This window comes from Meriones unguiculatus, chromosome 1 (assembly GCF_030254825.1).
Source record: "Meriones unguiculatus strain TT.TT164.6M chromosome 1, Bangor_MerUng_6.1, whole genome shotgun sequence".
NCBI lineage: Eukaryota > Metazoa > Chordata > Mammalia > Rodentia > Muridae > Meriones > Meriones unguiculatus.
Window position 1 is genome coordinate 132,199,889 of NC_083349.1, and position 71,705 is coordinate 132,271,593.

General features: G+C 41.9%; 2 protein-coding genes and 1 pseudogene across 2 annotated transcripts; 2 read left to right on the plus strand and 1 right to left on the minus strand.

Annotated features, from left to right (window-relative positions):
- Positions 1–4,576: 4,576 nt before the first annotated feature.
- On the minus strand, positions 4,577–4,966 carry LOC110553775 (small nuclear ribonucleoprotein Sm D3-like; annotated as a pseudogene).
- A 3,632-nt stretch (positions 4,967–8,598) lies between these two features.
- On the plus strand, positions 8,599–15,312 carry Efcab10 (EF-hand calcium binding domain 10). Its single transcript, XM_021645895.2, has 4 exons — positions 8,599–8,789; positions 11,311–11,475; positions 11,573–11,660; positions 14,175–15,312. The coding sequence occupies exons 1-4, from the start codon at positions 8,663–8,665 to the stop codon at positions 14,209–14,211; spliced, it is 417 nt and encodes a 138-aa protein (XP_021501570.1). The 5' UTR covers positions 8,599–8,662; the 3' UTR covers positions 14,212–15,312.
- Positions 15,313–21,643: 6,331 nt separating this feature from the next.
- On the plus strand, positions 21,644–37,590 carry Polr1f (RNA polymerase I subunit F). Its single transcript, XM_021645882.2, has 4 exons — positions 21,644–21,942; positions 26,590–26,731; positions 36,071–36,279; positions 36,835–37,590. The coding sequence occupies exons 1-4, from the start codon at positions 21,689–21,691 to the stop codon at positions 37,202–37,204; spliced, it is 975 nt and encodes a 324-aa protein (XP_021501557.1). The 5' UTR covers positions 21,644–21,688; the 3' UTR covers positions 37,205–37,590.
- Positions 37,591–71,705: the final 34,115 nt, after the last annotated feature.

The window sequence follows — 71,705 nt, forward strand, 5'->3', positions numbered from 1 at the left end:
TTTTTTTTTTTTTTTTTTTTTTTTGTGGTTAGCAGCCTGGGCTCCTTACAAATAGCCGTGTGTGACAAGAAAATGTGAAAAGTCTACTTGGAGTCTGTGAAAAGTCTACTTGGAGTCTGTGTAAAGGTTTAGGGATTGCCCCTTTGCTAGTTGAAAGGCACGAGTAAGCGTTATTAATTCAGCCTGTTGGTTTGTTGTTTGTGGGACAGGCCTGCACTTCAAGTACTACAGTGTCCAAAACAATAGCATGTCCTGCTTTTCGCATGTGCGAAGAGCGGGGGTACCAAATGTAGGTGGCCTGAGATAGTGTTCCCCTGTCAATGTGTGTAGGATGAGGTGATAGCTCTCTTAGGGCCTCAGTGCGGGAGTGGAGTGGAGGGAACTCCAGGACTGGTTGGGGGAGGAGACTGGAAATGTTAAGAGGTGGGAATGGTTGGAAGGTAAGCGTGATGTTCTCTACCAAGGCTACCCGGAGAGAACCAGGGGTGGGGGTAGCATTTGGAGACCCTGGTATGTTGGAAGGTGAGACAGGTGGTGAGGAGAGAAGACAGTATTGGGTGGCCCGAAGGGTAACGTCTTTGATTCAAGTACAAGATGTTCAGCTGTGGCCAGAGTGCACAGACTAGGTTCGTGCCCATCCTTCCATAGTATGCTCTATTTTTTTATAAGTACGCAATTGGGCACAAAGGAAGGTCCCAGTTGGTGACCCAGGACCCCACCTTTTCAGCACTCCTTTTCAGTAACAGAGAGAGAGAGAGAGAGGAGGTGGTAGTAATATTTGGCTTACATCAATTAATAATTTGCAAGAAGAGTGTCTAAGTTAAGTCTGGATGAGGTAGGTGGGGGCCAGAAGGAGGGCCTGTTGAAGCTTAAAAATGGTTTGGTAATAGGTACAAGAACGGATTCCTGTGAGGGACCAAGGGCCACCTCATATAAGGGGTGGGGAATAAGAAAGAAAGGAGGAATCCAGGAGCATAAGAAAACAGCCATCCCTAAGGATAGAATTTTATGTTTGGTGGTGTGGACTGTGAGTGACTATATTGTTTTCTATCTAGGGTAATGGCCATGTGAATTGGAGTAATAGCTAATCCCAGATAAGTAATCTGAGGGGTGGACAGCTGGACCTTACAGGGTGAGATCCTATAACTCTAGCTGGACAGAAAGTTTAATAAGGTAGAGGTGTTTGTAATTTTCAGGGACAGACTACAAAGGAGAAGAAGAAGGAAGGAAGAGACAATGAGGATAAGGCAGAGACCAAAGGTTGGCCAAATAGATGTGGGATGTCCCAGAAACACTGAAATAGGACTGTGTAAGTGAGTTGAGAAGAAAGCTGAGTGTTGCCAGGTATGATGGAGCACGCCTGTAATTCCAGCACTCAGGGAGGCAGGGGCAGGTGGATCTCTGTGAGTTCAAGACCAGCCTGGTCTATAAAGTGAGTCCAGAACAGCCAAGGATACACAGAGAATCTCTGTCTCAAAAACCTTAAAACCAAAAAAGAAAGAAAGTTTGAGAGATTTATTTTCTGGGTTGATCCAAGTAAAGGCAAAGATATTTTGTGTTTGTGAGTCTAGAGTAATAGAAAACAATGCATCCTTGAAGTCTAGGACAGAGAAATGGGATATCTCTGAGAGAACAGCGGAGGGGAGAGTATAGGGGTTGGGTATTATGACGTAAGGGGAGATCACTTCTGAGTTGATAAGCCAGAGATCCTGAACCAAGTGAAAGGCTTCACTGGGTCTTTAAATTGTGAGTATAGGGGAATTACAGGGGGGAGAAGTGGGGTAAGGGAGACTCTTTCCTAAGAAGTCAGAGATAAGAACCATAAGGTGTCTGAGACTGTGTGAGTGAGTGTTGAGCCTGAGTGATGTATTTGGTGGGTTTTTATAATTGGATAATGAGAGGAGGATGGTGTTTGGCTATAGAGGGGTTTTGGGCATCCCGTACTTGAGGATCCACCTGAAAAGGTTGGTAAGAGAAAAAGGTGTGCAGGATTGCATGGTTTGGAGGAGAAGGATGGGGAGAATGGCCAGCGAGCCTGGAATCAAGGGGATGGAAGAAACAAAAGAAATATAAGCTCCCACATTGGCTAGGAGGTCCTTGCCCTGCAAGGAAATGGGCCATGTTGGTACCATTAGGAAGGAGTAACGGGAATACCTAAAAAATGCATCTAAGTGGTAGGGTTTGGTGAGATTGGTAGGACTGTACCCATACCCTGACAGTAGGGGTACAAGAATGAGGGTTGGGTCCCTACAACTTGGAACTAGTTGTCCCTAGTGTCTACAAGGAAAGAGATAGATAGCCCTGATACAGTGATGTCTAATGAAGGCTTCCTGCTGGGGATGACAGTGGTTGGGCCACGGGAGCCTGCGTCCCCTCAGTAGTCCATACCCAGACCTAGGAGGTTCACTGGAGTGTGATTTGAGCCTGATGTTCTCACAATAAGAGGGACATGGGGGCAGCCAACACTCGTTTCCTTCCTTAGGGCACCTGGGATATGGTCTGGATGGTGCGAGGGTTTGGGCAGTGACCCTACTGACTACATTTAAAACAGGGACTTGGCGTTCTCAGGGTTTTGGAGCCCTGGCAGCTGCTTTGACTGGCTGTGAGGCCTTGGCCAGTATCAGATATTTTTTGGTTTTAGGCTTTTTCATCTCTCCCATGGCACACCTTGACGGCACGGCTAAGAGGTCTACCTGTGGGTCAGAGCACATATCACCTTCTCATTAACTGAGCTCTCTCAAGCAGAAAAGAGGCTGGGGTCCTTTCTCTAGATGTTTAAATTTGGCCCTAATGTTAGGAAAACTCTGGAAGAAGCAGTAGGTCATAAGCTGTTTTCCAGATGAAAACATCTGGAGTCTCGGGATCCAGATTGGTATATTGTAGGAGGCGGGATAGGAATTGAGATGGTTTTCGGTTTTTGTCCTGGACGACGTGTAGGATTTTTTCATGGTTTACCACTTTAAGGGCAGCCTTGTGTAGACAAGCCAGGATTATAAATTGGTCCTTAGCAAGGATGCCCCTCGGGTGTTATAGTTCCATTCAGGGGACTGACCTGGGTGGGCAATGCTAGTTTGGTGGATCTTGTCTGCATGTGCCGTCGCCTGGTCCCGGGCTCACCTGCACTCCCCCAGGAGGTGTTGGTAAAAATCATATAAATCTTGTGGAAGGCGAGGTTGTGAGATTGGGTAGCATACTGGCTTTCTTTAATAAAGGTTGCAGACTCGGCAGTGTTGGACCCCAATCTCTATTCTGTCTGAGAGAGTTCACTTAATGAGAAGGGCGTGTGTTCTCTGACCAAGCCGTCCATCTTGGCAGCCTCCTGAAAAGGGAGAACCATGGCCAGGTAGGGGGAGGTAAAGAGGGTCCTGGGGCAGAGCCAGAACGAGCAGCAGGAGGTTGAAGGGCTGAAAGTGGGCCCCCAAGAGGATTGATTTGGGCAGCCTACCACTGAGGAGGGAAAGAGGGAGAGTAAAGAAGCCAGACATAAAGAGGGGGGACTGTGGGCTGAGGCCAGCAAGGATCGTAAGCATGACTGAAACAGTAGAGGAATCATCTGGTTGGGACCTAACATCTAGGAGAAATTGTTTCTTCCTTGGTTGGATTATGTCATGTGGGAGAGAGGGCATGTGGCAAAGTCCAATCTTTCCAACACTAGCAAAGATGGCTGTTAGCCACATGGCTGCCTCCATCCCTATGGGGACAACAGCTAAGATGGCAGCATGCCTCACGTTTCCTTAAAGATTACCTATGTAGGGCTGGAGAGAGGGCTCAGAGGTTAAGAGCACTGTCCGCTCTTCCAGGGGTCCTGAGTTCAATTCTCAGCTCGCACATGGTGGCTCACAATCATCTATAATGCGATCTGGTGCCCTCTTTTGGTATGCAGGTGTACAGAAGGACAGAATACTGTATACATAAAAAATAAATAAATAAATCTTTAAAAAAAGGATTGCCTATGTATAAAATTTTAACTATCAAGCCTGGTTTTATGAGTTTTAAGCTAACCTTTTGTTACAGATTTTACAGAGTTTTAATCATACCCAGTGTGCTTACAAATCTTGAAATATAGAAAGTTCACATGATACTTTTGCAAATCTTGAGGTAAGATTTAAACCTTAGCAAAAGTTTTAGAGCATCAACCCAAAACTAAAAGAGCATGAGGTGAATAGCAATAGTCCCCATTGGGAATATTTTGTCCCTTTATTTAGTTTTGTCCTTCTTTCTCTGTCACATAGTCAGGCGGCTCTCCTGATACAGGACAGAGATTTTGGAAGAAACCTTTAAACAAGCATGCATGGAGCTGGAGGAGGGGAGACATACCCCAACTCCAGAACCAGCTTCTTTTTGTTTTCCTGGTTCATTTTTTTTTCTAACCACAAAACAACTGTATTTTATTTAGCTTAAGTCTCTCTGATACAAAGAGAAATATCAAAAGAAAGCCTAGGACATACACACATGTAACCCCCTCACTCCCCCACCCTACCCCCCCAAAAAAAACCCCTGCCATAACCTAAGAGCAAAAAGAACACCTGCCATAACCTAAGAGCAAAAAGAACAAAGTTCCCTTTAACAGAGAAAATTATCTCTGCTTCTGGAAGATGTTTCCATGCCCCGTTCCACATCCTCTTCCTCTTGCAGCCACTTGGACCTTCCAGATAGCAGCTTTTTCTCAGCCAGCCCCTGAGCCTTGCTCTTTATTTTTCATGCTCTTTATTTTCATGTTGAAAAATACATGGATGCATTTTTCAACATGCCAGGCAGTATCAGCGATTGGCTCTCGGTGCCACGTATGTACACCTGTTCCAGCTGGGCCATCTCTGTACGTGAGCGCAGAGCTGGACAGCTGGCAGTTCATGTTGTCCTCTGCTTCAGTGAGCTTCCCTCGGCACACCTCACCAGGGCCGGTCTCACATGTTACTATGTGGCCCTCAGCCTCGTGCAAGACTTTAACCAGCGGACCGATCGGCATCTTGGCAGGACTCTTCTTGTGCCATCTGCCTTTCCTCGCCAACCAACTGCAGGCTGCTTTTCGGTTCTCGCACGAGTGTTAGAGGCCAAAGGTGTGCAGCAAGGGGGGCCCTGGTTTGTATCTTTATCCCACAAGGCATATGTTGTACTGCTTAAGAGCAGAAACACTTAGTAACAACATGAATATTTATACATTTCTCTTAACTGTAAAAGTTTTGATTATTTTCTTTCGACTTTTGAAATTCTATGTTGTTTTTATAACTCAACTGAAAGGCTCACTGCTTATGCTTTTAGTAAGTGTAACATTTTCATAATATGTCTCTTTCACATCTGTTAACTCAATCCTCAGAGTCTGGACTTGATGATCATTTAATGTTATCATTTCCACTGACAGAGATGCCAGAGTGATAGGGCATTTGAGGCCGTGCACAGGGCATCCTGTGAGCAGCCGCTGGGTGGTTTGTTACATCGATCCTCTCATCTTTTAAATGTGAATTTAGTCTTTTTTTTTTTTCATTTTATACCCCATCACATGCCTCTCACTCCTCTCCTCCCAGTCCCTCCCCCATGCCCCACCCCTTTTCAGAAAAAAGGACCCACTCCAGCCCACTGAATTGCATCAGGACTTAGTACATCCTCTTCTATTGAGGTCAGAGAAGGAAGCCCAGCGAGGGGAATGTGACCAAAAGCAGGCATCCCGAGTCCATGTCAGACACGAGCCATGCTCCCCTTGTTAGGGAACCCACATGAAGACCAAGCTGCCCATCAGTTACATATGTGTCATGCTATGGCCTTGTTGGGCCTCAGGAAACTTCTGGATTGCAGCACTAAGGGTCAGGAGATGCGGTCAGGTGAAAGGGCCAGCTGATAGCTTTAAAGATGGTGGCTGTGGATACCTCGCCACCAAGAGTACCAGAGGGGTGCTGGACACTCAGCTGTCACTTCCTTGAATGTGAAGCATTCACACCAACTAAAGGGGAAACTTAACTAATTGCCACCGGTGGATGAGGGGCTGAATGATCAGTGAGTCAGAGGTGAGTCTGTTGCAGGTAGAGTGGAGATGAGGGATAGGGTCCCAGTGCAGCTCAGACCCCAACGGGAGTGCAAGCACCTGCCAAGAGAGCCTTTGGGAGTCACCAACGGAAGAGTTACAGCTCTGAGGGGCAAAGAATGGAGTTATTACAACTCTGCTCTGGCAAGTTGGGGAGAAAGGTATCCTGACAGCGGGGCAGCCAAGGAATACCGCAAAGTCATACTGCACAGCAGACTTCTGGGAGGGAAACACCCAGGAGGGTGGCTGCCTCTGCTTGGTGGAGAAGCAGCAGAGAACTGAGCAGAACATGGGGGTTTATATACATGGTTTCTTGGAGCGAGGCAGAGCTTTCCAGGGTGGCCTGGGATTAGAGATCCCAGGTGCTCCCTGATCTGGGGCAAACTCAGGGATTGGTGGGATTTTTGTTTTTCCTTGTAGGGTGGGGACTGGCAACTCTCCCTCTTTGGGACTGGGAACTGCTGTTAGAGGCCAGGGAGCTCCTCAGGTGGAAGTGGGTAGGGTGGGAGGTGAGGGTCTGTGCGGGTAAGGGTGTGGGGAGGGAGGAAGGCTGACTGCTTGTGTGCCTCAAGGGGACTGGTCCAGCACCAGGCTAGTCCAGCTGCCTGGAAGCCAGAGGTGTCCAGGGTGTGGGTGCTGCAGGAAAGGTGGAGTTGGGTGAAAAGGCAATAACGAAACACACACATGACATAAATGACTTTTTAAAAAGTGACTGTAAGGTGTTCTCTGTCTCCTACTAGCAGTCTTCAGGGAGTCCAGGTCACAGCTCTTCCTCCTCTGTGGATCCTGAGCTCAGAGATCTCAAAACATTTGGCTGCATTAAAGTTTCTAGGCCTGAAGCAGCTGAAAACTTGAAAATCAAACACAAAGTGAATCTAAGGTGTTTCTGGCAGTGCTGTGTCACGGGCTTCCCTGCAGCCTTGGTTCTGAACACACACAGGCACACTCCGGACTGCCAGTGTGTCATATCATAAAGGGCCAGCAAATGCCACCCAAGCTCAGATTTGAGGAGATGGTATGTAACGAATTGCAGTGTTTTTACTGTATATGCACATTTTCTTCTTGTGCAGAAATAAAATGAGAATGAAGACTTTTAATGTTTTCCTACTGTCACTCAAAAGCATACCATATCTTTGTATTAGCCTGTATTCAAAGTGTTAATTAATTTCTTCATTCACTTATTTATTTATTTTACTGATCTGCCTCTGGTCTTTCAGGGCTGGGATTTTAGGGGTTCACTTCTACATGCTGCTATAAAGTATGAGTTTATGTTTTGTTTGGTGTTGCTGGGGTAAAATCTAGACCAGGGCTCAGAGACTGAGCTAAAAGCCCAGCCCTTTTAAATAGGATCTTCTGGTTTTGTTCGTTTAGATATTTCGGGGTGGTGGTGTTTCCCAGTGCTGGGGAGCTAGCCTCCGGTCTTCACATGCTAGTCAGGGTCTATACTGTTGAGCTAGGTCCCAGTCCCAAATGTTTGATTTTGCCGCCTTGAATTTCATAAAAAGAATAAAAAAGTAAAATCAGAAAAAGGAATTTCTGTCTTGTGGAAAAGAGAGAGTTTCCAGGAATTACTGGAATGGCCTTAAACATCCTCCAGCCATTTTGTATTACGTATCTCTGTGAAGTAGCATTCTCAGCTTTGACAATTATAAAATTAAAATACCAGCCAACTCTGAAAAAACGTAGAAGATGCTCTGCATCTTGTAGTATCAAGTATTCAGCTGGCATTTAATTCCCTACATCAAAACAAGCAAGTACCTACACAAATTCGCTTTCATTGCTAACGAAAAGAAAAACGTTTTGTTTTGATGTAGTTTGTTTTGGTTTTCTAAGGCAAGGATTATGTATCCAAGGCTGGCTTTGACCTCCCTGTGTAGCCAAGGACGACACTGAACCCCTAATCCTCCACCCACAAGTGCTGGGTATACACGCGTGCCTTCAAAGAACTGTTTTAAGATTAATTTCTTTCTAACCGTACATTCAGAATTTATGGATCCATCTTATATACACCAAGCTCACACAGAAGTGTCGAAAGCGTAAAAAGTTTAAGGGACCCTGATGATGTATACAGTTCAACAGAAAACATCCCAAGCTCAGGATCCATAACCTGAGACCTGCCGGAGCATCGCTGCAGGCCGCTCCCCGGGAAAAGGTTATTTACGCCTCTCAGCTGCAACCGTGATTTTGCTGTTGGTGAATCCCGTGTGTTCCTATCACTTAAAGCCTCCTCCTCCTCCTCCTCCTCCTCCTCCTCCTCCTCCCCCTCCTCCCCCCTCCCCCTCCCCTCCCCCTCCCCCTCCCCCTCCTCCTCCTCCTCCTCCTCCTCCTCCTCTCCTCCTCCTCGGACAAACAGGTACAGGAAGCGGGGACCCGGACAGACAGGCCGGGCCTCAGTCGGTGAAAGGGTGAACTCGGCACCACAAGCGTGCGTGTCCTCCCAGACTGCCCGCCACACCCACACGCCCGCCCCAAGGAGGATCCTGGAAGGGCGTTGCCCCGGGGTGGGAGGAGGAGAGGAGGAGGAACCTGGGAGGAGGAGAGGAGGAGGAACCGGGTAGGGACGAGGGAGAAGGCGTGAGGCGTGTCACGTGACTCACCGCGAAGGGGCGGAGTCAAACCGCCCAGACGCTGCCTGGTCGCCTAGCAATGGCTCAGCCAAGCAACAAGAAGGCTCCGGGTAGCCGGGAGCTTCAAGCCAAGGAGTATTTAGAAAAACATCAGATCATGGAGTTGTTGAGCCAACTTACCAGCTTCCTCGTCTTTGTCAGACCAAGTAAGGGTCTTCCCTCCATTGACTTTCTCTACCTCTCCCTAAGTAAAGGGCCCCCGGCCGCCGCTTCGCTCCCGAACCCAGCTCTCTCCCCTCCCCTCCCTGCTTTCAGAGCCCTGCTGGACTCGGTGACCCCCACCGCCGCCCCGACCTTCCACCCTGAGTCAAATGTGATAAACGGCTCTGAGTCTGCGGGTGGCGGAGGCTGGGGACTGCCTACCTTAGGTCCACCCCTTAGGAGTGCGTAGGGCAAGACTGAAAGTCAGTCTCGTCCACTGGAAAATGGAGACAATAGAACGGGATCTAATGGCGACAAGACAGTACAGAAGGATATTAAATGAATTACAGCTGAGTCGGCCTTGGCCGGGCAAGCAACGCATCTTCAATTCCAAGGACGCTCTGATTTATTAAGGAAGCTAAACAATTGCTAGCGTGAGCTGCCAGGGTGAGCCAGTTTTTCCTGGCATGATTACACATTAGGCGCCTTTAAAATTTGGGTTATTTCATAATTTTTGTTGGTGTACGGGAAGACGTTATGTTGGGGTGAAAACAGGATTGCATCCTCCCAGGGCGATTTGAAGCTGTGGGCCTTCGTAAGGACTCTCCAAAATTCGGAAATGCCTGTTTACTTCAGTGGAGAGAAACGGAAGTACCGTTCCAACTCGGAAATAAGCAGAAACCAGTATGGCCACCTAGGAGATGAAAAAAACCGTCCGAAATATTTTATTTTATTTAAAAAAAAAAAGTGTTTATTTAAACGTGTGTGGGTGTTTTGCCTGCATATGTGGCTGTGCGTCATGGGCGTGCCTGGTACCTAAGGAGGTCAGAAGGAAGCGTCAGACCCCCTGACCTGGGAGCGACCGTGTTTAATCATGCTGGGACTTCAACCAGAGCCTCTGCAAGAACAAGTGCTCTTAACTCTCTTTACCATTAAACCTAACACCACATTTAGTACAGCCAGTGTTCACAGTCAGTGCTGTTTTTAGAAAAAGGCCTATAGCTAACATACATACATACTATGCTTTGATTACATTTCCTTTGTTTCTTTCGATTCGTGGTCAACCTAATGAGGCCTAGAATCGTCTGGGGCATGTCTGTAGGGATTATCTTGATTAGGCCAATTGGGCTGGGAAAACGTGTGCAGGATTAGGATCTTGGACATACAAGGGGAAAGTGAGCAGAGCAGAAGCGACCACCTCTTTGCTTCCTGCTCCAGGGCCTTCCCTGACTTGTTAGATTTTAGTTTGGAACTGTGAGGCAAAATAAACCCCTCCTCCCTTAGGCTGCTTTTGGCAGAGTATTTTAGCATAGCAACAGAAAAGTAACTTAGACAGAGATACACACTTCAAGTATTTGTTAATGGAGTATTTGTTATATGCAGAGAATCCAGGCATTGCCATTAAAGATGGCGGACACTTTTAATCCCAGCACGTGGGAGGCAGAGGCAGGCAGATCTCTGAGTTCAAAGCCAGCCTGGTCTACAGAGTGAGTTCCAGGACAGCCAGGGCTACACAGAGAAACCCTGTCTTGAAAAATCAAATAATATATACATACATACATACACGCAGACATATATATATGTAATATATATGCACACATATATGTATATACATACATAGAGAGATATGTAGAAGACAGTATGGTGAAATAAGATTGGTCACAAATTCTAGCAGTTGAAGTTGGTGATTGGTCCATTATCCTTTCCTTTAGGTTGTTTTTACTTTTATTTATGTGTACATCTGTCTTAAGTATATGCCATATGTGTGCGTGTGCCTAAAGAGGCCATACGAAGGCATTAGGTCTTCTGGACTGGAGTTAGAGGCTATTGTGAGCTACTTGAGGTAGGTGCTGGGAACAGAACATGGATTCTTTGCAAGAACAAGTATTACTAAATGCTGAGTCAGCTCCTCTGTCCCAACAGCCTTAAAATTACTTGTCACCAATAACTTACAAATGATTTTTAGAAAAGGTAAGCATAAAACCTAATATTCAAAGAATAAGACGCAGTGATAGCCATCTTCTGCCATGACTGTCGCATGTTTTCTTTTTTTGGAAAGTGGATTGAGTTTTTCATTTTTAAATCATTTCAGTAGAAGAGCCTTTTGGCACAGAGCACCGCTTCTGTGTTAGAACTAAACATTCGGCCACCTCATCAGAAGACTGCTTTTGTCTAGGACTATGTTTCTGTCACCTCCATTTTAGCTGGTCACCTCCTTGCCTGCATCACACCATCCCCGTCTTTCTGATTTCCACCTCTGTCTGCAAGTTAGGTCATCTGGGGAGAGTTTAGAAAATGCCCAGGTGCAGACTGGTGAGGGCCACCCGTCACCCGAGGCAGAGCGCTGCTAGGCCTGGTTTCCTAAGGGAGCTCTGTCGCACTGTAAGTTGCACTGAAGCAATGACTGCATCCGGGTGCCTTGCGGAGGACCTTGAGCACGGGCATGCGGTGACTCTTAAGGGACGATTTCTACCTGTGACACAGCTTCATTTCACGTAAGAATGAGTCTCAACTACCTATTTGCAGAAGACCCGAGAGAGTACTTAATCATTCTTTTGGAACGGCTGAGACTCGCGAAGAGGACAGACCTGACGTACCCGTACTTCATGAACAGCTCTAACATCCTGTCCATGTTTGAGATGATGGACTCCTCCGGCAGAGGCTGCATCTCGTTCGTGCAATATAAAGAAGGTCAGTGTGACCCATGCACCGGAGGAGGAGACCAGTCACTTTCTCTACCTGAAAGAGATTCTGGTTTGTAAAGTTGCGTTTCTTTTCACTTTTGCAGCACTAAAGAACCTGGGTCTGTGTACTGCAGATGAAGTTTTGAATGATGATGGACATATGATAACTCTGGAGAAATTCAGGGATGAAGTGTAAGTTTTTAAAGATATTTTAGTAATATGGTATGATATTAATACCATTGTGTATAGAGAACCACTACCCTTTCGTGTGTGTGTGTGTGTGTGTGTGTGTATTTGTCATGGCACTCATGGAGGCCAGAGTGTCAGTTTTCACCTCCCATATTGTCTCTTTGTTGTTTGCCAGTACAGTGTGTACCCTAGGCTAGCCAGCTCATGAGGTTCCAGGATTCTCTGTCTCCACCCAAATCTTGCTGTAGAAGCACCAAGTTTACCTTACAGTGTTAGCTTTGCATGGGTTCCGGGGCTTCAAACTCAGGTCCTCGCAGTTGTGCAGCAAGCCTTTTACCCACCAAGCCATCTCTCTGCACTCCCATGGCCCTGTTGAGAGAAATATTTTATCCCCTTTAACTTTCAGCCATCAGGAAGTGAAGGCAGGGAAGCTCGCCCTAGGAAGAAGAGGGACAATGGTAGAGATAGAGAGGGAGTGTCTGAGGCAGTTCATTCTTTTCTCATTAGAAAACCACATCATGCTTTTAAACCCAGCACTCAGGAGGCAGAAGCAGGCAGATCTCTGTGAGTTCAAGGACAGCCTAATCTACATCATGCATTCCAGCACAGGCAGGGCTATGTAGAAAGACCCTGTCTAACAAGTCAATCTCTCACTCTCTTTCAGAAAATAGAATAGAGTGTATCTTAAAACAGTTTCTCAAAATTGCATTCTATAAAGTAAATATCAACAATGTAGGCTCTGTGCATGCTTGACAATGAATTTTTTGGGATTTTATTTTTGTTTTGTGTGTATGGGTGTTCTCCTGAGTGTTGTGTACCACGTGCATGCAGTGCCCACAGAGGACAGAAGAGGGCACCGTATACCATAGGCATGGGGTTACAGCCTGTTGTGAGCATTGAACCCAGGTCCTCTGGAAGAGCAGCCTCCTAACAAACAGCTGAGCCATCTCTCCAGGCCCCAGCCCGGCAATTTTAGAGTGAGATATTACAGCATCGAGTGTGCTAAAAAATTGCGATGTCAGAAAAAACAAAAATGAAACAAAACAAAACTGGGATAAAATTTTATAGCTGTAGAAATCTTCTTCTAGCTAATTAAACTCAATTCATGTAAAAGCTTTCCTCAACGAGGATTTATTAACTCGGGGATCATTGCTCGGGCTGGGGATGTTGATGGGAGTACTTGCCTTGTATGATCTCGAATACCACACACAGAGTACCTATTACTCCCAAGACCAAGGAAATGGTAAAAGGGGAGGGGGAACCTTTAAGATTTTCTTTTTCTTTTCTTTTCTTTTCTTTTTTTTTTTTTTTTTTTTTTTTTTGGTCTCAGATCAGGGAGATGGCTCATGTGGCAAAGGGCTTGTTGCACAACTATAAGGACCCAACTTCAAATTCTGAGCTCCCATGTAAAAGCTGGGCACGGCGGCACATGCCTGCAACCCTGGCACTGGGAAAAGCGGCTGTGTCTCTGGAGCTCACTGGCCAGCTAGTCTAGCTTAACCAGTGAGCTCCAGGTTCACTGAGACCTTGTCTAAAGAGTAAGGTGGAAAGCAACTGAGGAAGACACCTAGCATCAACCTCTGGCCTCCACTTGCACGTACTCCAAACCACACCTAGACACACACACAAAGGATTTTCAGCTCACCAGCTTCCCAAATGTTAGTGCAGGCAGATGACTAAATCGGTAGCGGGTGTCTAAATGTTTCAGCCAGAGAAAAAGGTTTGCCGTCGTCACAAGAAATGGAACTAGAAACTGGGTTGTTGCTTAGTGACAAAGTACTTGGCATTGACATGAAAGCATGGAGTTTGCTTCCTAGGACCCACGTAAAAAGTCCTACGCAATGACACACACTTGTAATGCCTTCCTGTGGGAGGCACAGACAGAAGCAACGCTGGGACTTGCCCAAAGCCCCGTCTCCAAAACAAGTTGGCCATCTTGAGGAACAATACCCGAGGCTGACCTCTGACCGCCACAGGCACGCAAACGTGCGTCCACATGTGTGGAACACACGTATGTTCCACACATGCACACTTAAACACACCTTCAGGGGAGTGCACACACAAGTACAACTAAGAAATACTTTTCATGGAAGGGCGCCAAAAACAGAGCATTAAGAACAATCATAGCTTAACCACCACCTCAGGAAACTTCTTTCTTGGGGGTCAGGGGGCCGAGACAGACAGGATCTCACTATGCTGCCCAGGCAAGTCTTCAGCTCTCAGTGAGCCTCCTCCCTCAGCCCCCAGAGTGCTGGGATTGTACTACCTTCCACTATCCCGCCTCACAGTGCACTTCTTATATAAACACACTGAATTCCTAAACTGTATACAGGAACCTCCGCGACCAACTGCCTCTGTAAGTATTTCTCCCACGCATCGGCTGTTTTCTCCAACGGCGCCCCTGATTAGCGCAGTGGAGGGCAGGTGTGGCTGACTCCTGCTCTCTCGTTGTCTGCAGATTTGTAAAGCAATCGCTCTGCTTCTCCCAGCTGAGTTTACTCTTCTTTGTCTCCTTAGGAACAAGAGGATGGAGAAAATATGGTCAGCATTTTAGCGGCATCGTAACTCACGAGAATAAACGATTCTACCAAGTTTTCATTTGTCCAGTTTCATTAATTCAGAAATTTCTCAGACAACTTTTATCCAACTGTCATTTTTGTCAAACAACCATTTTCTCAAAGACATGCTATTTTCCATTGTTAGGCCAGTTTGTCCTCAAATTAAGCAGACTCTCAGAATCTTGCTCATCTGGCTTACACATTCCGACTTCCTTTAAGGCTGCTGTGGCAGGAAGGTACTTGAAAGCTGACTGCAGGACATCTTCCAGAAGTACTGCAGAAATGATGTTTAAATTCAGAACATTGCCGGCTTCTACACTGTGTAGGAAGACAAGAAAGAAGGGGGTTGGGGAGGATCCTCTATTGCACCATAGGATGGCAATGACCTTTGGAAGGCTACACAGCCATTTTGACCATCTGTGTGCCACCCTGGGTCTGCTTTTTCCCTCGGGGAAAACCAATGTTGAGCCTATAAAGGCTTTCTTTTTTCTTTCTTTACTTTTCTTTTTTTGGACAAAGTTTCATGCACTCCAGGCTGACCTTGAACAAGTTGAACAAGGATGTGTAGCTGAGGATGACCTTGAACTTCTGGTCTTCCTGCCTTCATCTCCCATCTTCTGGGATCGAAGGTTTCTCCACACACCCAGTTTATACTGTGCAGGCTCAAACCCAGGGCTTTGTGCAAGCAGCAAGGAATCTACCAACTGAGCCACATCCCCAGTCCCTCAAAGCATTTTGAGTGGAGGCACATAGCAGAAAATATCACCTTTACTTAGCTAAAAGCCATTATATTTTCTTAAGATTAATAACAAGACTAAAATGTAAGTCTACTAACATATACTGTAGTGATTTGAATAAGAATCATTTACATGAGCCCCTATAAACTCATATATTTTAATGCTCAGACCAGGGAGTAAAATTGTTTGGAAGGATTAGAAGGATTAGGTCCCTCTATCTCTGCCTGCCTGCCCCCTTTCTCTCTCACACTTGCTCTCACTCTCTCTTCCTGTGCATCTTGATGTAGCTCTCAGCTACTGCTCCAGTGCCTGCCTGTGTGCTGACACGTGCCTTGTTTAATGCATTAAAGCTTTGAAACTATAAGCAAGTCCCCAGTGAATGTTTTCTCTTATAAGAGTTGTGTTGCATGGTGTCTGCACAAACAATAGAACAGTGATTAAGACGCATGCAACCTTCCAGGAGACAGGAAGGGCAGGTAGAATTCTTGAAGAAGAAAAAAGATTCTCAGTGTTCACAAGCCTCAAGTTTGGATATTTAGACTGTTGTTTGAGTTTATCGTGGTAGTGCAGGATAGCCTAGCATGGTAATCCCCTGCCTCAGCTTCTTGAGTGCTTTTGTTACAACTGTGTACCACCAATCCCAGTTACACTTACTTTGTACTTTCCAATATGAGTGCTTATTTCTTTTCAATGTAATCATGGTGGGTTAGGATCAGAGTCAGTGTCAGGGATAGGGTCAAGATTAAGGTTACTCAGGGTTAGGTTAGTGGTTAGTAGTTAGATGATGGGGTGAGGGATACAGTCAGGGTTTGGGGATAGGGTTAGAGTTAAGAACAGGACAATAATGGGAGAGCTCAGAACAACAGTCTGTAAGCTTAACAGCACACAATGTCATTGTTAAACACATGCTCAAGTTGGGGTGTGTGTGTGTGGGGGGGAACAGCTACATAATGGCTTGTTTGTAAAAACCATTGTACTTTACTGCAGTGAAAAGTGAATCCTGTTTACATCTTAATGGCTTTTTACTCACACAACCCTGAAGTTGCTTTCACCAGATCTGCTGTGTGTGTTTGTTTCTAGTTAAAGCAGGTTGTTACAAACACAGCTAAAATGGCAACACTTTTACCAGCACTAGCACTTCCGTGTGTCGGTGCTGTGTTTGTTTCTAGTTAAGCAGGTTGTTACAAACACAGCTAAAATGGCAACACTTTTACAAGCACTAGCACTTCCGTGTCCGTGCACCTCACGGAGCAGTACTGTGAGACAAGTGGTGATTGTTTGGCAAGAAAGCGGAGCACATGAATTTATTATTGTAGCACTTCAAAAGGACATATTTAATATTAGATTTAGAGTTAGTTTAGATTTAGAGTTCTGGTTAAGAACAAGAAAGAAAAATAGAGCAGAGCGGAAGACTTTTTACCACCACTCAATGTTATGTTTAGAAAACACACAAGTAACTAAAGCACCACCTAGTGGCGTTTTGGCAAATAACACCGTATTTCTACTGCAGCGAAAATTAAATTCCATTGACGTTCAAGATGCTTGCAGCAGAACAGCTGTGTGTACGTTCTGAGGTAAAGCAAGTTGGTTAAGAAACACAGTGAAAGCAGTGGCACTTTTCCAAGAGCAAGAACTTTGTTATACCAATGCAAAGTGATACAGACTAAGAGAAGTGGTGATTGTTTTCTAAGAAAGCAGAGCACACACTGCACAGGGGTTAGGGCTAGGCTTAGGGCTAAGAGCAGTGATAACAGAACCAAGTACAAAATTATAAGTCTTAAAAGCACATGGTGTCATCTTTAGAAAAAGATGTGCAAAAGTGAAAAATCACTACCCAGTGGGGTATTTGCAAAAACCTTGGCACTTCTATTATTGTGCAATCCAAATCCCACTTACAACGGCATGGTCAGTTTTTCTCCTGCAACTCTGAAGTTGCTTTAATCGGAACAGCTGTTTGTATATTTTTAGGTAAAGCAGGCTTGTTAAAATCACAGTGAAAAATGCTGGTGCTTTTTTTCTTTCTTTCTTTCTTTTTTTAAACAAGAGCAAAAACTTTGTTAAACCGATGTACCTCAGAGTGAAGTCCTGGCTATCATATACATGCCTGGGAAGAAGCCCTGAGTGTCCTGCACCCACATGAGAAGAAGCCCTGTATATCATGTGCCCACATGGAACACATCCTGGATATCCTGTACCCTCATGATGCAAGATCCCAGACGTGTTGAATCGCCATTGGAGGATGACTATCATACCCGCAGAGGCAGAAATCCAGGCTATCATGTAACTTCGCAGGAAGATAAAGTGTATTTCATTTTTCTGTGTTGGGAGTAGCCGTGGATAGAGCATTTCCACATGATAAGCAGGCCTGAATATATCGTACCTGTACAGGAAGCAGTTTTGCATATTATGGACCTGCAATGGACAAAGTCACGGATATCACACGCCTGTATGGCAAACAGTCCAGGGCATTGGTACCTACGTGGTAAGAAGTACTTGGTACTGTGTACACACTAAAGGAAAAAATGATGAATATCATGTGCCTGCATGGGAAGCCCTCCTAAATGTGTGCTATGTGTGTGGGACCAAGACCTCTATATGATGTACCCACTTGGATGTCCTGGATATCATTTATATACCTGGGAAACAGTCCTGGACGTCATGAACCTGCATGGTTAAAAAGTACATGATGTCATGTGCTTGCATATGCAGTTCTGCGTGTCAGCTACCTGCACGGGGAATGGTCCTGGATTTTAAGTCTCCACATGAGAAGCAGTCCCGAGTGGGTTGTCCTTGAATGAGAGGAGGTGATGTATATCATGGACCCGCATGGGAAGCCGTCTTAGGGAATGATCTGGAAATCATTCACCAGTGCGGTGTGAAGGCCTGTCTATCCTGTGCTCACGTGTACGGAGCGCTGAATATCACGTGTCTGCATGGAAAGACGTGTGCATCATGTGCCGTTATGGAGAGCAACGCTGGATGTTGAACAGGAGTCTGGAAAACAGCCCGGCGTCTCATGCAGCCGCACGGGTAACACTCCTGGAAATACTGTCCCCCAGTGGGAAGACATTCTGGACGTTATTTTTCCACATGTGAAGAATTCTTACATAACAAGAATTCTTACTGCAAGTACCCTCATGGCAAGCAGGCCATGATCTCATGTACCCCACTATGAAACAGTCCTGTTTGTCAGGTTCCCATGTGGGTTGGCATCCTGTATATCATGGAACAAAGTCTTGTACCCACATGGAAAAATTCGTGTATATCATATAACTGCATAGGAACCAGTTCTAGATGTCATATAACTGTCCTTGATGTCATGTATCGGCACTGGACCCAGTGCAAGGGCAGCAGTCCTGGGTATCACGTATCTGCTCAGAATGAATTCCTCCATCCCACGTGCCAGCACATGAAGCTGTTTGTATGTCCTGTGTCTGCATGGTGAGCAGACATGTGTGTGTAGTGCTTGCATGGAATGAAGTCCTGGAATCTTGTATCACTTGGAAAGAAGTCCTAGCTCTTGTGCATCTGCCTGTAAGCAATTCTGAGTCTCATGTCCCCACATGGGAAGTAGTCCTGCACACATACCATGTGTCCATATTGAAAGAATGTTGCATCTATGTGCCCATATTGGAAGCAGTTGTGGCTTCCAATACGGGCACATAGAACTGGTTATCTTGTCCCAACATTAGAAGAAGTCCTGCATCTCATACGCCATCACAAGTCTGTATGTGAAATACCCCCCAAGGGAAGCAATTTAGAATACCAGGTCCATGCATATGTGGAGCATGCACGGAGGTGAGTCCCGGCTGTCTTACACCATTATCAACAGTAGTCCTGAATATTATGTGACAATATGGGGAAAAATTCTGGATAGTATGTGCCACAGATGTTTCTCTGGAAGAATCAGACTCATGGGAATCAGAGGTCCCAGCTTTCTTCACAGGCAGGAGAGGTGTATTCCAGGGTGACTGGCAGAGCTCCAGGATTCCTGTCTCTTCAAGCCAGACAATATGGACTGCAATTTCCCCTGCTGTTCCTGGGTTATTGGGTGTTGTTTAATCTGAACAGAGGTAGCTGAACCGGTTAGTTGAACAATTACAGAAGCTTGGTGCTGTGCTCGTCCTGGGAGGAGGTGGTGATGATTTATTCTGACAGAGGGTGAGACATAGACATTTTTCTCGCTATCTGTACATCTAACCAAGTCTCATCATCAGAGAAGGTGACAGAGGCTTTCAGTTTCTGTAAAAGGTCTTGCTCGAGTCGGTTCTCTGTTGTTAAACACTCCTAAAGCTATCTGCAGCACCTGGGACCTACTTATATTCTTCTACCCTTTAAACTTTTTTTCTAATATGGGCCAACTAAGTGATAAGGAATTTTTTTTTTGTAATTTATTCATTTTATATCCCGATTGTAGGCCCCTCCCTGGTCTTCTCCTGGTCCTACCCTCCATTCTTCTTCCCCGCTATCCTCCTCTCCTAGTCCTCAGAAGCAAGAAGCCCTCCTCCCTTACCATCTGACCCAGCCTACCAAGTCTCATCAGGAGTGCCTGGATCCTCTTCCTCTGTGGCCTGGCAAGGCTATTCCACCAGAGGGAAGTCAAAAGAGTCCATGTCAGAGGCAGCCCCTGCTCCCCTTAGGAGGCAAGAGAATTTTTTAAAAAAAATCAACTGTCATTAGTCTTTCTACAAACTACATAGTGAAATTGCTTAAAGTCTCTTTGTTTAGTGTTGGACAGAAGAGAATTTGTTCTGTCCAGGCTGCATTTTCTGCCAGCAGTCCCCACTGCCCAGCCCAGGGACTGTTCTTTACTTTAAAATTTTTTTTTCAGAGAATGGTGATTTTACAGATTACTGATTGAAAAATATACATAAGTTATTAGGAAAGAGAAAGGAGTAGAACTTTCTCTTTTCCTTCAGGCTCAACCCAGGAGGACTTTGTCCCTTCCTCAGGGCTGCTTAGAGCAGGCACAGAGCAGAGAGAATGCTCACTTTGGGGGAACTATTTTCTGTTTCCTGTGTGCATTCTGCTAAGACTGCAGAAAGCATCCTGGAAGAGGCCTGGGCTCCCCCGACCTCCACACAGCGACCAACCCTGACTGGGAGCAGGAGTCAAGCAACAAAGCAAGTTGTTGGTCAGGGTTGCCTAAGAGACTTCTAAACATTATAAGGTATTGCTACTGTCGTTGGTTGGACCCTCGAGGGTAAGTTTCTGTTAATGATGACACCATGCACATCAGACTCAGAGCCTAAAGGGTCTGAGGCGGAATTGATCCAGAAGTCTCCTCTATGAAGACTAGCTTTCACTGCACACGAGTCACCATACAAGCTTTCAGGGAGGGAAACAACCAGCAGTCATTACACAGCTATGATGCCCATGAACCACCTCAATGGTCAGAATGACATAATAACCCCATGGGTCCAGTAGTGCCACACATTACTTGTTGGCAGTCAGCAGCTCTTTAACTGGACTTAAGACCCATCAACAGGAGGGAGATCATGCCTAGTAATGGAAACCTAGCAAGTACCCATAGCCACATTCTAAATATCGTCTCTAGATACACAGATAATGGTGGTCCTCACCTCTCATCAAAGACACTTCTCTTTGCAACAGATAAAGACCATTTCAGAAAACTACCAATCAAAATGTAGAGTTGTGGATTCCAGTCCCAACTTGATACAACTATAATACAATCCCTGACCTTAAGGCTTAGGGGTCATTACTGAAGAAGGTGTGGGTTGTAAGAGCCAGAGGAAGAGTTTGGGCCATGAGAACAGCATCGTCCAAGTGAAACTTTGTTTCCTCTTGGGCAATACAAGCCCTCCTGCTGATTCGAATGGTTTGGGTATTCAAAAGAAGGCTCAAGGTTGATAGGTGTGCTTAGCCATTTGAAAAGCATGGCATGACCCCCTCACAGTGATTCAGCAGGAGGAAGAGGGAAACCAGATTGGAGAGATATGGTGGCATCAGTTCAGACGTTGCCTTTGAGATTTGTGGCCTGCTATGTAGGCCTGTGTTCATCCTAGAAAAAATACTCCATTAGTGTTTCTGATTCCTTACCGAACAGCTTCAGCTCATAAAAATTTATCAGGCCACATTGCGACTGGAATGGGCACTCCTATTAACAATCATGCTAAATCCAATAAAGAAAATACCTAAGTGGCACATGCCTTTTATCCCAGCTCTCCTGATGCAGAGGCAGGCAGATATCTAAGAGTTAGGACCAAACCAGCTTGGTCTATATAGTGAGTTTCAAGCCAGCCAAGGCTCCATGGAAAGACACTGTCTAAAAACAAAAAACCCGAACAAAAAGAAAACATCAATTTATTAGACCTTGGCCTAGCACTGAAATCAACTAAGGGGCTTTGAAAAAAAAAAAATCAAGCTATATTGGTCTTCTGCCTTTTTTTGGTTTGAGTGCTCAGATCAATAAAATGAAGCTTCGCCCCATAACTGAGCATACTTCGCAGTGATGAATGGCCTACATATGCCTACCTAAATCAGAAGTTCCCTGGATTTGACGCACACTCAATAAAAGTACCACAGCCTTGGCGTTTCAGCTGCGCTTGGGAAAGAGCAGCAGCCCTCTGCTGGTCATACTTCCTTAACGCAGCCTTAGGTGAGAAAAAGCCCTAGCTCGCCACCGGTCGCGGGTTGATGACATCACCGCGCGTCGGAGACGCGGCGGGGATGCTTGCGTCAGCCGTGTGCGCCCCGAAGCACCCAGGCCAGCCGCATGGCTGCGGGCTGTGCGGACTCGCCGCGGCCCAAGACGGCCTCCGAGAGGCCCGTGGCGAGTCAGGCCGCGGTTCTGCCGTGCCTGGAGCTGCCGAGCTATGCCGCGGCGTGTGCGCTGGTGAGCAGCCGCTACTCCTGCCTGGTGGCCGCCCCGCACCGCAGGCACATCGCCCTGTCGCCCCGCTACTTGAGCAGGAAGCGCACGGGCATCCGCGAGCAGCTGGACGCCGAGCTCCTGCGCTACTCCGAGAGGTAAAGGCTCTCCGTCTCCTGGTGCGAGCCGGCAGCGCCGACGTTGCCCGCCGCCCCTTCTCAGCTCGGGAACGGGCCCTGCCTTCGTAACCGCATGGCGCCGCGGAAGTGAGGTCGCACGGGTGGCCTGAACCTCACCCCAGCGTCGACGGTTGTCGGCGCCGCTGCCCTGAATGAAGTGGCCCAGTTCCTGGGGATGAAACTGAGTGGTTAAGGGTAACTGGCGGTGCAGCAATGCAATAAGTATTCCCCGCGTGGAGACTAGTGGTGCCTGGTGTCTAGAAACCCACCTGGCTGAGCTTTGTGTGGGTATTAAAAGTTTCATTCAGCCACTTCCGGGTGTGTTCTCACTTAATAGTGAAATTTTGCTGTCAGTACTAGAGTCTCCTTCCGTGGAGACAGCTAATAACATGGATAAGTCATTTCTTTGCAAAACATAGGCGGGTTTGTTTGTTTTGGGTAGATTGCTTGGGTTTTCTTCTCTGGCGCCTAATTGGGGATGAGTGATGAGCCTTGTTTTGTTTGTAGGAACAGAAAGTCTGTTCACTTCTTTAGACACAAACACACACACTTTAGTGCATTTATATTAAGATACTTGAAAAAAGTCTCAGAAATTTCAAAGGGAAGTGATATGCCTTTATTACACAACTATTTTGACGCGAAAGGGGCTGAGGTTCTAAGACTGAGGCTTATGGGCTCCCCGAAACATCATTGCCCTTCAGTAATTCTGTGGAACTTCAGAAACAGCAGGGATTTCCTGCGTGACTGTTCACGGGCAGATTCTCCAAAGCTGTTAGCACTCTAGAGGATTTTGGCACAGTCAACCCCATTAACTATCAAGCCTGCCTAGAACAATACAACTTCCTTTAAGCACCATTACACACCTGTATGTCTTATTATGACTTAGGGAGTTGGCAGAGAGAGAGAGAGAGAGAGAGAGAGAGAGAGAGAGGGAGAGAGGGAGAGAGGGAGAGAGAGGTGAGGTCCTGCTTTCATGCCACGTTAAGACCCTGTGAGGATATAGAAGTAAGGCAAATCGAATGAACTGTTAAAATTTGACAGACCTAAAGTAAGCTATAGAGTGAGAAAAGTGAAATTAGATCTTGTTACATTTGAGGACAACACAATAGGGTGGTATTTAGATGGGAGCATTCCTGCCAGTGAGCGACATAAACAGACGGGTAGTGAGGTAAGCTAGAATGCTGGGACCAGAGAACTGTAAATACTGTACAGCTGCAGTGAAGCTTATTTCAGGGGAAACACAGTGAATGCTACTGGATTCCTGAGTAGAATGTCAGAGACTAGAGAGGTGACCTAGAAGTTGGCCATTGTATCCTCCCATTCTGCCTTTATCTGTCATTTTCCTTTTTCTTTAAGTTGTTTTGTTTTTTTAGATTTATTTATTTACATGTTGCCTGTGTGTGTATGTGCATCCTGCGCATGCCTGGTCCCCCCAGAAGAAGGCATCAGATCCTCAGAAACTGGGATTATGTATGATTGTGAACCACCAAGTGGATGCTAGGAATGGAATCAGGGCCCTTTGCAGGGGCAGCAAGTGCTCTTCCACTGAGCTGTCTCTTTAGTTCCAAGTTTTTGATTCTTAAAGCACAGTTGTTGCTTTATCCACTTATTAGCCTCCAGTGGAGACTAGAAACTCTTGAGAGGAATAGTACGTATATAGTCCCTAAGACATGGCTACATCTGCAATTTGAGAAACAGTTTTGAATTAGACGATATTTTAAATAGAATGAGGCAGTAGACAAAGAGATTAATTAACAATTCTTATAAGAAAATGATAAGAGGGTTTAAAAGATTTAAGAATATACAGGTGATCATTAAACATGAAAACATAGGCTGTTATGCTAAGTATTCTAATCAGTTTTTCATCCGTTAGGGGAAAAATATCTAGAGATGTATAATAGGAGTCATTATTCCAGATGAGAAACCAATAATTTCTGTAACAGAATTGGATAATGCAGCCATGTAGAGCAGAACTCTTTAATTTATCTGGACACCTCCCCTCCTCCTTGTTACTATGCTAAAAGCCAATTTTTTTTCAGTTCAGATTAGGTTCCAGTGTTATTTGAGTATTAGTTAAGAGTATTAATAAAGCAAAGGACAAAATGCTGAAAATATTGGAAATTGTATTATAATATTAATTAACTATTTATCCTATATAGTTTATGTTTTTAGACTTGTGGGCAATTCTGTAGCATCAGTAGGTCTGTCTTCTGTTTCTTTAAAAAATGAAAAAGAAATAGGATTGAGACTCCCATGTTAATGCTCGAGTTGTCTCAGCAGCATTTAATAGACTATTACATTTCTTTCTCTGTGGCAGTTTTTTGTCTTTGTTTTTTTACTTTCAACTTTGGACTGTTCTGTTAGAGAAAGTAAGTAGTTTTCTAAGATCACATTGTAACATTTAAAAAGCAATTTGTGGGGGAAATAAAACAAAACAAGACATATTCTTTTCCATTTGGCACCCTTGGGATAGCTAAAGATGTCAGATGAATGTCCCTTAAACTTGATTTAGTTGCCTCCTGCATATCCTAAGTGAAGTTACCGTGTGAACCTTATAACTACTGATTATATAGATATATACATATATACACACACACTTATATACATATGCATATATATATACTTGATTTAATGTATCAATATATATCAAGTATATATGTGTGTATACTTGATTTATATTGATATATGTGTATACATGTGTATATATATTGATATATATCAAGTAAATATATTTATTTACGTGTATATATTAAATTGAAAAACATTTTTAGTGTTAGAATGTCTTTCCTTGAACATGACTTTCGGTAAGTTCCTCTAAGTCTCTAAGTAGTTTCCCTAAAGGTTTTATGGGTTTACACATTCTTTTAGCCTGCCACTCAGTGGTCATAACAGTCCTTAGCGGTGTTGAACCCTGTTGGACCTGGTATTCTCCTTAGGAGCAATAGTTTGCAGTGTTCTCTTTACTGTTATGAAAATGAAATGCTGAAATGAAATTTAAAAATTAACATGACCTATCTACATAACTGAACATTTTACATGGTGTTCCAACCCTATAAACTGTTTCAACACATGACATTGAAGCATAACTGTTTGGGAAGATTGAAGAAGTTAGAGGCTTCTGCACTTGTACATAAGAATCATTGAGTAAGTGTTGTAGTCAAATGCAGATTGATTAAGCAGGCATTTTGCACTTAGAGCTCAGATAATATAGGTTGTATCTACAGTTACCAGTGCTTTTATGAAATAGCTACTTTTGGTAAGGTGACACAAAACAGTTTTTCTTGGATTTATATATTACTTCATATCCAGCAGATTTTTGTTATGTTAGGAGCACATAAAATTAACAGATGACTTTATGTTAATATACATATATATACTCTGTCCCTAGTGATTTGGAACAAGTTTGTCTCTTGTTTGAGAACCCTGCAGAGAGGCTGCTTGCACACGTACAAAGCTATTCTGCACATAGCAGACTTTCTTTCCTGGCTTTTGCAGTTTCTGTGATAAACGCAAACAACGCCTCCCCATGGAGAATCACCTCTGTGTATTATATAGAGAGAAGGTTTTTGGCAGAAGCAACAGACACTTTTTCTTGCCAGTTGTGGTGGTTACTTCTGGGCTTCCCTTTTGTCCTCTTGTCAATGTCCCTAACGTTGTGTTAGGGATGTTATGACTTCTGGTTAGGCTAGGAAAGCCACATGTAGCAGCTAAAAATTCAAGAGTACTCTAAGAGGTCTGAATTTATGGTTTTCCTAATTTGGTAGCCATTACAATTCCTTTCCTATGGGTTGTGGCTGTTTCACTAAAATCTATTGAAAGTTCTTTCTCTTTAGAGAGTGTACTAGAAATTTAATTGAGGCCAATAAAACATTTTTCTGCTGTCCATAGTCTTAGAGTTGTGTGTTGAATCAAAACATATATACAGATGGATTCAATAAAATTAGGTTACAAATAGTAATAAGTTTTACATGTGGTAAAATAGTGATTTGTGTGTGCATGGGGGGGGGGGTCAGGGAAGTTTTCTTGAGGAAGTATTTGGTGTTGGAGAAACAGTAAAGCTCATATGTCTTTCTTAGTTAACTGACCTTTTGAAGTAATCATTGCCTGCTAATCTTGACTTGAAATGTGTGTGTCTAAGTGTCAGTCAGTTCCCAAATGATATGGTTGTATACGCCTTTTTGTCTGCTTTCAGTTTGGTATTTTTCTCTATTAAGTCATTGGTTCCAGTGATCAAAGTAGCTTAAACAGTAATGATTCCCTTATTATATACTATCATGCATAGAAATTCAGTAATGGTAGATAATGTCAAAATTGCCTATATTCATACAAGCACCTAAGTATTTCCTTTCCTAGTCCCATTATTTCTCCTAGTCTGACTGATTGAAATAGGCATCATATAAGGAAGAGCCAGTTTATTGCCAGTACATAGTTCTGAATACCCCTCTTGATAGTCACATTGGAATTTTTTGGTAACCTGTAATTGCTAAAATCTGCTATTGTTAGTCTATAAGACTAGGTGATGCCACTATGCTTGGGAAAGACTGGTATATCGGGGAGATTCAGCAGATCAATATGACTGTCTTTAAATAGGATTAACAATATCTTTTTTTTTTCCCCCTTTAACAGCCTTTTAGGTGTTCCTATTGCATATGATAACATCAGAGTTGTGGGTGAACTGGGAGATATTTTTGATGATCAAGGTCACATTCATCTTAACATTGAAGCAGATTTTGTTATTTTCTGTCCTGAACCAGGACAAAAGTTAATGGTATGTACATAATTTTTTTCTTCATTTCTTCATATAATTTTTTCTGTGCACCTCTACCCTGACCTAGTACCCTTTCTACTCCTTAATCATCATTATTCTGTTCCTAGGTTACTTTTAAAAATGAATTTTAGTTTCCACATACGCAAGAAAACCTGCATTTGTCCTTTCAATGCCTAACTTATGCCACTTAACACTGTGTACTCCAGCTCTCTTCATTGCTGCAAAGCACAAGAATTCTTTCTTCTGCATGGATGTGTTTATTCCACAGTCTTGCACTGTGTGAGTAAACTGTAGTTATCCATTCATCTTTTTGCTGCTTTTGTGTCTTAGCTGTTGTGAACAGTACCGTGTGAACAGGAGTATAGAGGCACTTCTTTTCCGTGTTGCTCTTATTTCTCCCAGGTTGTTATGGTCATGTGGTAGCACTACCCTTCTTTATAATGTCTGTTAATTTACAGTCACACCAAGAGCGTATATGAGTTCTTTTCTCTCACATCTCTCCAGCAAGTTTTTTTTTTTTTTTTTTTTTTTTTGTGGTTGTTATTAACGATTTAGGTGGAGAATTGAGTAATTTTCTTATTGCTATAACAAAATACTTGACTGAAACAGCTTGAGGGAGGAAACATTTTGTTTGGCTCCTGCTTTACTTGGCAAGGAGGTATAGAGCACACACAGTTTTAATCCTTTTGAGCCAAGAAGCAGAGAAAGGAGTGCTCGTGCCTAACTTGATTTCTTATTCTCTCTGGGCCCTAGCTTTGGATCTGTTCCTCTTCAGGACTGGTAATCCTTTTTGGAAACTGTCTCATAGACACCCCCACTAGTGGGTCTCAGTCCACTAGGTGATTCTAACTCTTGTCAAGCTTTGATGGTGATTAGCCATTGCAGATACATCACTGGCATTGTGATTGTATTTCCCTTGTGGCCAAAATGTTAGCATTCCCCCGTGTGTTTATTTCTACTTCTTTTGAGGAATGTTTAATCAGATCATTTGCACATTTTAGTTAACTTACTTCAATTACAAGTACCTAAGAATTTTTTTTTTTTTTTTTTTTGGCTTTGTTTCTTGTGTTCTGGTTGAACTGTTTTTTTGTCTTTTGTGTATAAGGATTTTGTTTTCTAATTCTATAAAGAACATTATCGGTTGTTTGGATTTTGCACTGTGGGTTGCCTTTATCAATATAATAATTGTAATTGTATTGTAATAGGTCTTCCAAATAAGAACTTGGGGAACCTTTTCACCTTTTTTAAAAAATGTATTTAATTTTATTTTATGTGCATTAGTGTGAAGGTGTCAGATGCCCTGGAATTGGGGTTACAGACAGTTGTGAGCTGCCATGTGGTGCTGGGAACTGAACCCAAGTCCTTTGGAAGAACACACAGTGCTCTTAACCACTGAGGCATCTCTCCAGCCCAACCTTTCTTCCACCTTTTAATCTTTTCTTTCTTTCTTTCTTTCTTTCTTTCTTTCTTTCTTTCTTTCTTTCTTTCTTTCTTCTTTCTGTCTTTCTGTCTTATCAGTGAGTTTTACTTGCATTGTAGACATCTTTCATTTTCTAAATGGAGTTTATCACTAAGTACTTTTTGTGTGACTGTTGGGAATAGGGTTAATTTTATAATTTCGTTCTCAGAAAATTTATCAGAAAAGCTATATAGAAAAGCTGCTAATTTTGTGTGTTTATTTCTATATGTGCTACTTAACTGAATTCATTTGTCAGTTCTAAAACCTTTTGGTGGAGTTCTTGGGTTCATCTATGCATTGAATCATCTTGCCTACAAATAGGAATAACTGAGACTTTCCTATTGGTACATCTTCTATTTCACTGTAGCCTACCTCCTCTGGCTAGTCTCTAGTACTCTATTGCAGGAGGCCAGTGAGCTTCTGTCATTCCAGGTTCAATAGGAAATGTTCTTTCCCGGCCAATATTTTATTGCCTGTGAATTGACATTCAGATGTCTTCATGTGTTACAGTTTTTCTGTTTCTAATTTCTTGAGGGCTTTCATCCTAAAGGAATGTTGAAATTATCGAATGTTGTTTGTTCATGTATTAAAATAATCTTAGGATTTTAATCCTTTATTGTGTTTGTATAATTATGTTATATTTATCTAATTTTTGTATGCCATACAATTCTTAAGTGCCTATAATGAAACTGTTTAACTTGACTATGTTACATGAGGTCTTGATAATACTGTTACCTTCAGTTACAATTATCTTGAGTATTTTTCAGTTTATGTTCACCAGGAAGATGAATTACTAGATTTTGTTTTGTATTGTTTTCAAGGTTTGGTAATAAGGTCATATGCACAGAATGAGTACCCTCCTTTTAAGTTTTATAGCATAGCTTAAGGATCATTGGTAGTTCTTACTCAAAAGTTTGATGAGAGTAAGTGCTGAAGCATCTAATCAAAGTCTTTTTTGTGTGTCCAGGCATTTGTTCATTTCTTTTAAATTTTCCAATATGGTTAACATATACTATTTTAAAAGATACTCTCTAACAGTCCTTTAATTTCTGTAGTATCATTTGGAATGTAATTTTGTTTTGTAATTTTATCTGCCTCTGTGCCCTTTTACAGTTACAGTTTTCAATCTTGTTTACTTTTTCTAAGAACCAATTCTATTCTATTATCATTTTCCTCCTAATTTTGGAGTTGATTTGTTCTATTTTCTAAGACTCTGAGATGTATCATTAGCATGTCAGTTTCTATTTAGGGTCTGTGACCTCCTAAGGCATGGGTTTTTGACCAGGTTTCTATACAGACATTAATTCTCTCCTGTGGGGCAGGCCTTAAATACTCCCATAGCCCATAGCACTCAGGCTGCTCTTGTATCATAGGTGCACCTTGGTTGGCAGGTTAGTATTGTAGCGTGCAGAGTCTACTAACTGGGTAAGCCACATAATGCTGGCACTATGAAATCTAGCAAGCAAGGAAGAAGTTTTCAGGTCAGTTCCAGTTTAATTCCCCTGGGTTCTGTAACCGGAGTCTCTTGTGTCTTAAGCAGTAGGGTCTTACCACCTAGCTTTGATGGGCAGCCAAAAGTAGTGGCAGTGTTCTGCATTGCTTTGGGTATCACTGGGTCCTCCCTGGCCAGTAACATAGGGAAACATCGCATATCTGGCACTGAGATGTTATTTAATAACCCTTGCCTTCTGGAGGAAGTATCTCCCCCCCTCCCCCCACTGCAGTACTTCCATTCAGATTCCTCAAAGAAAAAGAATACACACACAGTTTGGCTTACAAAGCAGTATGTTTTCATATGGTCCTTTTAAATTGCCCTTTACATTCAGTTTAAATATTCTTAGTTTATTCCTTCTTTTATTTATCTCTATAGAGTATGGCCTACTGTGTTTTGTTTTGTTTTTTAAGATTTATTTATTTGTTATTTATAGTGTTCTGTCTACATATACACCTGCAGGCCAGAAGAGGGCACCAGATCTCATTATAGATGGTTGGGAGCCACCACGTGGTTGCTGGGAATTGAACTCAGGAGCTCTGGAAGAGCAGCCAGTGCTCTTAACCTCTGAGCCATCTCTCCAGCCCCCAGCCTACTATGTTGATCTCATTTGATTGTTATTTCTCTTGTGTTTATTTTAGACAATATAATAGCAGGTACTCTGACATGCTATCTCTTATGTATCTGAATGTTTTATCTTCATGTATGTCTGGGCATGTAGTGCCTACATAGTCCAGAAGAGGGCCTCCTGCCCTGAAACTGGAACTATAGATGGTTGTGAACTGCCATGTGAGTGCTGGGAATGAAACTCAGGTGCCTGGAAAGAACAGCCAGTGTTCTTACCTGCTGAAGGAGACCTCTTAGCTCCTATGTACTGTTTCGATGGTGGTGCTCTTTCTTCCACTTTGGGTTGTAGGGCTCACATAAGCATCTTTTATAAGTCTGGTCAGATAATCACAAATTCCCTTAGGTTTTGCTTATTGCAGAGAGTTGTTTCTTATTTCTGTAGAATAGTATTAATATTAGTATATTGGACATAGTAGACTTGATTGACAGTTACTTTATGTTACGTGTTGAAGCATGTTGTCCGGTACCCACTTGGCTTACTGGATTTATTTTCGTGGTTTTCTGTTCTGTTGAGAAATTTGCTATTAATCTAACCAGGTTACTTTTAAATGTGGCTTGGAGATTTTCCTCTGAAAATTTAGAAGTTCTTTGTCCTATGCCTTTAAAAGCTTAGATGTAAATAGTGAAGCGGCCTCTGTAAGTGTCCTGGACATGCTTCTGTATGTGTTTCTTTGCTGTTATTTTACTGAATAGTTTTGTCTCTGCCCTTAACGTCCCTGCCCTTCGAAGAACATCAGTTATTTAGTTATTATTTTATTTCACGGTGTTTCGAAGATCTTACTGTCTTCATCTTCCCCTTGTCTCTTTTTCTGAATATGATCATTCAAAAGAATTCTCTTCAAACTTTGTAGTTATTTCTTCCATTTGATCTAGTCTGATAAGATTTTTAACTACAGTTTTAAAAATAATTATTGTATTTGAGAGTTTTTTGTATTTTAGTTTGATTATTTCTATGCCACTCCCCTAATTCCTCTCAGTCAACTTCATATTACCTCATGTGTTGGCTGACTACCCCTGGACATGGGTCCTGCCTGTGTGACTGCTTTACCACGTATTACACCAGCAAACAGAACTGACTTTCTCCTTCCAGTAGCAATCAAATGCCGATAGCTCCTTAGCTGCGGTGGGGACTTTGTGCCCATCGTGCCTCCTCCATGCTGTGATTTGTCTGGGTGACGTTTGTATAGGACTTGTTCAAGCTGTCATAGAGTACGACTTTTCTTGGGGAGATGCAGCATCCATATCTTCTCACTCCCAGATAGGAACCCCGGGACAGAGAAAGCTATGGACATCACTAAAGTCCAACTTGGTGAACCAGTGAGTACTTCAAAATCTCTTTGACCATTTGCACATTGACCATTTGCTGGTCTCTGTATTAATTGCCATCCATAGCAATAAGCTGCTCTGATGAAAATGTAGTGATATATTGATCTGTGCTTGTAACATTAAATCACTGGGGCTTGTTTTATTGCTCTGTCCATTTAGCTTAAAAATAGTAATAGATTTTCCTCTACAGTCCATGTCTCATCTTGCCACAGGTTTGGTGCTCCATGACAGTGTCTGGTATGGATTCCATTTTTTGGGGTGGGCCTTGAATCCAATAAAAATGTGGTTTGTAACTTCATAGCATTCATGAGACTATTGCTAGACAAGTCATTAATATAACTTACAGAGTCCACTGGGTAAGCTTCTTGAGTCCTTCACAGCAGGAGTCTGAATATTTGCTTTTTCAGTACCTGGAGTTCCTTTATGCTTTCTGTATTCCTCTGCATTCCTTTTCCTCCTTTGTATGCTTTAAATAAGCTCACTTTGCCCTAGTGAGCCTCTGAGCTCACCAGTTCTTTGTCCCACTTGATCTTTCCTTCTACTGATATCTCTGACACATTTTTAGTTTCACTGTGTGCAGTTTTACAACTCAGAATTGCTTTCATTTTTGACTTTCTCAGTGTTTTCTTGAAGCATAGTAGTTCCCTGGCAGTTCCCACACAGTGCTGAGTTACCTGGTCAGATTCTTGACATCATAGCTTGAGCACTCAGTAAAGTCATGGCTTCTGGATATGCTTGATGTTTGTTGACATGTGATGCATCTAATCCAGCTTCCTACCCTGGCTTTGTTTGTAATTGTCTCTGCACAAATTCTTAACAGTGTACTTCATCTAAGCCTCTGTACTATTCTGGAACTAGATAGCACCCAGATCCAGAGTATCCCAAAATCTGATGTTACTGTGTTGTCACTATTTCTGCATTTGAGGGCCATTCAAGCCAGGTTTAGTTCCAGATATTCTATTGGTATGTTATTCAGAAAGAAACAGAAGAATATCTAAAGCACAATCTGTCTCTGGAAGCATGTGCTGGTACTAGAATAAGACTCCATGTCTCCTTTACAGTAGCAGGCCAGTGATCAGACACTATGAGTTTTTGCCTGGCTCTAGGCATATTCACTGTGGATGGAACAGCCTCAGGCTGCCATTAGAGTCAACAAGCTACATTGCACCATGAGCCCTGGACCAACATTTCTGTGGGCAGCCTATTGCTACGGTGGATTCATGGCCCAGCTTTAGTGGGATTTTCGGGACCCACCAGCAGTTAAATAATGACAGAGACTTATTAACATTTATTATTGCTTACGCCTTTAGTTTAGGCTCCCTCCCAGTTGGCTGATTCTGGCACTGCGTCTTGCCACATGGCCAGCTCTGCCTCTTTGCTGATGTTCATGCTTATCCACCTCCATGTCCCACTGGCAGAATCCATCGCTTCTAATTTTTTCTGCTAGAGATCCTTTCTCTGCCTGGAACTTCTGCCATCTGCTTCCTGTGAAGCTGTTGGCTACCAGATCTTTATTAAGCCAATAACGAGGGAGGAAGGTGATGAGCCATAATACTAACAGTACCAAAATCCAGCCAGTACTCACTCTCTGTTGGTACAGCAATCAACAGTTGAATATACAGAGACAATCTTCACAAAGTGCACCCCAATACAACATAGCCAAAAACAGCCTCCAGTGATGCTCTCTCTCTTTTGTACAAGCCCAATCGACTGGCCTCAGTATGTTCCTGTCACTAGAGCTGATTGATGTGGTCTCTGCACAGGCTAGCCCTTGGGCTATTGTGTTATGGACAGCGTTAGCTTTTTGCAGTTCAGTGTTTACTGCCTTTGCCTTTTCCCAGCAAGTAGGGTTTTTGTATCATTCTGTGCAGCTCAAAGTTAGGAGAGTGTTAGTGAAGGCGGATTATTTGTCAGCTGTATGAATACCAAGATGGGTCATTCCTGAACCTCAGAACCACAAGGGCATGCATGATTTTAGTGGTACACTGAAATGCAAATTGTGGCCAGAGGCAGTGCAGCTCAACAAGACACAAGTCTCACAAGTGGGTACAGTTCTCTGCCTGGTGTCTAAATATGTTGTAAAGGTTCATCTGTAAGCTCTGTAATGGCAGTGGCTGTGCCACCCTACCTTAAGAGGCAAGTGGTAGAGACAGCCCACTGGATATCATAACTGCTGCTAAGCTGGACCTTGCATCTAACTCTTGACAGCTGCAGGACCTGCACAGTTACAGGATGAGAACAGGAGTTCCCCAAGCCAGTACCAAGGGAAGTAGCTGAAACTCAGGTCTGTGAACCAGGTGTGTAGGTCTCTGTTGCAGGTTGGTGTCGGCGTGCTCTGTGCTATGTTCTGAAACACTAGGCATTTGTCTTATTGCAGCAGGCCTGTCAGTGGGTTCCGACACAGCTGTGTGCTATCTTGCATGTTCTACTCCTCCTTTTGCTGAAGTTGGAAGAATAGTTAGTAGTGAAGCTTTCTCCTTTGCTGCCTGCCTGACACAGCTTCAGCAACTCAGTTCTGGGGGTACTAGCCTGAAAGTAGGGGTCATGGGACTTTGCCCAGTATTGAGCTTCACTATGACAGACTTAGTACAAGGTTTAAAGTAAACACATGTAATGTAGGTGACCTCTCTATTCTCATTCTGGTTAGTCTGCTTTATGAATAGCTGTGTGTAAGGAGAGATTGCCAGAGGATCTTACGCAGTTGCCATCCACTCTGCCCTGAGTAAAGTTCAAAGGTTAGGTTAGAGTTCAGTCTTCACGTTGTACACTCCTTAGGTCTTTACAGATATACTGTGCTGTCTCTTCAGCAGTGCATTGAATACTCTGTAGTGTCCCTGTGCACTCCCTCCTAATCCTCACTGTTCATTGATGCTTCTGTTGTCCTATAGTTTTGTCTTTTCTAAGATGTCAGACACTTATTTTTAATTCTACCTCCTTGTGTGTGCTTGCACATACCACAGTGTGTGTACCACAGCACATACAGGGAAGTCAGAATACAACTAGCAGACAGTACATGGGTACTGCAGATCAATGTTCAGGTCATTGGGCTCTAGAGCAAGTACCTGTATTAACTAAGCTATCTTACCAGCCCATGCTAGATGTTTACATCATGAAGCAAGTGTTCTTTTCAGGTTGGCTTTCTCATTCAGCAGTATGCATTTAAGATTATTTTCTTTGTTTCTCAAACTTGATGGCTAGTGTTTGTTTTTTATTTTTTAATTTATTACAATTTATTCAGTTTATATCCCAGGTATAGCCCCCTCCCTGATCTACTCCCAATCCTGCCCTCCCTCCCTCTTCTCCCTCTAGGCCCCTAGTCCACTGATAGGGGAGGTCCTCCCCCCCTTCCATCTGACCCTAGCCTATCAGGTCTCATCAGGAGTGGCTGCATTGTCTTCCTCTATGGCCTGGTAAGGCTGCACCCCTCTCAGGGGGAGGTGATCAAAGAGCCAGCCACTGAGTTAATGTTTTTTGTTGGTTTTAATGCTTAAGAATAAGTATATCATTCTGTGGCTGTACCATGGTTTGTTTTGTTTAGAGACCATCGGAAGTTAAGGGTGGAACTTTAATGGTCATGACAGATGGTCAGAAATTGGACTCCTGGTCATGACAGATAAGGAAGCTTTGTATTTTGTCACATTCTATAACAGTTATATGTATGTCTACATATAACAGTATTATATGTATGTCTACATTATTTTACAGTTCTGTATTTTAGAAAATGCATCTTTAAAAATATTTTAGGGTTTTCATTCATATACTTCATGCATTTTGATTCCTGAAGGAGATTAAAAACTAAATTCAATGGAAAGCTTAAAAGCTTTAAGCATAAAAGTCACATAATACTTTTAAGTTTTTCTGACTTAGCCATGTTCCAGATTGGTAAAGAATAGTCTCCTAATAGAACTATTTATATCATGATAGTTTGAATTAGTAAAAAATGTGCTTGTGAACTTTGAAATTCAGTCTGTTTATAGACATATCAGTGTGAACACAGTTGAACATACTTCTTTGTGCTTTTTTTTACATAGTACATATACATGTTACAGTGCACACTCTAGTTGATTCCAGTGCAGTTATAGAGTCATCTACCCTGGGGAATCCTGCGGTGGAGTGGAGCCAAGGCTTTTTGGCTGCCCCCCCCCCACCGTGTGTTTGTTTATGGCAGAACTGGCTCAGTTGTTGCCCACTTACAGTAGACATGGAATTATTTAATAAAACTTAAAGTTTCTAAGTTTCCTAAAATTATGCTTGGGTATGACATGATAAGTTGTTTGGTTTTTTTTTTCAAGTTTTTTGATATTAAAACATACAATCAAATCTGATATTTTCTTTTTTTGAAGATGAGTTTCATGCTTATAAAGCTTGACTTACTTTTAACTCTTTGGCTCTCTTCTTGATCTTGTGGTTTTTTTTTCTCTGTTCTTCTTTACAGGGTACAGTTAATAAGGTATCTTCCAGCCATATTGGCTGTTTAGTACATGGGTGTTTCAATGCCTCTATCCCTAAACCGGAGCAAATGTCATATGAGGAGTGGCAGACATTGGAGATAAATGTAGGCGATGAGCTGGAATTTGATGTATTTCGCTTAGATTCAGATTCTGCTGGAGTATTCTGCATTCGAGGAAAGCTAAACACCACAAGGTTAGTGTACGATGATTGAGACAGCAGGTGGGCCATCCTGTTGCTTTGATGTATAGCAAAGGTAATTATGTTTTCTTTATCATGTCTCTGGTTTATCTGAGTAGCCTGGGTTTAATGCTTAATAGCTACAATCTTCTTAACCAAGTCCTAATTTTGAAACTGTGCTTCAGTTTCTGTACAGTAAAAGCAAAAAAATAAAACAAAAAACCAACAACAAAAAACCATTTTATTGTTAATTTGGGCCAGGTGTAGTAGCCTGTGCCAGTAATTGCAGTATTCTGAAGGTTTGGACAGGAGGGTCATGAAAAAACTAAAAACAAAACAAAACAAAAAACAAAGATCAAAAAGTAGCTAGATAAATATAACATTGAGTTTGATATCTGACAATTGTAGATATTTCAGTGGTCTAAGGAATAACAAGATAGAACATTTGGAATTAGAGCCACACTAAACTGCCTTGTGCAAAAATCGTAGTCTATTGAAATAGTCTTGGCCTCATTTTTCTTTTCTGTTTGCTTATTGTTGATAATATTTTAAAAATCTGTTCATTCACAGTTTGCAGCGTAAGAGCTCTGTATTGTCTGAAGATGTAGCAGAAACTGGCAGTGAAGAGGTTGTTGAAAAAATTTCAAAGAAAAAAAAGAAGAAGAAGAAAGACACAGTCGATAGTGTCACAGAACTAGCAGATGTTACAGATGTTACTCCAGTGGAAGAAACAGACCTACCATGTAGTGACAATGTGAATGACTTCTTTGAAGAAGAGCCAAAGAAGAAGAAAAAGAAGAAGAAAAGACACCAGGAAGATCAGGACCCCATTTTCCAAGCCAGTGACTCCAGTGGCTACCAAAGTGACCATAAAAAGAAAAAAAAGAAAAGGAAACACAGTGAAGAGGCTAGCCTTGAGTCACCTAAGAAGATGCAGTGATTGTCTTTTTGTTGTTAATATATTTAGATACCCTAGATGAACAGAGATTTTTGAATGGTAGGAAATGTTTAGATATTTGTTCACAAGCAAATACTTGATTAGTAATTGAAGGGTTTTGTACTAAAATCATACAACTGACTTAATTTTGGATAGTACTATTATTACTGAAGTGTTATTTTATTACAATTCAGTATGAAATGTTAACAAATGCTTTCACTCCTGACTCATGTTCATGCTCTACATAAAATTTAAATTCTCAGCATTTGCCAAAGAACTTTATAGTACTTACAATTATTTTTTTTTATAATAATAACTTTTGCCCTTAGGATGGATATATATATATATTTAAAGCTCAATAAATTTACCCATTTTAAGTTTCCCTTAAATAGTATTTCTATTTTCTTTAAGATGGATAGCTAAAGAATATCTGGACCTCTCCTACCGTGTGGCTGTCAGTGTGAATGTGTGGTGGGTGGGGTGAAAACTCACTGTTTCCTACCAGAAGGTGTGGCTGTGTGGTCTCTGTTTCTGAGACTGTAACGGAAAGGGCTGTTAATTTTTCCTTTGTGTTTCAGCAGTCTGTTTTTATTATGAATGGATCATGAGCAAGATGAAGACAGGATGAATATGGTTCTTGCTAGTTGAAAATTTCCAGTAAAGTGTTAATGATGAGGGCTAGACTACTATACTTGCTTTGAGGAGACAGCCATTATTGCTTTTATTGATTAAAAATGTGGAACGTGTTGTGCCTAAACAGAAAATGGTGATGAGGATAAATTGGTTGAGGCTCAAAATCAATCTGTAGCCATTCATTTATGGACACTTACTATCTGTAATGTATTTTATTGAGGCAAAAGGATATAAATCAAGCAAGATAGTGTAGTTCCTTCTTCCATGGTGCAATATGGGAGGAACAATTGTGTGCACACAGCATAAGTGAGGAAATAAAACAGTAATTGCAGTAAATACCACGAAGGAAACATTGACCACTCTTGAACTAGTGTCTGGAAAGGTTCAGGGTTAGGGTTGACCTCTTCATGTCAGTCATTGCTATTGTCACTGATTGAATGGCAGGCATAGTGTGAGCATCAGTTTAATGTTTGATAAGGAGTAAATCTTGCCAGCCATGTTTTTTTACTTCATCTATGGTATACAGAGTACAAGGAATGGCAGCAATTTAGTATGTGCATGTAGATATAACTGACAGTAGTAAAGTACACACCAGCATCTTTCACAACACTGAAAATTCAGGTGGCTTTTAGGTCTCTTTCTCTGAACTATGACTATTCCAAATTGATGTGTTGTCAGTTAGTGTAAAATATGAGCTTTTAAATAAAAGATATAAAAAAAGAATATAAAAATATCTTGAGTGTTTACGTTGGTGAATTTTTAAACTTTTTAAAAATTAAGGTATTTATATCCTGGTTGCAACTTCTCCCTCCTCTCTTTCCAGTCCCTCCCTCTCACCCCACCCCCACTTTCTCTCCAACCAACCCTTCGCCCCTTCTCAGAAAAGGGGAGGGAGGCCTCCTGTGTATATCAGCCAGCCTTGGCATATCAAGTTGCAGTAAGAGTAGGTGCATCTTCTGTTGAGGCTGGACAAGGCAGCTCAGTTAGGGGAAGGGGATCCAAGGGCAGGCAACAGTCAGAGACAGCCCCCATCCTGCCTTAGGAGTTCCATACGAAGACCCAGCTGCACAACTGTTACATATATGCAGAGGGCCTAGGTCACTCCTATGCATTCTCCCTGGTTGGAAGTTTAGTCTCTGTGAGTCCCTATGGGCCCCGGTTAGTTGATTCTGTAAGTTTTCTTGTGTTTTTGACCCTTCTGGATTCTTTAATTTTTCCTCCCCCTTTCTAAGGATTTCCCAAGGTCTACTTCTGGCTGTGGGTCTCCATCAGTTTCCATAAGTTGTGTGAAGCCTCTCTGATGACAGTTATACTAGGCTCCTGTTGACAATTAAATCAGAATATCATTAATAGTGTTAGGGGTGGGCTCAGTCTCTTGGCATGGGTCACAAGCTGGACCAGTCATTGCTTGGCTGTTCCCTCAAATTCTGCTCCATCTTTTTACCAGTGTACATCTGCAGGCAGGGCAAATTGTGGGTCTAAGGTTTTGTGGCTGGATTGGTGTCCTAATCCCTCTTTTGGAAGTCTTGTCTGGTCACAAGAGTTGGCTGGTTCAGGCTCTGTATCCTTCACTGCTAGGAATCTTAGCTAGGGTCAGTCTTACAGATTTCTGGGAGTTTCCATTGTCTTAGGTTTCTAGCTCTTCCCAGAGAAGTCCTGCCTCAATCCAGTTGTTTCCCAGTTCTCTCCCTCCTTCCTCACTCCCATCCTTCCTGTTCCTATCCCCACACAGTCCTCTCCTTCCATCTACTCTCTATGTCTAATCTACTAAAAAATGAGGTACTGGTCTAAACAGAATTCTCAACAGAGGAATCTTGAGTGGCTGAGAAACACTTGAAATGCTCAACATCCTTCGTTGTCAGGGAAATGCAAATCAAAATGACTCAGATTCCATTTTATACCAGGCAGAGAGAGTAACAGCAAAAACTCAAGCAACAGCTCATGCTGGTGAGGATTCAGTAGAAGTGCAAACTTGTACAACTACTTTGGAAATCAATTTGATGGTTTCTCAAAATTGGGAATAATTATACTTCAAGACCCAACTATACTTCTCCTGGGCATATAACCGAAAGCTGCGTCACCATACAACAAGGACACTTGCTCAACTGTGTTCATAGCTACTTTATTCTTAATAGCCAGAAACTGGAAATAACATAGATATCCCTTAAATGAATAAAGAAAATGTGGTACATTTACACAGTGAAATACTATTCGGCTATTAGAAAAAGGAAATTGTGAAATTTGCAGGAAAATGGATGGAACTAGAAAAGATCATCCTGAGTGAGGTAACACAGACCCAGAAACACATGCATGATATGTACTCACAAGTGGATATTAGCCACGAAGTACAGGATAACTGTGATGCAATCCACAGACCCAAAGTAGCTAAGTAACAAGGAGGGCCTGGGGCAGGAGGATTTGAATCTCACTGAGAAGAAGAAATAGAAATTTTAACTTTTTGCTGAATTTTTTTGCTATGAAGATTTAAGTAAACTTAATTTTGATCTGTTTCCAATTTATATTTCTCAATGGTTAAATAATGATTGTGCATGAGTCCTTTTAACTTTCTTTGGACAATGCTATTTAAATGAATATGTAAATTAAATGAATATGTAAATTCAAAAAAATTTTTTTGGTCAGGATTGATGTAACTGTCCCAGAAACTTCATCAAATATTTCCTCCATGTCTTAGAGGTTGAATATATATAATTATAATTATGCTTGGTACTGATAATAATTAATTTTAGGTCATGTAATTCTAGCCTTCCAGATGCACCAAGAAAACATCAAATTTATGCCACTGATGAAAAAATATATTACATATTAGCAAAATAACTAATATTTCACATTGTTTTTATTTTGCCTCAAATGATACTCAAGTTTTAAAAGAATTTGCTTGTGGAAGAAGTGATAACCCTGAGGACTTACCATCTTACCCTCACGAGTAAAGTTTTTTTGTTTTTTTTTTTTCCCTGAATGATTGTTATATTGCACAAGGATCTAAGCAGATATAGCATAATCACGGTAGCCTTTTAAAGTCAAAAAAGCCTTCTGCACCTAGTGGCAAAAGAGGAATTGAGAGAAGTACAGATGTGAAGAAAAAATTGATGGGAGAATCTCCCTTAACATAGATGGAGGGGAGGGGCTCCTATAACTGAAGGGTTAGGAGCTAAGAGCTGTCCTTGGCCAACAGACAGAAGGAAATGTTCCTATACCCACAAAGAACTGAATTCTGGAAGCGGCAAGAATGTGTCACAAAGCAGAAGACCATGGCTCAGGTTCTTGAGTTCTAGACATTGCTGTGTGTGGGCAAAGAACCTGCCTGTAGCTTGTGGGCTTCTTTGAACTTTGTGTGTTCCTCTGTACGTGCACGTGGTAGCCAGGTGTTCTGGGTTCCTCCTAGGTCTCATGCTTAATTTTTTTTGTTTGTTTTGTTTTTTTAATTTCAGTTTTTTTCCACTTTATTTATTACAATTTATTTCACCTTGTATCTCAGCTGTAGCCCCCTTCCTCCCTCTTCTCCTCCCCTGCCCCTTTTCCAGTTCACTGATAGGGGAGGTCTTCTTCCTCTTCTGTCTGACTGACCCTAGCCTATCAGGTCTCATCAGGACTTGTCTGCATTGTCTTCCTCTATGGCCTGGCCTCTCAGTCTTCAAATGCGCAGTCTAGCAAAGGGAACAGGGGCTATCTCTGACATGAACTCAGTTGCTTAGTTTTTGAGATGATCTTGAGCTCATAGATTCACCTAGGTAGTCTGGCTGATGGGCTCCAGGCATCTTCCTGTCTCTGTGTTCCCAGTTGCTGGGATTATGGGTGGGTGCCCCAGCTCCCAGCTTTTTTGAGTGCTGGGGATTAAGTAGAGGTCCTTGTGTTGCATAGCAGCTCCTTTAGGGGGTGAGTCATCTCCAGCCCTACCTTGTCAATCTTCTGACAAAACAAACACTCTGTAAAATGATTAGTTTTATTAATCATTTAACTTTAGTACAGTGGAACTAAACTTTTGTCTATTATGGCCATTCATGGGTTTTATTTCAGGGAATTTGTTTCATATTTCAGCACTGTTAATGTGATATTTTTCTTAAAAAAATCCTAGTTGGTTTCTATGTATTATAAAGTTAAGTGATTTCAAATATTACTACCTATGCGTAAGTTTGTGTATTTTCTTAGCTTCAAATCACTGTTGACTTTATTTGCCATGCCTCTGTTTTTGTTTTATTGTTTGTTTACTAAATTTTATAATCCCCTCCTCTCTTCAACTTTCCTGGGCTTAAGTTAAATACTTACTTTTTACTTAATTTCTACCATTGCTGATAGTAATATTGACCCTGAAATGTTCCTTTTTTTTCCCTCCAATATATCCTCTAACTTTCCACAAGGTTTATTTTAGAAATATGCATTATGCTTTCTGTAATATTCTGTTGGATTTGTTAGTTTGGTTTATGTGTCCCATATTTATCTGGGATTTGCCTTTAAGTAGAGGCCTCCCAAGAGGCTTATTGGCTGCTAATTTTTAATCACTCACTTTTATTTTTATTATGCAGTGTAATCTACCATGGTAAGAACTGATTTCTACTTAAGTTGAGATAATGGTTGTGGTCAGTATGCATCCTTTATTTAAAAAGAAACATTCTCTATCCTATATTATATGTCTAATATCCACTAATTAGTGAGTATATACCATGTGTATATTTAGACATATAATATAGGATAGTCACACTAAAATCTGTACACCTAAAGAAGCTAAGCAAGAAGGAGAACCTTGGGCAAGATGCTCAATCCTCATTCAGAAAGGCAAATGGGATAGACATCAGAAGAGGGAGAAAATAAGGAACAGGACAGGAGCCTCTCACAAAGGGCCTCTGAAAGACTACCCAGCAGGGTATCGAAGCAGATGGTGAGACTCTTAGCCAAACTTTGATCAGAAAGAAGGGAGAGATAGACCTGGACGGGACAGGAGGTCCACACCCAGAGCAACAAAACCGAAAAATCTGGGCCCAGGAGTCTTTTTCTGAGACTGATACTTCAACTAAGGACCATTCATGGAGATAACCTAGAACCCCTGCACAGATGCAGCCTATGGCCGCTCAGTTTCCCAGTGGGTTCAATCATTAGTAAGGGGAACAGGGACTGTCTCTGACATGAACTTAGTGGCTGGCTCTTTGGTCACCTATCCCTGAGGTGGGGGTGGGACAGCCTTACCAGGCCATAAAGGAAGACAATGCAGCCAGTCCTGAGGGTCAGAAGGAGGAGGACTTCCCCATCAGTGGGCTGGGGGAGGGGCATGGGAGGAGAAGAGGGAGGGAGGGGTTGGGAGGGATGAGGGAGGAGGCTATGGCTGGGATACAAAGTGAATAAATTGTAATAAATAAAAAAACTAAAAAAAGCATTCAATACTTGTAAAGAATGTCTTAAAAAATATAGGAACCTCTGATTTAAAGACTTTAGGGCTGAAGAGATGATTCAGCAGTCAAAAGGATTTACTGCTCTTCCAGAGGACCTGAGTTCAGTTCCCAGTATGCATGTCAGGTAGATTACAAGTACCTGTAAGTGTGCCTCCAGGGCTTCTAACATGACCTTCTGGTCTTGGGGACTTGCACATGCATGCATATACACAAACACACATATATACCTATAATTCCACTACAGTCACATTTTCACAGCCATGTGCTTTCCCTCCTGACCCTCCTGTATATCACCCGAGAGTCCTGTGCCTGTTTGCCAGGAGCTGGTACCTTCTCCCAGACTCCCTCTCGTTGAGATTTGATGGATCCTAGCCTGTTACCTACCACTGACTCTGGCCATCGTGCATAGCCTAGAGACCTGTACCCATCTTCCCAGTCCTCTGTTCGGGCTGTCCCAAAGCCTCACAACTGTTTCCAGAGACTACAGCCTCCTGCAGTCACCTTGCATGGATCAACAGAACCCTGCTGGCTGCCTGATTGGGACCATCCATTTGCCCCATATGGACTTGAAATAAAAGACCAAGCCACATTGCTAGGGAAAACTTGTTCCATGCACAAGCAAACCAATGAAATCACCATACTCTGGCTGACAAGTAGAAGACCTGGAACAGAGGATATAGCCCCAAAGGCAGAGCATAAATCATCCCAACCCTGCTATATTAGTTTCCTTCTAAATGTAAACAACTTTCCTGAAAGAAAGGTTTCCTTAACAAAGTAACTCAACCACTAACTTCCAGATACAGTTTACAACACAGAAATAAAAACATGTAAAGTCAAAATAGCATGTTTCAAAAGAAACCAAATCCATTAATAATAACCTCTACTGAGAGTGATCTGGAAGAACTTACATATGAAAAATTCAAAATAGTATTTCATTGTGTAAATGTACCACAGTTTCTTCATCCATTCCTCAGCTGAGGGACATCTAGGTTGTTTCCAGATTCTAGCTATTATGAATAAAGCTGCTATGAACATAATTGAGCAAGCGTCCTTGTATGGTAGAGCACCTTTTGGGTATATTCCCAGGAGTGATATGGCTGGATCTTGAATTAGAGCTATTCCCAGTTTTCTGAGACAGCACCGGGTTGATTTCCAAAATGGTTGTACAAGTTTACATTCCTACCAGCAATGGAGGAGGGTTCCCCTTTTTCCACATCCTCTCCCAGCATATGCTGTCCCTTGAGAATTTGATCTTAGCCATTCTGACAGGTGTAAGATCCTCATCCAACCTGAGACCCATCCCACAGGACAGAGCCAACATCTGAGAATATTAATGATACTCTGTAGGCTTGCGGACAGGAGTCTCGAAGAGCTGTCTCCTGAGAGGCTCCACCCGGGAGCAGATCAAAACAGATGCCGAGACTCACAGCTAAACAAACATTGGTTGAAGCCTAAGGAGTCTTGTGGAAAAGTGGGGGCAGGATAGAAGGACCTGGAGGTGACAAGAGCGCCACAAGAAAACCAACAGAGCCACCTAACCAGGGCCCACAGGGCCTTCTGGAGACTGAAACACCAACTAAGGACCAGGCATAGAGTTGACCTAGGCCCTCTAAATAGATGTGTCTGATTGAGCAGCTCAGGCTTCATGGGTCCTCTAGTAAGGGGAGTAGGGGCTGACTCTGACATGGACTCCTTGCTTCTTTATCACTTCCCCTGCCTCACCAGGCCACAGGCAAAGAGGACATACTTAGTCGGGATGGGATTTGATGAGTTAGGGAGGGTTGGTAGCAGGGGCTCCCCTTTTCTGAGGAACTGGGAAGGAGGGATGGGAGAAGACAGAGGGAGGATGGGACCAGGAGAGGAGGAAGGGAGCTACTATTGGGGTGTAAAGTGAATAAATAAATTTTAAATATATATTTAAATTAAAAAGTTAATAAGGCTTCACAAACTTTACAGTAATCGGAAACCAAATAAATTTTATTTCTATGAAAGTAAAAAAGAAAAAAGTTCAAACAAGACAGAGGAATGGAATAAAGAAGTCAACCCAAGACATGAAAATAAAGTTTGATATCACTCTTTTTCCTGTCCTCCATCAGAAACTGTGCCATTGACCTCCTCATTCTCAAAATAATACCTCAGTGTCTGCAGCTTGCAGAGAATAGGTGATAAGACTTGGTCTCAGTCTCTACAATCCAGTGAGCCTCTGCTCTTTAATCTCAATACTGGTTTCTGTGCCTGCATCATCCCTTTTTCTTCTTCCTGTGAATAGCTTTGTCTCTTTGGACAATGGTTATTAATTTTTGTGCTGTCTGGCATGGCAGAAAACATCACAAAAACAACAAAGTTGAGGGATTCTGTTAGAATATCCCAAAAGGGAACCATTCAGTGTCAAACTCCTGCCTATCACAGACAGTGCACTGTTCCTGTTCATCAGGAAGTTTCCACATCGTGACCGAGAAGTTGCAGGATTTCAGAAATACGGATGGTAATAGAAGACTGAGCCAGGACATTTTATGGTGGATCAGTTTTATGGGTTGCAAGAAAGCTGTAGATTAGCTGGGAGTGACATAACAGAACCCTCAACTTGAAAGGCATCTTATGTTAGAACTCCTCTGCTCTCCGGGGAATCCACTACTGTTGTTACAGCCCGTTGCACTCACCTTCTACCTAATTCCAGCAGAACTTTTGTAAAATATTCAAACTGCGAAGAAATTGAGATATCTGGCCTAACCTGCTATTACAAGTTGGTAAACCACAAGCTAGAAACAAAAACATGATAGGTCAAAGGGGAACTAGAGGATGTTAATATCTAGACACCTATGCCTTCAAATTCTCAACCCAGTGCTCTCAAACAAGACTCAGAGTTCTGTCTTGTAGAAAAGCTAGAGAATGAGGATAAACACATGAGATGAAGTAAACAGCAATTAATAAGTTTTTGACTTAGATTCTCTGGATTGTCACTTTGTCTGCCCCTCAATTAGATGTCGCTTTCAAACATGGCTGCTTCCTTCTACAAACTAACCTTACCTCGGTTGTTAGGGGTTAAAGGTGTGCACTAAGGGCATGTCTATTCCAGCCAGAGGGATTGAGGGTGCGTTATTTCAGCCTAATTACATGGACCTAGAAGGCGGAATCACTTGCCACAGTAGCCATCTTGCTGAATTAAAATTTCTCTACAAGGGGAAAAAGTTTAAGTCACTTATAAAGGCAACACTTGATTATTTGACAAAATCTTTTACAGTGAGAAGGGCTTGAAAAATTTATTTCAATTTCTGAAAGACCACAACTGTTAACCCAGACTATTGTGCAGAAAAACTATGTTAGAACTGAAGGAAAAATTAAAACTCCATGATAGAAAAAGGGGGTTCAAGGAACATTTTTACTAGTAAGCTAGTTCTAAGCACTATACTACAAGGAATAGGTCAAACTGAAGGCAAAGGTAAACACAGCCAAGAGATCACAGGAAACAAATAATGCTTGGAGAAGTGATCAAAAGAGGGATTTGAGAATGGAGCACAAAAAGTAACAAAATGACAGGAACTGAAACATATCCTTCACTAATAACTGCACATTATCTTAATTCTACAATAAAGACATGGTCTAACAGATTTGCTTAGAAAACAGGATTCATCTTTTGCTGCCTCCAAGAAAGACAAATCATTAAAAATGGACACCACCTTAGGGTAAAAGGATAACAAAATAGACTTCAAACACAAATTACTCAGAAGAGATAAACAAGAATACTTGGTACTCTTTAAAGCAAAAAACAAAAACAAAACAACAACAACAACAAAAACTACAAAGAGGATATTTCAGTCCCAAACAAATGCACCAAATACAGGAGCATCAAGTTTTATAAAAGAAATACTATGAGATCCCAAACCACAAATTAAGCACAATACAATGATAATGGGTGGTTTCAGTATTCCACACTTATCAACTGATAGCTTCTCTGGAAAAAAAAGTAACAGAGAAACTCTGAAGTTAAACAACGTCATAAATCAAATGAGGTATCTATGAATATTCCACACAAACACTGTAGAATAAACATTTTTCTCAGCCAATGGAACTTTTCCCAAAATGACCACATATTAGAACACAACACAAGTCTCAACTGTAGAAAAATTGAAATAACATCTTGTATTCTTTCTGACCACAGTGGAAAAGGGTTGGTATCAAGAGCAATGGAAAGTACAAAGATTACACAAACCCATGGAAACTAAACATACTACTGGGGTGCATGTTGAGTGAAGGGAAAAATCAAGAAGACTTTTTAAATTTTAGTTTACCTCATTTTACAACACAGTCATAGCCCACTCTCTCCTTTCTTCCTGATCCCACCCTCCCTCCTTGTTTCCCTTATCCCCCTTCCCCTACTCCTCAGAGAAAGGGAGCCCTACCCATCCACCCAAGCATACCAAGTTGAGTCAGGACAGACTTCATTGTCTTCCGCTGTGGCCTGGTGAGGCATTCAAGGCAACAGAGTTCATGTCAGAATCAGCCCCATTACCCTTACTGGGGAACTTATATGAGGGCTTAGCTGCCCATCGCCTTTGTCTATGTAGGGGTCCTCGGTCCAGTCCATTCATGGTCCTTGGATGGTGCTTCAGTCTCCACTGCGTCCCCTGGACTCTGGTTAGTTGGCTCTGTTGGTCTTCTTGTGTAGCTCCTGATCCCTCTGGGTCACTCTGTCTTTCCCTCCACTCTTTCACAAGACTCCCTGTGCTTTGCCCAATGTTTGGTTTTTGGTTTCTGCATCTGTTTCCATCAGCTGCGGGGTGGAGCAACTCAGAGAACAGTTATACTAGACTCCTGTCTACAAGCATAGTAGAGTATCATTAATCGTGTCAGTGGTTGGCTGATTCCCATGGGGTGAGTCTCAGCTTGGGCACTCATTGGTTGGACATTCCCTCAATCTCTGTTTTATTTTGTCCCTGAACATTTTGTAGGCAGAGTAAATTTTGGGTCAAAGCTTTAGTAGGTGGGCTGATGTTACCTCCACTAGGAGCCTTGCCTAGTTAAAGAGTGGCTTCTTCAGTCTCCATAACTCCTTTTACTAGGAGTCTCAGCTGGAGTCACCCTGATAGCCTCCCAAGAACCTAACCTGTAATAGATCTCCAGCTTGTCACAGAGAAGTCCCCTCCCAAGGTTTCTCTTCTCTCCTGTCCCTACTCCTCCCAACCCTGATATCAACTCTAATTTTTTTCTGTGCTCCATGTGTGTCTCTGGAATCTGGAGCTGTCATCCGGTGTTGGGTTAGCCGAGAAGTCTGACGCTGGATCCATTTGTGTCTGGGTGCCGGGGTCTTTTCCTCTGTCCAGAGAAACACGCTGTCGCTTAGAGGTCAGCAGCGTGGGCCATTGCTTGCTTGCAGTTCTTTCCTTTTGGGTAGACACTCAGATTCCGTGGGCGCTGGGCTCTGCCATCTTGAGACCAGTTTTTGTATGCTCCTATTGTCCGGCTGGTCCCCAGAGGGAGATGGGTAGAACCGTGGGCCGGACGCTGGGGATCCTGTCCCTGGTGTTCAGAGTCTGCGATGACCTCTCGGGAGTGGGAGGAATCTGGTGACAGGAATCTGGAGCTGTCTGTCCCTGGTATTCGGGAGTCGTGTTCAGGTGGTGCTCGGTGACTATATGTCTCTTGGGTTCGGGAGTCATCTACGGGGGTCTCGGACTGTGGGTCCTTAGCTATCTTGAACAGAAGCCTCCTATTGTTTGGGGAACACAGATGGTGGCATTTTGGATTCTGCAGCCTGGCTACACACTTGGGCAGCAGTCTCTGCTCACCTGATTGTCAGATACCGTGCTCACTGTGTGCAACCATCTTGGAGTCTCAAGAAGATTTTTTTAAAGTCCTAGAATTGAATGAAAATGTAAACACAATGAACTAGTATTAATGGAATAAAATGAGGAAGTACTGCGGGGAACACTCAGGGAACTAAGTGCCTGCACCAAGAGACCTCAAGTTAATAACTTAGGATGCACTTAAACACTTTGGGAAAACAACAACAAACTATCCAAACAGAATAGATGGGAAAAGATAACCAAAATTATAGATAAAATTAATAAATCAAAACAACAAAAAATAAAAATAACAAATGAAAGGAAGTTGGTTCTTTGAATTTATTAGCAAGATTAGCAAAACTTTTCCAAATTAACAAAAGTCCAAATGAATTCAGTAATTCTATCAAACCTTCAAGGTATAAATAATACATAATTTATGTATTATATAAATTATTATATATAAATATCCACACAGCAAGGATAATATACTTGCTGTGTGCTGACCCCACATCTTGCCAAAAGTAGAAAAAGAAGCATTTTCAACAAAATCAGAAACAAGTCAATGATGTCTAGTTTTCGCCCTTCTGTTCAAGATAATACTTGATGTCTTAGCTAGAACAATAAGATATGTTAATGTGATTAAGAGAATACAGGTAAGGAAAGTAGATGTCCAAGAATCCTTATTTGCAGGTGATGATTCTATGCATAAAAAAAGCACAGCCAAAAATAAAAAATAAAAACTACAGCTGAAAAATACATTTATCAAAGTAACAGGACACAAAATTAACACACACACATGAATCTTAGGTCTTCACTGTATATAAATGACAAACATGTTATGATATTATATTAACCAGGGAAACAATGCTCACAGGAGTCTCAAAAATGTATCTTAAATGAATCTAACCAAGTATGAGAAAGACTTGTACTATGAAAACTTAGAGATAATGAAGAAAGAAACAGAATAAGATAACCTGAATGAAAATGAGGACATGACTGCTCCTAGGTATAGCTGAGGAAAAGGTTTTATTGTAGACATGATAGAGAGTATGGGCAGAGACATTTGGAGGGATCCAGGCTGAACCAGGCTATGAGAGGAGGGGGGGAGAAGAGGAAGAGAAGAAGGGGGAAAAGGGTCAGTAGACCAAGAGGCCAAGAGTGAGCCAGGAGACCAAGAGAGTTCATAGCCAAAATGGCTATTATAGAGGAAAGAGAGCCTGGGGGAGGGGAACAAAGGCCAACCCCTGGATTGTAGAGGTTTAGGGAATGGGGTGGAGTGAGAAGTGCTGGGGAGAACCAGGAGTGAGACTTGTTCCAGGTTTCTTTGGACCCTGACAATACCAGAAGATGGAAAGATCTCCCAGGCTCATGGATTGGTAGGATTTATATTGTGAAAATGCATCCTACGAAAGTGATTGTAATATTGAATGTAATATTCAATGATTGAAAGTGAATGTAATATTCCTCAAAATTCTAATGCAATTTTTATAGAAATAGAAAAAAAATTCATGTAATAAAAAAAAATCCATGAAAGCCAAAACAATTCTGAGATATAAAGCTACTGAGAGTATTAACATTCTATGTTTCAAGTTACACTACAGAACTATAGTAATAAAACCAGAGCATTATTGGTATGAAAACAGACACATTAATCAGTGGATAAAGTTGAGGAGACATATATAAGCTCATACTATTACAGCTACCTTATTTTTTTTTGACAAAATGTTCTATAATACATACTGTAAAAAAAGACATAATTTTCAATAAGTGATGCTGGTCCAATTGGACACCTATATGAATATATAAATCTTTTTCTTCCACTTTTCATAAAACTCAACTCAGCATAAAACCTGATACCCTGAATCTGATAGAAGACAATGGAAATATAGGCACAGGAAATATGTTCTAAACATGTGTTAGTTGAAATCTCAAAGTAATTTTAATGTGCCTTTTCACAAAAAGAAAATATGTCTCAGACTTTTTCATCTTTCGAGAATTTTCTATTTACTTCCATGTCTCATTTTAAAAAGTAGGTTTTCTCAATGTTCAGGTTTTATTTGGTTTTAGTTTTGCTCCCCCCATTCTTGTATATTCTAGTTTCTAACCCTCTGCCAGATGGCAGGCTTCCTATTCACTTGAAAGACGGTGTCCTTTCTTGTATGAAGCTTTTTAGTTTCATAACGTCAAATGCTAATTTTAATGTTTGTGCTACCACAGCTCTAGGAAGGACATAGTGGTATATGGGGTTAGAGAGAGTAAAGGAACAGGATCAGAGAACAGGGATATGGGGAGGATGACTAACCCTAAGGCCTTTTAGAAGAGTCATATGGAAACCTACTACAGAAACATCTTTAAATATTTGCATACACATGTATTAAAAAAAAGTTGAAATAGCTACCCTATACAGCTAACATCATCTTACTTAGAAGTTTCCATGCAAACTTTGGTTACACATTCTTATTAGTGTCTTTTATAGTTGCTTACATTTCTTTTGGGATGCCATTTTTACTTTGTCATTAAATATCTAGTACAACTGCCACATTCTTGAAATTTACTTTTCACAAGGGACATTGGCATCTTAGTACTATTTACAGGTAAACTACACAGAAAACAACCTAGCTTTAGCTCCTAATAGGTACATAAGTACATAATACATACACACATAAGCATATGCGGATATACATATACATATGTATTGAGACAGAGAGTTTGTAAATGGAGTTATCCTACAATGGGTCCCAACGACCAATGAATAACTATTGCTGAGGTGTGTTTCTTGTATGCAGCAGAGTGATAGGTCCTGATATCATATCCATTTTCTTAGCCTGTGCCTTTTTATTAGGGAGTTGAGGTCACTGATGTTGAGAGATATTAATGAAAAGTGGTTGTTAATTCCTGTTATTTTGATGATGGTGGTGGTAAAATGTGCGTGTGTGTGTGTGTGTGTGTGTGTGTGTGTGCTTCTTTTCTTTTGGTTTTACTGATGTAGGATTATTTATTTCCTGTGTTTTCCTGGGTGTAGTTAACCTCCTTGGGTTGGAATTTTCCTTCTAGTATCTTCTGTAGGGCTGGATTTGTGGCTAGGTACTGTTTAAATTTCTTTTTGTTGTGGACTATCTTGTTTTCTCCCTCTATGGTGATTAAAAGTTTTTCTGGGTAGAGTAGCTGGGGCTGGCATCTGTGGTCTCTCAGTGTCTGTAATATATCTGCCCTGCCTCTTCTGACTTTTACAGTTTCTGGTGAGAAGTCAGGTATAAGTCTGATAGCTTTGCCTTTGTATGTGTTTGGCCTTTTTCCCTTGCTGCTTTTAATACTCTTTGTTTGCTCTGAACATTTACTGTGTTTTGATTATTACATGGAGGGAGGATTTTCTTTTCTTGGTGTTCTGTAAGCTTCTTGTGTGTTTCTAGGCCTCTCTTTCTTTAGGTTTGGGGAGTTTTCTTGTATGATTTTATTGAAATTATTTTCTGGGCCTTGGAACTAGGAGTCTTCCTATATTCCTATTCTTCGTTAGGTTTTGTCTTTTCATCCCATCACAGATTTCCTAGATGTTTTGTGTCAGGAACTTTTAAGATGTAACATTTTCTGTGACTGATGTATCTTTTCTTCAATCATATCTTCTACCCCTGGGATTCTCTTTTCCATCTCTTGTATTCTGTTGGTGATGCTTGTGTTTGTAGTTCCTGTTCTCTTCCTTAGGTTTTTCCATCTTCAGGTTTGCCTCAGATTGTCTTTTATTTATTGCTTCTGTTTCCATTTTTAGGTCTTGAATAGTTTTATTCATTTCCTTCTCCAATTTGATTGTATTTTCCTGTATTTCTTTAAGAGATTTATCCAATTCTTTTATCTGTTTGATTATAGTTTCCTGTATTTCTTTGAGGGGTTTATTTTCCTTTTTTAAGGCCTCTATCATTTTAATAATCTCAGATTTAAGATTGTTTTCTTATGCTTCAGGTGTGACAGTATCTTCAGGGCTTGCTGTGGTGGTAGAATAGTTGGTTTCCTGGGGTGGCATATGGCCTTGGGTTTTGTTGCTTGTGTTCTTACACTGTCCTCTCTTCATCTTGTTGTCTCTGCTGTTAGCAGGCTTGGTAGTCCCTCTGCTGGGTCTGCTGGCTGTGTCCCAGCTGGGGTAGGCAGATGGTGTAGGTGAAGAGAGCTCCAAGCTGAATGCTGCTTGGGTCCTCCACAGCCCTCCTCCGGATAGCAGGCCCAATTTCTGTTCTTAAGCAAACCATTAAGTTTACACATTCTTCTGTAACCTGCAACCACTTACTGCTAGATCATAATAATGTTCATGGAATGTCCAGGGTGCAATTGTGTGCCTTCATATATGAACCCCAGCAGGCAGACCTTTGTTCTGTCCCTTTTGGAATGGAGCTAGGGAGTTCAAATAATACATCCTTGGAGAATAGAGCCTTTTAAGCTTACTTTAAAATGAGAAATAGCTGTCATTCTCCTCTCTGAAGTCAAGAGCCGGTATAACACAACACCAGTCTGGGCTGTTCCTTTTTCAGAGCCAGATTCTGTTATTATAGAAAATGAACATTTTCACCCAGACTGACTCTTTTTTTTGAACAAATATGAATTTTACAAAAACATGCAAAACAATGCATTTACCTACTTCCCTGTAATCTTATTTTTAAAATTTAGAATGCTTTGTTGCCAAACAAAACCCACAGGAACTTACTATTGTAAGAAACCAAAAACATTTATAGCAAACAGGCACAAGATTTGCTGTAAAACTTCAGGGCATTGTAGGAATTCTGAGGAAAAAAAAAAAAGCAGTTAGAGCCATGAAAAGTAGATATTTCTGAGAAGCATCCAGTGCCCCAGACAAAGTCTGGTCAGTGAGGGGTGGTTCCATTCCTGGTATTACGATGTGCAGTCTGATACAAGGCTTATGGAAAGGGGATAAAAGCAAGAAAAAAAACCCACTTAAGCATTAAAGACTGCTCAACAGCAGGCATATCATTACTAACTAACATATACCGCAAAGGGTGACTTCACATATGCTGCAGAAGGACCGCTGCAGCCCATCCTAATGAACACCTGAACATTTTCTTTGTGTATCCTGCATATTTCTTTCTTTCTTTCTCCGTAGAGCTACACCTCTGTTAATGAATTAGAAGTAACAACCTCACATTATATGTGAATGGAGCATGGCCCTGAGAAATACTTTAGTACCTGCACCTATCAGCAAGTCTCAAGCTAAAGTGGTGCCTATATTTATCCATCAGTTTGGGAATATCAGTTTCAAAATGGCATGTATTCTCATTTTAGTAACTCGAAGGGTTTTTTTTTTTTTTCTGGATTAGCACAGAGGTCTTACGTGTGTCTTTGTAAAATGTGTGTGTGTGTGGGGGGGGGTGTGCACTTACACATTTTTTCAGCTCTAGAAATTTTTATTTTACTTTTTGACAAGCATGGCTCGTCCATTTCCTCCTTTCAGAAACAACAGACTAAAAACCAAGGAAGGAAGCTATTTATTTTTTAAATTACTCATGAGCTCCGAGGCAGCGGGATTGGTTCCAGTCTTCCCATCCAATTGTTGAAATTTCCCCAGGGACTAGAGCTTGTCCTTCTGGAACCCCACTGCTTCATTTGAGAAAAACTAAGAGGACTGCAGAAGTGCCTGGGCCGTGGGTGCAGTAAGCAAATTAAGCCAAAGCCAAGAGAGGCATTGTGTTCATTCACCCCAAGGCTGGAGATCCTCTACTGTGTATTTTACCAAGCCACAAGTTGGACTGAGAAAGTCTTTTATGCTCACAGCCTAATATGGCTTCTTTTGTTAAGTGGATCTTCATTTGAGTTTAACTTACTTGAAAATATGAAGAAACCCATACAGCTAGTACATGTTAAAAACAAATGGTGGAGACTCTCCTTGGTTTCTGGAATGAATACTTCCAGGGAAGAAGTGGGCCTGAGATGTCTGGAGAGGAGGAAGGACTATGACCAGGCTTATTTTTGACACATTACTGTCTTGAAAGAATTAAGACATGTAACATTTTCCGATGCATTTTCTGTGTGAACACTTACCCACGTGCAATGGCTGCAACCGAGTCGTTAGCGAACATTATTCAGAGCAGACAGAAACCATAAGATTGACCTAGGTATATTACAGAGCAGCGTTTTCGTCATTCCAGGTAAAGCTGAGAAATTAAAACACCTGAAATCGTAAGAGCAGCTATTCAAGCAACAAAGACAAGATTTTCTGGTTCTACAAGCCACTGCTGAAGGGTTTCTATCAGTTTTTCCATGACACGTCTTTCTAATGCCAATAGAATTAAAGGGCTTTGCATTTATTTCATCATGTTAGTGGTTTGAGCATTTAGCTAAAAGTTCAGTTTGTTTCCTGCCTGTTGGGTTTCATGCTCTGTATCTTATTCATTGCCACACAGTGTTACAGGAAGACTGAGGAACTGAAGCTCTGGAGACTGCTGATACTTTTGAGGAGAATGTGAATGTTCTCTCACATGAAAAAAATCCCCCAACCAGCATCTGCAGGAACCTTTCCTTATGTTGCTTTTTCCCCAAGTCATTAATTCATACATCAGCATTTAGTGGATGGCTACTATGTGTTAAAGTCTTGATCTGAGCACTAGAATTATATCAGGGAACACAGAAAAATGTAATGATTATTGCTGTTTTAGTAGCAGGAATGGGTGGGAAACACAAATGGAAGTGTACGAGGTGATAAATGTTATAGAGAAAAATAACACAGATGATAAATCAGAACAGCATGGGCCACTGGTACAATTTTAAATGCAGGGGTGAGCTAAAGCCAGATTTGTTGGTGACGTCAGAGCCAACACTCAAGGAGAATGGGTTACAGAGGGTGTGGATAGAGAACACTGGGTTTCAGCATCCTAAACTATCTAGAGCAAGGATAACTGTATGACCATAGCACAATGAGAAAGGTGGGTGAGGCATGATGGATTCAGGGAAAGTATGTTTTGTAAATTTTACACTTAACAACATTTAGCCTTGCTTATAATCTGAAGAAACTGCTTTGAAAGAAATTTTTTTTTCCCTAGGAAATACTTAACTATCAATTACATCTAGGATAACTGAAATCTTGTAACTAAAAAAATATATTTTAAATATTTGTGTGTTAAAATGCACATGAAATAGACCTTATCTGCTTAGGTCTATTTTACTTTTATTTTTATTTTTTGTAAAAGAGAGAATGCTTAAGAGTTTTGAACTTATGCGCTATAATCACATCAGTACAGTACAGTAATATTGTTGTGCCTGTTGACAGGTGCTGTAGCAGCTTCCAGATGGTAATTTTAGGTTATTTTATTTTTCAGTGAATTTGAATTATTGATATCTGAGTTCTTAGATATATACAGCACTCAAGATTTCATAAATAGTAAAACACCTAGTTTGACTTTACAATAAGATAATCTGGTTTAATATCATAAATTAGTGAGTAACTTTATATCATAGATAAACATATAAGTAGAAATGCACTTTAGGTTTAACTCAAAACAATAATCTTTTCTTCCCATGTGCACCTTTCGTTAGTAAGGTTGTGGCTGCTATAATGATATAACCACGGTAGGCTCATTTAAAGCAAAATGTTTTACTCCACTCACATTTTCAGAGGCCAGAATGATCTAGATAAGTGTCTTGAGGTTTCTATTGCTGCAATCAAACATCATGACCAAAAAGCAAGCTAGGGAGGAAAGGGTTTATTTGGTTTACATTTCCACATTGCAGTTCCTTATTGAAGGAAGTCAGGACAGGAACACAACAAGGGCAGGAACCAGGATGCAAGAGCAAATGCAGAGGCCATGAAGGGGTGCTGCTTGCTGGCCTGCTCCTCATGGCTTGCTTTCTGGTAGAACCCAAGACCACCAACCCAGGGATGGCACCACCCACAATGCACTGAGCCCTTCCCCATCGAAAACTAATTAATTAGAAAATGTCTTACAGCTGTATCTCAGGGAGGCATTTCCTAGGGCTCCTTTCTCTCTGATGATTCTAGCTTGTGTCAAGCTGACACAAAACCAGCCAGTACAGTGGAGTAGTTCTCAACTTGAATTTCTGTGAGTGGCCTGGTGGTGAGAAGACACACAAGAGGGATGATACACAAGACAACGTGCAAGGAAGCCTAAAACCACCAGGAAGTCAGACGACAACCCAGAGTTTAGGCCTGTCTTTCTGATCTAAGAATAGTTTGCTCTCAAATGTAGCCTCATCAAGAGAAAGGCATTCTTATTTAGAGGCAGAACAGTCCTCAAGGCTCCATCTCTTGACGTTTCTACCAGTTCTCGTGTGAGCATGCTGGGGACTAAGCCACCAACCTGTGAAACATTCAATGACAAACCACATCTGAACCCAAACACCCTGTGCAATGGGTCTGTAGTTCCAATAGAAGCAGTCTTGCTGTGGTGCAAATACATTTCTTAGGTATGCTGATAGGAAGAGAGTGGGCAGTAATAAAGTGAATAGCCATGTTCTTTTTCTGACATTGTAAATTAATAGAATATAGACGCCACTTGAAAAATAATAAGCATGTGGTGCAAACTGAAATTCTAAGTAATCCTTAAGATTCCACAGGGAAAGAAGATGACTGAGCTATGTTTGCGGAAAGCTTGAGAAATACTTGACGGTTGAGTATCTACTTCACAGAAAGCCTTTCAAGTTCATTGTCCCTGTGATAAAATACTTCAGGGAATCATGTGGAGGGAGGGCAGTTTATTTTGGCTCACATATTCAGATGTGTCATGATGTAGACAGCTGCTACCTTACATACTCTGTGACAAGGCAGAGAATGCGCAGCAGGGCAGAGGGGCTTGTTACACTGTGGGCCATCAGGGAGTAAGAGGAAGAGGGAAGTTGCCAAAGTCTCAATATGCATGTGAAAGGCAGAACCTTTGTCCATCTTGAGGACTCATGACTCAAATTCAGAGAGCTGATTATATCTCCCTTTCTTGAAAAGTGGGCAGGGTTTTAGATATACCTGGGAATGCCTGTAGCATTAGTTTATGAAACATTTAATAAACTCCTTAAAGAGTACAAATATCCCATCACTCTGTGATTAGTTTTTTTAGAAACTCAAACCAAAACCAGATAAGCCTTGTTTACAAGGATGGAGGAAGAAGTAAACAGTGGTTTAACTAGAAATCAACAATAGATTTAGTAAACAGGATTAGAGAAATGGATGCTATCTTAAGTGAAGAGTAACTCGATTGTTTTATAAGAAGTGAAGTTTATATTTCTATTTGTCTCTTGCTACATTAAGACACTGTTGAAGAGTCAATCCCAATACTTACTATATTTTAGGACTGTGGTGGTTTGAATAAAAATGATTCCCATAGACTATTAGTTGGTGTGGCCTCATTGAAGAACATGTGGCCTTGTTGGAGAAAGCGTGTCACTGGTTCTCAAGCCAGGCCCAATGTGCCTGTCTCTTCCTGTTGCTCATCAATCTGTATGTACAACTCTTAGCTCCTTCTCCAGCACCGTGTCTGCCTGTATACCTCCAGACTTCCCACCATGAAGATAATGTATTAAAGCTCTGAACTATAAGGCAGCCCAATTAAATGTTTTCCTTGGTAAGAGTTGCCATGGCCATGGTGTCTTTCCAGAGCAATAGAAACCCTCAGACAAATACTAATGTCCAGTAAGCAAATTTCTGACATGAGTGTGGGCGAACATTCTGGCAGTTGTTTTGCTCTGTATTGTCTCTTATAATGCAAACCTTGATGGACTCTAAAACTTCGAAAAAGAAAAGATCTTGGGCTAAGGAGGCAGAGCAGAGTGAGTAGAGTGTGTACTGTGCACGGGGACAGTGTGCAGACCCCCAACACACATGTGGAAACAACACAAGACTCACAGAAGGCAGATCCAGGTGCAGCAAGCAAAGCTGGAGCGGTGTCGACCTCTGTCCACCTGTGCAAATCTGTGTCTCCGAGACCTGGGATCTCAGGACCTGAAAGGAAAGAATGGAGCAGACAACATTCAGATGCTGCAGGCAATCTTATTTCATGTTCAGTGTACTTTTATGCACAAATTAGCACAAAGAAAGCAATGATCCAAGGAAGGTTGTTTGACTTCAGAGAAAGCGTGATCAGAAAAACGTGCAAATGCCAGCAAGCACATGCTGAACACTGAAAGAGCAGCCCTTTCCCAGAACTGTGTCAGGCCGGACGAGTTGAAAGACAATTGCTTGCTACATAGTATAGATTATGTCTTGGAAAGCATAGAAGCAAGGCAGGAGGCTTTATCCAGATGCAGGGTATGTTGATCAGATTGCGTTCTACAGCCATGTTCCGACATTCGACAAGAATAAACATGTCCTATAAGTTGAATGCAAACGTTTGTCACAGGAGGCATGAAATCACACCCAAGAACAATCCAGGGAACAACATACACCTGAGGAAAAAGGCCCTCTGCCTGATCTCCTGGAGTCCTGCTCACAATTCTGCAAGGCTTTGTTCCACAGCATGGCAAGGTAAAGAGTCCCTGTCTCATGAAAAGTGGTTGAAAAAAAACTTCATGTCAAGCTTTGGCTTCCATGATGCTTGACATGTGGATCACCACACCAGCATTTACACACTCTCTCTTTCTCTCTCTCTCACACAGAGACAGACAGACAGACAAATAAGAAAAGAATGTATAAGTAACAGAGAAAGCCAAAAAAGTATCACGCTATAGATCAAAGATTCATATTGAGCTGGCAAGCTGTAAGTTATTTTGAGAAGAAGAGAAATACTTAAGGACCATAGAATTTTAAGCAAGATAAAAATAATTTAATGGCTCAATAATAGTGGTTAATTACTGTTAAGTAGTTGAAAAAGCAATCACTACTTGAACATGTAAAAATTAAGGCAGAAGTAAAACAAATTATAATCATTGGAAATTGGAAAAATTTAGGTGGAACAGCATGAAGGCATGATGATAACTTAATTAGACTGAACTCACCTCCCATAACAAATGATTTTGAAGGCAAATGCATTTTAATCCTTTCTAGGAGTAAAAATAACCTTAATTATTTTTCTGAAAGAAACTAGGAGATAAGTCCTGACAGGTTTCCTGTGAACTGACTGTAGCCATAGTAAAAGAAATGTGCTGGGACACACTGGTATTAATTAGTATAGACAGGATAACAGCCATAAAGAAATTTAATTTCTTACAATTTCGCTTGACCAATGCGTTCTCTCATTTTATTTTCATTCCACCATTGCCTTTATAGAAACTTAAACATTTCCATTGCTAATCCAAGCTGAACCCAAAGACTACTAACACCTTTATCATTGTTTTCTCTCTCACTTCTGTTTTTGAGAAATGATAACATTAAGCAGCCTTGGCTAGTTTTGAACTCATGATCCCCCTCCCTCAGTCTCCAGAGCACTGGGTTTGCAGGAGTGCACCATACTTGGCCATTCTTATCTCCAAATGCTTCTTACTTTCTCATATTCTTCCACTTGCACATTTAAAAAAAGTTATACAAACTTCTGCACCTCCTTTTTCAGCTCAGTTTCCCATCGCATCTCTCAATTTGTATCTTTTTAATGCTAGAAGAAAAATCCATGTTACATTAACACTATTTCTGTGACAAAATGCCTCAAAAACAAAAGAAGGTAAGATTTGGCCTACAGTTTTGATTTCCAACCTCATCAGGAGTTGTTGCTTTTGAGCTTGTGGCAAGGTAGGTGTGCTCACTAGAGAATGTTGTCAGGTAATAGTAGAATGCAAAGATGAAGGACAGGGTGAGGCTAGGGTCATATTACCACCTTCTAGGACACCCATCCCAAATGAACTAACTTCTAAATAGGTTTGACTTAGGCCTCTATCACCACCATGCCCAACAGCACTGTATTTCTGGCAGCCAAGTCTTATTAATATATGAGCTTTGGAGACATCTAAGATGCAGCATCTAATATTCCATCCTTTGTCCACAAAGGTTCCTGCCCATGTGTCTCAGTCACTGTTCTGTTGCTGTGAGGAGACAGCATAACCAAGGTGACTCTTAGAGAGACAAGCATTGTTCGTTCAGTCTTGGTGAGCCCCTGTGAGTGCTGCTTAGTTGATTAATGTGGGCCATGATCTTGTGGTCTTCTGGACCCCCCTCTTGCTCCTACTTTCCCTCCTCCCCCTCTTCTGGTGGGTACCCCAAGCTCCGCTTAGCATTTGGCTGTGGGTCTCTGCATCTGCTCCCATCTGTTGCTGGATGAAGCTTTTCTGATGACAACTGGACAAGGTTCTGTTCTATGAATATAGCAGAATATCATTAGGAAGCATTTCGTTGACTTTTTTTTTTTTGGTCTGGAAATGTTTGGTTCTATCCCAGGTCTCTGGGATGCCCAGCTTCCAGCTCCTCAAAGCTCTCCCAGTCCTCTCTCCCTCACCCCCTCACATCAGCCATTCTGACAGTATCAGGTATGGGCTCTCTCTCGTGCTGTGGGTCTCAAGTTGGACCAGTCATTAGTTGGCTGCTCCCACAAATTCTATGCCACATTTACTTCAGCACCCCTTGCAGGCAGGACAAATTGTAGAAGGAAGGTTTATGGCTGGGTTGATGTGCCAGCCCCACCACTGGAAGCCTTGATTGGGTGCAGAACATGGCCAGTTCAGGATCCATATCCGCCATTAGTAGCTGTCTTCATTAGGGTCACTCTCATAGACACTAGGGAGTTTCCATTGCACAGGGTTTCCAAATGCTCCCCCTTAATATCCCTCAGTGCCAGGCACCTCTTCCTGTAGTCTTTCCCTCAACACACCCACGTCTATTCCCCTGTAATTCTTATGCCTTCCACCCACAAAATCTATTCTATTTCCCCTTCCCAGGAAGATCCATGTGTCCCGCTGCCTAGCCCTCCTTGTTACGTAGCCTCTCTAGGTCTGCGGATTGTGGCATGGTTATCCTTTACTTAACAGCTAATATCCCTTTATAAGTGAGTACTTACAGTGTTTGTCTTTCTGGGTCTGGGATACCTGACCCTGGATAAAGAAAATGTGGTACATTTACACAATGGAGTTACTCAGTTATTATTTAAAAACAACAATAAAACAAAACAAAACAAAACAAAAAATAACATCATGAAATTAGCAGGCAAATGAATGGAACTGGTAAAAATCATCCCAAGTCAGATAACCCAGACCTAGAAAGACAAACATGGTATATACAATCATTTTTTTTTTTTTAAATTACAGAAGTGTAAAAGGAACATTTGTTCACCTGTTTCAATTATTGTCCTGGAGGCTTACTGCCTCCTTCTGCTAACTTAGGTGTAGTCCTGGAAGCTTCTAGCCTCTGTGCAATCTAACCTAGGCCTAGAATGTTTTCAGCTTCTGAGTCTTACTGCTGAACAATCTCACCCTTTCTAGGTCTTTCTGAGCTCATATCTGGCTGGTTCAACTCAGTTGGTCTGGCTCAAACTCTTTTTCCAACTAAGTTATTCAATCTGGCTTTTCTCTTGGCTTCTCAATTGCTCTGTTTGGCCTCAAACTAACTCCAGCAATCTGCTCTAATCTCTTGGCTCCTCATTCTCTGGTTCATTCATCTTCATCTGAGTTCTCTGTCTATAACTTCTCTCTCTATTACTGTCCCAGTAAAACTAACTCCTTTCTCTCTTATTCTCTGTGTTGCTCCCTTAAGTAGCTTCCCTTTCTTCTCTGTTCTCGTGAGAGTTGGACATATCCTGTTCTGTCAACTCTTTCTCTAACTTGTCACTTTTTCTGCCACTCAATTAGACATCACTTTCAAACATGGGTGCTTCCTTCTACAAACTAACTTTACCTTCATTGTTTGCGATTAAAGGCATGTACCCCACCCATGCCTGGACCTAAGCTTTCTTTACTTGAAACTTGCTCTTATAATTTTAGAGGTTTAGTCCATAGTGGTTTGGCTTCAAGCATTTGAGCCCGTGTCAGGGCAGAACATAATGAGAGTGCTCACCTCATGGTGACTGGAAGGCAAAAAGAGAACAGGGCAGGTTCCCCATATATCCTTCAAGGGCCACAACCTCCCACCCCATGCCCCACAAACTCAGTGGTATACTTCTTCTGAATCAACCCTATTCACCCATTTCCATCACTTTCCCATAGTGTCATCAACAGGGGGCCAAGCATGTAACATGTGAGTCTTGGGAGTCCTTCCATTTGGAGAACCACTTGGATGATATGACGGTTTATGGTTAACCAAGCTAAACCTGGACCGTCCCAGGCCATGACTGTATGTCTTCATAGTGTCTGGGATCCTGAGCTTGGGGAAAGAAATCACAAACGAGAAACTTCCTTTGTGGCTGTGACACCAGCAAGAGCCCCCTTCTCAATGAAGAGTCTTACTTTGTCTCTGGTAGTGACAGAAACCGGATGATCCCTGACATCCCCCTCATGTCTTTCCCATCCTCCTTCAAAGCACTAGTACATTTTTAGTGTCTCTAATAATGTCTTTAACAGCTGCAGCTCCTAAATGTGATTTTAAAGCCTGACCCTCCTCCTTTTATAAAAGGGAAATTGTCTAAATCTGCTCTGCTTTTCATTCCTGTTTCTCACTGTAAATCTTGCTTAAAGAGTTCAGCAAGGTCCATGCCACTGTCTGCTATGCTGTCTGAAATTTTTCCTACCATCACCTTTACATACTTTAATATTATAATATGATTTCATCATCCCTTTCCTCCCTCCAAATTTTCTCATGTACCAACACCCCCTCAACGCCACCCCAAGCCCTCTTCCAAATTCATGACATCTTTTACTCTAATTGTTATTTAATGTATAAATACATAAATATTGTGGGACCGTAATGGCTCAGAGTCACAGAGGAAGGATCAAGACAGCTTAAACCCCAGAAACGTCAAAGACAAGGACAGCAGGAGTTGGCTATCTCCCAGCTCCCAACCCAGTGCCAGAAAGCTGGCTACCCCACCATTAACCCTAGTAAGAAATTATTACCCTGACAGTTATCAGGCCTTACTCCTCGTTCGACCTTATAAGGTGTCGTGTGTCTCCACCCCTCTCCCCATTCCTACAGCACTGGGCATGCAGAGGAAGCATCCTCCAAGACCCATGTCCTGGCCCATGGTGCACAGCCACACAAACCTTGCCCCAGAGACCCTGGCCACCCAGGGGCAGGTGGCTCTCCAGTTCTCCAAAGCTGTTCCCAGGTGTGTTCTTTACCTCCACACTCATCTCAGACCAAGATCCAGTATTGCACCCACCCGCCTGGCCGAAGCTTGCCTCCCTCCCGCCCAGGCCTGTGTGCAGCAGGCCTGACTACCCTGAGGGAGAAGTGAATATGGAGCTTAGTTTGTATTATATTGCTTGTCTGCATATGCTTTCAGAGTTGACCTTTTGGTGTTGGACAGATCATTGGTGTGCTCTTGGGAAGACGATTTCTCCTATTCTTAGCATATCTTAGTTGTCTGTAGCCCTTTGTCTGGGGCTGAGAACTCATGAGCTTGCTCCTAACCACTTTAGCATATGATCTGTGTCATCTTCATTCAGGTCACCTTCAAACCTGACCTCATGGAAAGTTTTCAGGCACTGACAAATGATCACGCTTCAGTGTGACACTAAGGCTCTCTAGTCCGCTTCCATTCTCACCAGCATGGCCTTTCCTACTCACGTCTTTGCCAATATTCTGAATGGAGCTTTCACTAGAGTTGCCTAGTAGAGTTTACCTACATCTCTAAATGTTTCAAAGGTTTTCAGCAAACTCCATAAGCTCCTGAGCCATCTTACTAGCTATGATCACAGAAACAAATTCACTTCTTATTTTCAGCTATCTGTTAGCTTTCTGTTACCGTGACAACTCCCCCCAAATCTCTTTTGGTTCACGAATTCATGGGTTTCAGTCCGTGGTAAGGGGGTTCTGTTGTTGGTAGGCTCGTGGTAAGGCCGAACCTCATGGAAGGTACCTGTGGAGAGAAGGTCTCCTTACCTCAGCTTGGCTGGGCATGGGCAAGAGTCCCAATAATTTCTTTAAGGCCCAGTGCCCTCACTTCTACTATTTTTAAATAAAATCCCAATTATAACACTTACATCAGATAATACTTTTAAATTCCTAAACTTTCCTTCTTTCCTAATATTCTGTTAGTTAATTTAATTTTTCTCATGAAAGTGCTTAAATTAGGAGAAGTATAAATAATAGAAATAATTTTAAAACCCATAGTCACCAGTGTTAACACATTTGATGAGATTTCCCTACCCTGTGTTTTATTTGGAGATTAATGTACAAGGCATCTTTTCATTTCTTTTTACGTGAATTAGTTTTTCTGCTTATAAGCAAAAAGCCGTGAAGCTACCACTGTTTTATGAATATTTGATTGCTAAATTATTGACAAACTTGGAAATGTAATATAATTTTACTGAGAAACTCATCTCCCTCATTCCTTCGGATCTGTCTCATTCCTTTGTAACCTTAGAATTACAAGACGAGAATGAGCCCAGGATACATACGCCTGAACATCTCCAGCAACGTTACCCACATTAAGAATAAATACACTGAACTCACCCACTGAGTCACACCATTCAGGTGCACGGGATCCAGCTGCAGGCCAAGAAACTGCCTGCTCAGAAGGAGCCGAGGCTCCTCAGCTAGCAGAACCAGAGTGGATGGTAGTCAAAGTAGCCCGGATTGAAAGGCAGCAGTACTGAGGGAGCAAGAGGCCAAGGCCAAGGAATCTGGGCGCTGGGACCCAGGGCAGGCCAGCACTGAGGCTGAGCGGGAGAAGGCAAGCTTCTTCCAGACTTCCTGGCAGAGGGATGAACTGGATAATTACTTGACCTTTGCGTACAGCACTTGAGAAAAAGTTAAAACAAACAAACACACAAAAACAAAACAAAACAAAAAAACTACTGCAAGAGAGGAGAGGAGGACAGAGAAGGCCTGGTACCATGAGTGGATGCTGCAGACACGGGCAAGGCATCTGCAGCTTCAGAAAGCTCCGCTGCTGTTTCTGCGAAAGGCTTTGAGTTTTTCTGCCTGTGATAGCAGGTCTGTTGGGAAAGTAACAAATCTGTCCTGGGCTAGGCTTAGCACTCATATAAAGGTTGCATGCTTCTACTTTATATTTCTTAGAAATTTAGTGAGTCCATGCTGTTTGTTTTTCCTGTGCTTGTAGCTCAAACAGGATTTATCAACATTGACTTGTGTTTTCTTAGGTCAATTTTAAAAATTAATAACCTTTTGAAGAAATGCTAACTAATTTCTCAAAGGCAGGGAAGGAGTTTGCTTGTGAGCATGGTAGTGAGTGCTCTTAGTCTGAAGGACACAGCAGTCGGTGAGCCTGAAAGCAGTTGGCTCTGGACAAGGGCAATGAGAATGAATGCCAGAATACCTGTGAGGGCTGCAACTTTTACCATAACCAAAATTACTACGTAATAGGATTCGAGAACTTGTTAACATGGCATGATTGGTATACAGAAAGTAATTTCAAATTAAAGGCCTTTTCATGCATATAAAATTTAGATGTAGTAGTTATTCTGGTTTTTGTCAGCAAATACACTGACGAAGGAAATTAGAAATGAATATGCTAGAAATAAGTAGTTTCCCATTTCTGGCCAAGCCTTGAACTCAGACTGAGACCTTAGGAATGTGCACTGTGGGCAGACAGAGATGCAACGAGAACCAAGACTTTAACTGTTGGGTCCTATGAGTATGGTCATGAGAGATTTTTTTTTTAAATAGATTTTTCATTATGATGAAATGCATCTTACCTGATTTTAAAATTGGGGTAATATTGACTTCACAAAATAAATTATGAAGACTTGATTCTGGTTAATTTTTTTTTCTCTAGGAGAGTTTAGTACATTAGTACTATTTCTTACTTCAATATTTGTTAAATTCCACAAGGAAAGACACCCACACCAGATGGTGTCTGGTTAATCACTAGTTATATAAGTTATATTCTTAGGGATATAAATATTTTTAATTAATTATTTTTATTTTTATTAATTACAATTTATCCACTTTGTATCTCCCCTGTAGCTCCCTCCCACCTCCCCTCCCTCTTTCCTACCTATACCCCTCCCCCAGTCCACTGAAAAGGGAGGTCTTCCTCCCCTTCTCTCTGACCCTAGTCTATTAGGTCTCATCAGGACTGGCTGCATTGTCTTCCTCTATGTCCTGGTAAGGCTGCTCCCCCTTCAGGGGGAGGTGATCAAAGAGCAGGCCAATCAGTTCATGTCAGAGACAGTCCCTGTTCCCATTACTATGGAGGCCACTTCTACACTGAACTGCCATGGGCTGCATCTGTGCAGGGGTTCCAGGCAATCTCCATGAGTGGTCCTTGGCTGCAGTATTAGTCTTAGAAAAGACCCGTGTGCCCATAGTGTTTGGATTTGTTGCTCTCCTTGTGGAGCTCCTGTCCTCTCTACTTAGTATCTTAGTCTTAGTATCTCCCACTTCTTTCATAAGATTCCCTGCACTCTGCCCAAAGTTTGGCTATGAGTCTCAGCATCTGCCTCGATACCCTGCAAGGTAGAGCTTTTCAGAGACCCTCTGTGGTAGGCTCCTGTCCTGTTCCCTGTATTCTCCCTCCTCTGATGTCTATCCTCTTTGCCTTTCTTTTTTTTTCCAATATTTCTTTATTTTATTTTTTAATTTTATTTTTCTCATTAGTTACATTTTGTTAATTCTGTATCCCAGCTGTATCCCTCATTCCCTCCCCAATCCCACCCTCCCTCCCTCATCTCCTCCCTGCCCCTTTCCAAGTCCACTGATTGGGGAGGACCTTTTCCCCTTTCATATGACTCCATTTTGTCAGGTATTTTCAGGACTGGCTGCAAAGTCCTCCTCTGTGGCCTAACAGGACTGCTCCTCCTTTGGGAGGTGGGGAGGTCAAAGTGCCAGTCATTGAGTTCCTGTTAGAAATAGTCCTTGTTCCCCTTACTATGAAAAACCAATTGATTACTGAAGCTATCACGGGTCACATCCGAGCAGAGGTTCTAGGTTTTATCCTCCCATGGTCTTTGGTTGAGTGTCCATCTCAGAAAAGACCCTGTGCCCAGATATGTTTGGTCCTTGTGGAGCTCCTATCCTTTCCACATCAAACTCCCCTTCTTTCATATGATTCCCTGTACTCTGCCGAGGGTTTGGTTATGAGTCTTAGTATCTACTTTGGAACACTGCTAGGTAGAGTCTTTCAGATGCTTTCTGCAGTAGACTCCTGTCATACGTCAATGCATATCCCATTTGTCTTTCTAAATAAGGATTGATCATCATACCCCGTGTCTGCTTTCTTGATTATCTTCTTTAGGTGTATAGATTTCATTATGTTTATCATATCTTTTAGGTCTATATAAGCGATTATATTCCATGTTTGTATTTCTCCTTCTGGGATACTTCACTCAGAATGATCTTTTCTAGATCCCACAATTTGCCTGCAAATTTCATGATTTCCTCCTTTTTGATTGCTGAGTAGTGTTCCATTGTGTAAAAATACCACAATTTCTGAATCCATTCCTCAACTGAAGGGCATCTGGGTTGTTTCCAGGTTCTGGCTATTACAAATAAAGCTGCTATAAACATGGTTGAGCAAATGTCCTTGTTGTGTACTTGAGTAAATTTTGGATATATGCCCAGGAGTGGTATAGCTGGGTCTTGAGGAAGCGCTATTCCTAGTTGTCTGAGAAAGCACCAGATTGCTTTCCAGAGTGGTTGTACCAGTTTACAATCCCACCAGCAGTGGAGGAAGGTTTCCCTTTTTCCACAACCTCTCCAGCATGTGTTGTCACTTGAATTTTTCATCTTGGCCATTGTGATGGGTGTTAGGTGAAATCTCAGGGACATTTTGGTTTGCATTTCCTTAATGGCTAATGACGTTGAGCATTTCTTTAAGTGTTTCTCTGCCATTCTATATTCCTCTACAGAGAATTCTCTGTTTAGCTCTGTTCCCCATTTTTTAATTGGATTACTTGGTTTGTTGCTTTTCAGCTTCTTTAGTTCTTTATATATACTGGATATTAGCCCTCTGTGAGATATAGGGTTGGTGAAGATTCTTTCCCAATCTGTAGGCAGTCGTTTTGTTTTGATGACAGTGTCCTTTGCTTTACAGAAGCTTTTCAGTTTCATGAGGTCCCATTTATTGATTGTTGCTCTTAAAGCCTGTGCTGTTGGAGTTCTGTTCAGGAAGTTGTCTCCTGTGCCAATGAGTTCTAGGCTGTTCCCGACTTTTTCTTCTAACAGATTTAGCGTATCTGGTTTTATGTTGAGGTCTTTGATCCACTTAGACTTTAGTTTTGTGCAGGGTGATAAATGTGGATCTATTTTCATTTTTCTGCATGTAGACATCCAATTAGACCAGCACCATCTGTTGAAGATGCTACCTTTTTTCCATTGAATGGTTTTGGCTGCTTTGTCAAAAATCGAGTATTCATAGGTACATGGGTTTATTTCTGGGTCTTCTATTCGGTTCCATTGATCCTCCTTTCTATTTCTATGCCAATACCATGCAGTTTTTATTACTATTGCTCTGTAGTACAGCTTGAGGTCGGGGATGGAGATACCTCCAGATGATCTGTTGTTGTACAGGGTTGTTTTGGAGATTCTGGGTTTTTTGTTTCTCCATATGAAGCAGAGAATCCTTTTTTCAAGGTCTGAAAAGAATTGAGTTGGTATTTTGATGGGAATTGCATTGAATCTGTAGATTGCTTTTGCCAGGATGGCCATTTTCACAATGTTAATCCTACCAATCCATGAGCATGGGAGATATTTCCATCTTCTCATATCTTCTTCAATTTCTTTCTTCAGAGACTTGAAATTTTTCTCAAACAGGTCTTTCACTTGTTTGGTTAATGTCACCCCAAGGTACTTTATGTTATTAGTGGCTATTGTGAAGGGTGTTGTTTCCCTAATTTCTTTCTCAGTCCTTTTGTCTTTTGTGTACAGGAGGGCTTCTGATTTTTTTGAGTTGATTTTGTATCCTGCCACTTTGTTGAAGGTGTTTATCAGCTGAAGGAGTTCTCTGGTTGAATTTTTGGGGTCACTCATGTATACTATCATATCATCTGCGAATAGTGACACTTTGACCTCTTCCTTTCCAATTTGTATCCCCTTGATCTCCTTTAGTTGTCTTATTGCTCTGGCTAGGACTTCGAGTACTATGCTGAAGAGATATGGAGAGAGTGGACAGCCTTGTCTTGTCCCTGATTTCAGTGGGATTGATTTAAGTTTCTCTCCATTGAGTTTGATGTTGGCTGTAGGCTTGCTGTATATTGCCTTTATTATCTTTAGGTATGTGCCTTGTATCCCTGAACTCTCCAAGACTTTAAACATGAATGGGTGTTGGACTTTGTTAAATGCTTTTTTGGCATCCAAGGAGATGATCATGTGGTTTTTCTCCTTCAGTTTGTTTATGTGGTGGATTACATTGATGGATTTCCATATGTTGAACCACCCTTGCATGCCTGGGATGAAACCTACTTGGTCATGGTGGATGATATCTTTGATGTGTTCTTGGATTCGGTTTGCAAGTATTTTAATGAGTATTTTTGCATCAATATTCAGAAGAGAGATAGGTCTGAAGTTCTCTTTTTTTGTTGGGTCTTTGTGTGGTTTGGGTATCAGGGTGACTGTTGCTTCATAGAATGAGTTTGGTAGTGTTCCTTCTGTTTCTATTTTGTGGAATAGTTTGAGGAGAATTGGTATTAGCACTTCTTTGAAGGTCTGGTAGAATTCTGCGCTGAAACCATTGGGCTTTAAGAGCAACAATCAATAAATGGGACCTCATGAAACTGAAAAGATTCTGTAAAGCAAAAGACACTGTCGTCAGAACAAAACAACAGCCTACGGATTGGGCAAGGAGCTTCACCAACCCTTTATCTGAAAGAGGGATAATATCCAATATGTATAAAAAACTCAAGAAGTTAAACACATCAAATCAAGCAATCCAATTAAAAAAATGGGGTACAGAGCTAAACAGAGAATTCTCAATACAGGAATGTCAAATGGCAGAGAAACACTTAAAGAAATGTTCAACGTCCTTTAGTCATCAGGGAAATGCAAATCAAAATGACCCTAAGATTTCACCTTACACCCATCAGCATGGCTAAGATGAAAAATTCAAGTGACAACACATGCTGGAGAGGTTGTGGAAAAATGGGAACCCTCCTCCATTGCTGGTGGGAATGTAAACTGGTACAACCACTCTGGAAAGCAATCTGGTGCTTTCTCAGACAACTAGGAATAGTGCTACCTCAAGATCCAGCTATACCACTCTTAGGCATATATTCAAAAGACGCTCAAGTGTACAACAAGGTCATCTTCTCAACCATGTTTGTAGCAGCTTTATTTGTAATAGCCAGAAGCTGGAAACAGCCCAGATTCTCCTCAGTTGAGGAATGGATACAGAATTTGTGGTACATCTACACAATAGATAGAAACATTTTTAAAATTGGAAGAAGAAGAAGAAGAAGAAGAAGAAGAAGAAGGAGGAGGAGGAGGAGGAGGAGGAGGAGGAGAAGAAGAAGAAAGAAGAGGAAGAGGAGGAGGAAGAGAAAGAGGAGAAGGATGAGGAGGAGAAGGCGGCAGAGGAGGGTAGGAGGAAGCAGCAGCAGCAGCAGCAGGAGAGAAGAAGAAGAAGAAGAAGAAGAAGAAGAAGAAGAAGAAGAAGAAGAAGAAGAAGAAGAAGAAGAAGAAGAAGAAGAAGAAGAAGAAGGGGGAGCATAACATCTCACCTGCAGCCAAGAAGCTATCTGTAACTGGTAGATGCTGAGAACAGGAACACTGGT

Coding starts and splice junctions, on each gene's coding strand:
- Efcab10 (XM_021645895.2), top strand. CDS start 8,663: ATGGCTCAGCCAAGCAACAAGAAGGCTCCGGGTAGCCGGGAGCTTCAA. Junction 11,476..11,572: donor GTTCGTGCAATATAAAGAAG/GTCAGTGTGACC, acceptor TCACTTTTGCAG/CACTAAAGAACCTGGGTCTG. Junction 11,661..14,174: donor GAGAAATTCAGGGATGAAGT/GTAAGTTTTTAA, acceptor TTGTCTCCTTAG/GAACAAGAGGATGGAGAAAA.
- Polr1f (XM_021645882.2), top strand. CDS start 21,689: ATGGCTGCGGGCTGTGCGGACTCGCCGCGGCCCAAGACGGCCTCCGAG. Junction 26,732..36,070: donor AACCAGGACAAAAGTTAATG/GTATGTACATAA, acceptor TCTTCTTTACAG/GGTACAGTTAATAAGGTATC. Junction 36,280..36,834: donor GGAAAGCTAAACACCACAAG/GTTAGTGTACGA, acceptor GTTCATTCACAG/TTTGCAGCGTAAGAGCTCTG.